Below are 70,597 nucleotides of genomic sequence, written 5' to 3' on the forward strand. Positions count from 1 at the left end.
GTGTCTTGGAGGGACGAGCGTCGCTTTTTCAGGGATTCACGACGAGTTCCAACAGAGCCAGTGTCTTAGAGAGGCATGTCTTAATTTGTCGTAGAGCTTGATAGGATGCCAAACTTCCGACGAGCGCCTCGGTGTTTACAAAAAGCGGGGCAAGTTGGCAGAGGAACTTTTTTCGCTCGTCATTGTCTTAATGTGAACCGCCGGCGAAGCGACGAGAGGCGAGACGAATATCTTCGCTGCCACAAACTCTCATTTGAGTCAAGTTAGTCGTCGCAGTGACGTCCGCCAACGCGGGGCCGACCGTGGCGTTGCAGCGCAGTCATTGACGGGGACGGATCCTTTGGGTTTTCTTACCACAGACCACGACAAGCTGCGAGTCGAGCAGCCAACCAACAACGTTTATACCCAGACTCGTAGAATCGTCGAGCCACCGATCTGCTGCAGCTGATACTATTTCTCGCATCACAAAGGATCTCAAGAAGATGATGATTGTTGAGAAATAGAAAGAGAAAGTTCTTGAGAAGAGAAAGAGCTCGCGCCCGCGGAAGGAGTCCACGCCGATGTCCCACCTCCTTTTCGTTAATGGCCGGGGTTCAGGGATTCTGCCGGACTTGGTGCCCCAGTTTTCACTGGGGCGCACCACTCTGCTAAATATTACATCACAAAGGAGCCCTTCTCGTTCCGTCTGACGGTCAAGGGTTATGCATTCACCACGGACGGGTTTTTCGATTCTGTTCTCTGATTAGTGGCGACGTGCCTTCAATTATGAGCTATCGGCGGATAAGTGAATATCATGGCAAGATGATTGACCTCTCAGGATCTAGAGAATAGAGGTGTGCTTATCGGATCAACATTTCCTCTCGGATGGCTCAACTCCGTAGAACGGGAGTTCCGGTAAGGAAGTCTGACAAAGCTATCGTCGAGAGAAATTACCCGCTCATCCAGAAAAATCAGAAACTCTTGGCGCAGAGTCTGCGGAAGTCAGAGAAGTATCCGGTGGTCGTTCTCGTATGGTTCTCAGACACCTGAGCCGTGGACGTTTCACGCTTTTTTCCCAGAATACCGATCTCGATTCTTGCCGGTGATCCGGAGCTGCTACACACATCTCCAGGCGTTAGAAATGTTCTTCGTCAATATGAATTCAGGGTCAATCTAGATGATTATACATGGATACACGCTCAGCTCCCCGTCGCTGGTACTGTATCCGTAAAAGCAATCATTGTCAACTGCTAACGCTGTCGCTTTGGGATTCAAGATGTTCCGTCGCCCACACCGCTCGTCCGAATATCGTGAGGGCGAAGCGTTATTTATGACGTTCGTACGTAATGCACGAACGTCGAATTCCACTTCTGTAAACGCACTGAGCATCGAGCGCTGCTGCAAAATCATAAAATGGTTGATTTATGGCCTCACGACGCTCACCAGAAGTAATTCTGATTTCGTCGATTCGTCAAGAGAGTAATAATTATTTGCAATGAAATCGATGAGCGGCACCCCAGGATGTTTGCAGTAATTTCGAGTCGAGTTCAGAGTGACTTACGTTTCCCTCGAAGGGAGAAAAGTAGACAGCTTGGTTCCCAAGACCTCATAATATGTTAATCGAATCATGACTCTGCACCTTGGATGCAGCCGTACGTGCTGATGTCGGTCTCTTCAGAACTGCGGAATCGAGCCGATGGAGATTCGCGCACACTCCAACAAGAGGACGGCGACGATTTGCATGAGCGGTTTTTGAGCGGATTTTACTTTTCTTTCTTCTACCTGGTCCAGACTCGCGGCCTTGGGAAATTATATCGTTCCTCCTTTGTGTGGCGTCAAAAAGGGCAGTAAAGAATGGATCTCCGCTCAGCCTACTCGTTACATCGAGCAGGAGCCCGACCTTTGCACAACATTGTTTCTAAAACGAGGCAACAATTATCGATTTTTCTTTTACCAACCATTCCGCCGACGTGGATGACAGTCTTTGACAGACCGGATCTTGGGACCGGAGCGACGACACTTACCGTTGCATCCGTGGAACGGTGACGAAGGCTGGAACTTGGTTAGAGACAAGCGGTCTTCAACTTTCGCGCCCGACCAGCAGAACTGCCGGCCTTTTCCAAACTGATTGGCGCATTCGATGGTTCTCTGGGGTGATTGCGGTGGAATATTCCGCAGTCATGACCACAGGAGAAAATAGCTCCATCTCTCGTCTCCCTCAAGTGGTCTTTATTGTCACTTAGATGTACAAATCGGGTCTATCGCTTTTCCATCAGTCATACTTGGTTATTGAAGCTCTCCGCTTTCCCACAGTGTTTTCTTGCGAATGAGTTGATGGGTTAGGGGAATTGGTGCTCTTCAGTCAGGTAGAACAAAATGAACCGGAGCCCCCCGACAGAGAGAAGATTCGGAGAAAGTTCACAATTGGTTCACACGAGCTCATCCAGCTCGAAATCCCCCACAAACTCGTTCGAGAAATAACGAAGGCTAGAGTTCGCGATTCCGGTTCCAACAAAGTAAGATTCATAGAGGTCAACTTAGCCTATAATCTAACCCTGCCTGACTTCCGCGAAGTCCGCGAAATAAACGAAACTCTCATCATTTCCTCAATATCGAACCGTCTCCTAGAAAGAAATGGTACAAACCTAGAAACACTCAGCCTGGTCGGCTCCTCAATCATAACGGAAGCGAGCGATCAATGTTTCGGATCGAGATCTCCCTCGAGCCGCGGCCCAGCGTCGTTTTCTGCGATGAAGGAAGCCCTCCGGAGACTTCAATGAAATGAAACGATGACGGAGCCCTGTCTAACTAAGTGCGTAATTCGAATTGACGATATGTCTTTCTAGATCGAATGCCCCTCATAAAAAAATCTCAATCAGTCATGAGCTGTGACGCTGTAGGGGTATTATTTACACGACAAAAGTTTCTCATCCTTCTTTGTAACGAGAAGATTAAATTGCTTCCTAAAGGGCGTCCCTCGACGGTTCCCGTGGCTGTTTGCTCTCTCTCTCTCGCTCTGGTCGTTTTCCGAAACGGAGTCGCCTCCCTGAGCTCTGTATTGTCGACCGGTCATATGGATCCGAGCGATTCAGGGGATGGGGAGCGAGAACAGTGGCGAAGAGACAAACCTCTACATGGGCAGACATGAGTCGCAGGCCCATAGCTTGGCCAGATAGCCAGCAGGTCAATCTAAACAATGATTCCAGTAGATGCAAAACCGGACGCTCTGGGAAACCGAACTCAGAATGGCTGGCCACTCAGCTTGATCTAGAACTGTATTGTTCGCTAAACGGGTAGGCGATACCCTCATAAAATTCTCGATGGCTGCGCATGATGGCTTCCGAATACCGGTTCCGGTCTCTGTGTCGAGGCTCCGTGGCTTCTCTGAAAGAGCCGTTCTATCATTGGAAGCCGATATTTACATCGTCGATGGATTGGGCGGCTTGACCACTTTGACTGATCTCATGATCCTGGATTGCTTCTCTATGAGAACGACTTCACTCCTCGGAGATCAGCATCTCGTATTGCTCTTTGGCGTACTGGTTCCACGCAGCTTTGCCGTCCTGGAACGAGAAGCGAATGGAAGATAGCAGAAGGGAAGCTCTATCGGCATCGCTCGGCCCGAGCTGGATATCTTCAAAGAACTGTGAAGCTCTCATTTCTGGCATGGAGAATGATTTCAGGGTCCGAGGTCTTTGAGCCCGCCTCTAAACGTGGCCTCCCCGGAAGAGAGCCCGTCTCAGAAAATTGCACGCTCCACCTGGAAATGCACACAATCAGCTGAAACAATCGGAACTCACCATCGGTCCGGAACTGAACGGGTCGGTTTGTTCGTGCTCAAGATATTTCTCGAGGTTGAAGAATGTGTCGAAGAAGACCCCGACCTACACGTATGGATAGACAGAAAGGAATATTAGATCGCGGCATATCAGGGAAGGAAGGTCTCGAGCCTTGAATGAGATAAATTGTGCCAGACGACGTCCGCCGAGGTGTTGAATATTCTCACCGCCTTGGCTCTCTTGAGGTCTCCCAGAGTCAAGAATTTATCGTGTTTGGGCTTGATCATGTCTATCATCTGACAGAGAGCGTCGATGAATGGCATAGCTTGAAGTCCTAGGCACTCCATCCGCTGAGTTTGCTCCTCATAGAAAAATTCCAGCTCATAGAGCGAGAGACGGCCGTCTCCGTCGAGGTCCATGCATCTGTTTTTCCCAAGGGGGCACGCGGGATAGAAAGAGCATTCATAAGAAATAAACGGATGACTAGACGATGTTTTGGGCGGTCGGACTCGCCGCCGTTTTTAGCTCCCCGGCCCATGGGACGGCGCCGATACTGGCCGCCGTCGCCGGTATCGATACGGTACAATGCAGAGGAATATTTCTCGGCGGACAGAAACATCGATTACAAAAGAGATTGTGCTGTATAGAGAGAACTTGCGACGACAGCAATTAATTGATAAGGAACGTGGGATGTTCTCGCTCGCGGAGCCAAGACTTCAACAGCGACTCCGGTACAGGAAGTTAACGGAGATTCGAGACCCTCTTGGGTCCACGTATTGAGCGAAATTCGCAAAATTAGGATTTCGGGGAAAAACTTTAATCTTTCGAGCGTCGATGGAAGGCTTGTCGTAGATTGTGGATGGCTCGGCAACTCACCTAAACCAGTATTCGATAGCTCTGGGGTGTTTCTTGTTCTCCTCAGCCAGAAGGAAATGCACGAAATCTTCATAAGCCATCCTACCCTTACTCTCAGGAGTGGATATCACGACGCCTGGAGTGAATATCCTCTCGATGATTCGCGTGGACAACGCGGCGTTATTGTGCTTGGCCATGTCATTCCTGTCGATCCACAAGTCGTGATCCTCGTCCAGTTCCCAAAACTTGCAGTAGACGACGTAGAAGTGCTCGTACGAGAAGTAGTCGGTGATCTGCGGAAATTATGCTCAACTCATTATGCGCGGAACAAAAGGCATGAACCCTTTAGGAGGCGCACGATTTGGTTGCTCCTCATTGTCTCCCCTCGAGCGCTCTACAATGAATGAGAATAATACCAGGCTTTTTTTGCGTTCCGTTTTTTTAATCAGTTCGCCAATATGTCGAGCTTTGTCTCGTGTACGTACAACGCGTACATGAACCGTATTTGAGTTCAGTCGCCTTCGCGATGTAGAAAACCAGACCATCCCAGCTATGCGCGCTGTTCCCTCGCTGGCGTTTTCGCGTGTCATACCTTGTTTATGTCGTCCTCAACTTCCAGCATACGTATCGTCTGAAGTAGGTTGCTGCGGCGGAGCTCGTCCCCGTACAGCTTGTTGGACCAAGTGGCACTTATGTCATAATAGATTCGGGCTATCACAGTCGTAACGTACCTTGAATACAAAAGAGACTTCTATGCTTAAAAAAATCGGATCCGGTATCCATGATCCTTGCGGGGAAGCGTAATCGCGAAGCCTGTTCGACCGAACTTGGCATTTTTCCCTCCGCCCCTCCCTCTCCCCCCCTCGGTCAGAGTTCAGACGAGAGCGCCCTGTCAACATCAACAGCGAGGACGAGAACCGCGGGGAAGTAAATTTTCGATGTCTCCGACTCCGGCAGGAAGCGGTTACGAAACGATAGAATGAACATATGTATATCGCAAGACGATCCGCTTTGATTCGCAAGGCGCGTTCAATATTCAGGGGTGTTCCAGACTGTTTCTCTAGCCCGGGCAGGAGCGAGGCGCTCCGGCCGAATTACCTCGAGTGGAACTCAGGTGCTTCGCGCAAGAAATGCAGACCAGGATGATTGGCGATCACATCCAATACCTGCAAGGAACGGAAACGGACGTGAGTCGAATCGCAGTATCGAACGAAAATATCCAAACGAAGAAGAATATGCCAATACGTCGCTTCGTCTGTTTAGCGAGACGTCTGACGGGCGGGCGGGACATCATTGATCGCTCCCCGAGCTCGGGCGACGAACGCCTCCTCGAGCCGATACTGATACGGGTGATTCTGCTCGAGCGAAACTCCACTCACAATCGGCTTGAAATCGTCGGGTACGAGATAATTCCGCTGTCCGTTGGAGAGTATTTTGACGAGCCATGAAACTTCGTCCCGACCGGTCAACATAATCCTGGAAAGAGAAATCAATCAGGCGCGAGCGATCTTCCGTGGGATATACGGGATTCGAGCGAACAGTTTCGCACATCGGTATCGGATTCAAAGCGGCGGAATTCGGATCTTAGCGGAAGACCAGCCGGCGGGCCCAAGGAGGACGATCAAGGTCACAACTGGTCGCGTCGCTCACATGAATGACTGTTCCCAGGTGCTTACGATTTCCAGTAATTGAGGAACGTCTGCTGATGGAGACCCCGGTCGACCGCCGTACCGCCAGCCGCTATAAAGAGCGCGGTTTTCCAGTAAAGAGGTAGATCGCAGGCTTTGACCACCAGGGAGAACTTGCTCGCCGAACAATAGGCGTCGCCGACGATTTGGTAAGCATGTACAATTTTCTTCATCACAAGATCAACTTCTCGCGTGTCACAGGGCTTTCCTTCAGGGTGATAGAATACTGGAATTTGACGTGTAATGCATTTCGACTGGATCGCGCGTCGAAGCGTCTCACAATGATCCTTTCCCGGTACGGGGGGTGAAACGTGAGAAGCGTCTTGAGGTACCTGCGTGCGGGCAAATTTCAATTATTTCCCTTCCGGAACGCTCCCGATAGCGTCACGTCCTGCGAGACTCTTGCAATATCATGTTTTCGCACGTTCATCGAGCTCAAGAGCCGTCTGGCGCGGGAAAACGATTTCGTGTGAGCGAAACCCACCAGTATCTCTTTCGGAGGTGATTTTGGCGATCTAGGCTCGTCGATCTGTTCCGGCATTTTCTCGAACAGAAGAATCCGATCCGCGACCGATCCCTTGAGCATCTCCTTCGATCGGCGCTGTTCCCGGAGCGTGCCTGGGCGAAAAAGCTCGTACTTCCTTGCTCGCAAATAAATGTCGATCGGGCTCTCCAAGTTCGGCCCTTTTTCCAACCACCTCGGGACACCATGTATCCCCCGTATCGATCTCACCTTCCTTCTTGCGGCGATGGCTCTCCTCGACTTCGCGACATTTTTGCTCGAATATGTGTTTCCGATCCTTGACCGAAACCCGAGCTGGACTTTGTGATTCTTGAGCAGCGGCCTGGGCCATCTGCAGGATCGGAAGAGGTTTCCTCGGAGGTGGTGAGCTAGGAAGCAAGCGGAACGTTCAATTATTCGCTTCCCGAAGAGGGACCGCTCGTCGGACCCCCGCGGTACATTCCCTACGCATCAGCCGGAGTAGAATCTGATGATTCGAATATATCCATGTTGTAGATGAGCTCGGGGTCCGCGCCCAGGTAGGAACATGCGGCGGATAAAAAAACATTCGCTGATCCCTGCGTCCCCCATTTCCGATCGGTAGGTCGCTCAAGAATGACCATATTTTATGTTTTCCGTCGAGTAGATGCTTTTTCGTGAAGAATAGAAGCCACTGGAGGCGGCCAAGTGCTCGTCCACAGAATTCTGTGAGGAAAATTGGATTTCCAGCGAGAAAGCCGGTAGACGGGTGGCGCATTGCAGCTCCGACAACGGATCTGTCGCGTGACTTGACCTTGCATTGTCCACGGGTGGGTTTACGTCATCCGTCCGCCTTTGGCCAATTTCTCGACAATTACAAACAATTCAACTCCACTAACACCAGGAGTAAACGTCCGCTAAACTGATGCCTGGGTCTAGCCGACGACTTCTTGTTGCTGAAAGCCGTCCGTGGATATCAGGCGCCACCGGATGCCAGAATAAAAACCTACGACTTTGTCCTAACAGCAAGCGCATCTACGTCGCTCGCGCGTCATGATCTGGATCAGCTTGTTGCAGTGTGTTTTATCGACTGTCAGAAAAAGGATTCCGGAACACCCGGGACGCCCGGTGGCGTAATGGATTGGGCACATCCTCTTCGTGAGGATATGATCTGGTGCTTTACTCTAGAAGGCGGAGTGAAGACTTCTTGAGCGGATCCTCAACGCAGGCGCCCGAGACGTTCTTTCTCTCTTGAAAGTAGAATCAATAGGCCGTTTGATATTCTGCATCCGGGGCCTCTCGATGGGGCTCTTGGATGCATCCGGCGACCAGACTATCACTATCATCATTATAATCATAATTATAATTTCTATCAACCGAGCATCTGTAAATTCTCAATGAGAAGTCTGCATTCAAACTCCTTCCATAGGGGTCGAAAGGATTCGGTGCTGAAAAGTTCCGACTCCCCAAGCTCTCGGAGGCTGTCGTCGTCGTGTTCCGCATCCCTCTCCTTACATAACCCTTTTAAAAGCGTTTATATAATGCTCTCAGAGAAGCGTCCAGCTCAAGTTCGGCAGATGAAAGAATTGTGTTGCGCAACGCTTTTCTACTTTGACACCTTTTGTCTAGCCGATGTTCAAAGTTCTTATGGTGTTGTGAACCGCACCCGGAATATCTCGCTCGAGTCCTGTGGGCGCGTCCACACGTACCTTATTCGATATATCCGTCTTTGCATAAGCCTTACCACCAAGTTTATATCATGCCCTGAGAGCGACGGTGGTCTTCCTCAAGAGACGCGTGGAATGAACTTTCTTACGCAACCAGGATCAACTTTGACACTTTTTGTAGAGTGACTTTCAAATTTCCCGTAGTATTGCCGAACCGCACCCGAGACATTCTCTCGCCAGTTCCCAGCGCCTGTTATTCACGCGAAGATGAAGCCAGTCTTCCGTCGTGGTTCCTCCCCCGTGGAAACCAGCATCCTCGGTGCCATTCGAGAAAATACCATGACAACATGAGCGAACTCTCGAGGAGTTCATTCATTCACCCAAGTTTTCAGCTCGTCGTCAGAGTTCGATCGATTTTGACAGATTATACGTCGATGCAACGAATTCATAGAATCTACTGAAGGGCTCCGAGTTTTGTATTACTGACGACCTATTCGCAGCTCGGAACGACCGGAAATTCCGTGGTACTCACTAAGAGGTCTGGCCATAGCTGGACTGGAAGTGCAGATTAATCTGTTTGGGTGCTCGGAGTTGGTAGACTTTCTTCTGTTCGGGGTTGGTTTTGATGAGGGGTTCTCTCGTGCTGGAACCTTGGTGGGGCGGACAGCCCAACGGTCGCTTTCCGTCATCCCCACGTGAGATCTGGATGAGTAACAGAGAATCCATTAGGGTCAGGATGATGAAAACGTGAGCGGTGGCACCCAGAGATCCCCGGAAGAGCAGGATGTCAACGATGCCAACAGCGGCCACCACCACGACGGTGTTTGGGTGCAGAACCAACAGTTTCGGCCACGGTTTCCAAACCGTGTCACATAGCTGGAGGCGTGGAACCGATTCACGAGTTCAGAGGTTGGCTAATCGGACAACGTGAGCCGTCCGATCAGAAATCGAGCGCGTCGGCACGCTTCCGAAGGTGTTCGCACTCAAACTCATCGAGAGTTCACAAAGCGACATGCAGGCGGCAGTGGCGGCGACAAAGAGCGGCTTAGCCGGCCCGTCGTCTGTCCTTCGGTTGTTCTCTTCGAACGCCCACAGGGTTTGTTGCTTGGGTAGATAGACCTTTCGGTCGATAAAGCTTGTTCAGCCTCTTCCTTCAAACCGAATTCGCATAGCGAAGCGCTCGGTCGGCTTTCCTTGCTTTCTTTCGCGCGTGCTTGTTTCATACCTTGTCTTGAGCAACGAAGGTGTGGACCAGACGTTCCAGAGAGACGTCGTCGTCTTCGAGTAGGGCTACCGGGTCGAGCATCCGTTGAAGGGACTTCTCGAGAGACTTATCCAGGTTTCTGTTGGCGGTAGCCGCGCCGCCGGCTCCAGCTTCTCCTCGGATACCTCCTTCGGCCATTGCACACGCCGCGCCCTTGTGGACCACCCCGCAGTGCATCAAGGGACAGCATCCGTTTCCTGGAAAGAATCGAATAGCATGAATCATTATTATCCATCTTCGGGAATCGCGGAGGCACAGACCGCTTCACAGGGCATTACCAACAATGTTCAATGATCACATATGATGTTTATATCAGGGCTCGAGAGGTGGTGGTATGTGTATATCTCTACCCGCTGCGCTCGGAAGTTGGAACTAAGCAAGCCGATACCACAAAACTTCGAAGGGAGCAAGTGAATGGAATCTCTCGATTATATTATTCCCAGCTTGGGACTCAATAGGTCGCATTCCCGAGAGGTCGATGTTCTCGCAGATAACCACTCGGTCAAAAAGAGGAATTCTGAGTGAGGAGAGTCGGCTGCATACAACAGAGAGAGGGAGAGCCTGTCAGAGACAGTGGCGAACACCACTCACTCCGATGCAATGGGAAAATGAGCAGGAAGTTTCTGGACCGGAGCCCGTCGAACGAAGCGCTTCACAATTTTTTCTTGGGCTCGAAGTAACATCTCCCCATTCGAGGAACGACTTCGGTTATCGCTTTTGAGGGTTCGCGCACGAGTTCCGGAGCGGCCGTAATAATATCGTACCCGGAGCGAAACTAACAATGGATACCCTCGGGTAATGAAGAACGCTCATTAGATTAGGATGCCCGCTCGCAGGCTCACCGCATATTGATGCTCGGGGGAGGGGGAGTCCTTACGACATATACGGATTCCTCACGTGTTCCTGGAAGTCGTTCAGGGAATCCTTTGGACACGATGAGGGGAACGCGGCTCCATTCTTGCGGAGACCGGGCGCGCTCGCGAGCGGGCTTTGTTGTTGCTCCTCACAGCGAGCGGTACTCTGGCAACCCGAGCCTGTAAACCCCAGGTTCAAAAGACCTGCTCCTGGGCGCTCTTGAGGGAAGCATTGCCGCAGTCATCGATTCTAGAAGAATCCACGGAAGAACGGAGCCGGGATTATCGCTTGCCCCTCTCGTACACTCAGAGCCGGCCGCGATCAGAACCAGCGGTCTTGTTTCCTAGAGTTCGATGGGACCCAAATCGGAGTCCAGTCTCCATTCATGAATGAGGAGAATACGTTCTCATTGCTGATCCTCAAAATTCATCAAATTCCCAGAAATCGAACCTTCGTTTCCTCATCCGGGAGCGATTTATTTCATCCATTGAAAATTTCCCCGGGTCTTCCCTCCCGAAAAAGCTCCTCCACAGGCTTCAATACGTCCACATGGGGGATCAGCACGGACCTCTGTGATGGAACGAGGAACAGCGCGTCGAGCCGAACTTTCCTCGCTGGAGCATCGACTCTCGTCGGGGAGGAGGAAACGTTCCCGTGACAGACCGTCCTCCCCGCTAGCTTGATCTAACATCTTGTGTCTTTTTTCGCGGCGGGCCGGTAGGGACATCCCTCGGGAGCACAGTTTGCAGAACGTGAAAGACATCGAGGCGGCGACGTCGAGCTAGTTCAGCAATCCCCAACCGGGGACGACTTGGTCTGTTTGTACTGCGGGAACCGCTGATGGTACAAACGGCTTTGTGGAGGGGAAGACTGCGTCGAATGAAGCCGTATGCTGGAAGCAGAATGAGACGCACAATTTGTAGTACAGCGTCTGTCTCGACCAAATTCTGTCCAGCAGGTATCTCTGTTCTCGAGAAGAATTTTCGCGCTATTCCGTGGCCGAATGTTCAAATCGTTTTCACGGTATGACGCTATTCGTTCCTAGAACTCGATAGATCTCTAGCCGCCATTCCATCAATAGCTCTCCAGCCGGTGATTGATCAGATGATTGGAATTAGATCGCATCGGCATGAGCCGGGGTCTCACGCGAGTTCATCCGATCCACGATAAGGCATTTCGTTTCCCCGTCGCGGAATGGCATAATTCGCGATAGATTATTCAGAAGATGGTGCATCGCGAAGGTAGCTATTTTTGAAAGTCTAGAGGATAGATTTCGCGCCGATTCTCACTCAAAAATACTCAGACGAGGTCCGTCAACTCAACCTGGTTCGGAGCAAGGACGTTCGAGAGCTTCGGATATAGACTCATGATAGTTCCAGGAATCGGAAAAAAAGGTCAGTATAACTCGTCGTTATAAACAGTCGGAGAATCGTTTACAGCTTCCCTGAGTAGCAGATGCGCACGCTGAGCAGTCATACCAGCAGGGCTAGGTTTTCTTCTCGAGCTCGCAGGAATTCCGAAGGCAGAGTTCACCCTGCTCAGATGCTACAATTTGACACACTTTTTCTCTAATATGAGACGTATGTGTCGGCCCGATAGGCAAAGAGACTCACCCACAGCCCAGCCAGAGAGTCCAAGAAAATTCAATCTCGATTAATTCCCCATACGACCCACGCTATCTGCGGCGAGCGGATAGCGTAATACGAGCCGTTGCTCGGCTGGCGCGCCGAATAATCAAAGTTCGTAAACGTCGTGGTGGTCGTCGATCGTTTCTACCGGATTCGACCGAACTTCCTCGCTCGATATCGCCGCGGGAAAGACCGAACTCCGTTCAGGTCGATTGGTCGGTCTCTGCGTTCCGCTCACAGTCGCTGAGGAGAATCACAGCTGCTCAATTGATTCCGAGTATTGTGTGAGTTAAATACCATGGTATGTGCCTCCGAGGGTGTGACTCGTGGTCTGACCGCGCTCGCGAGACAACTACCCAAGCGGTGAGCGAATGGACCACCAGGTAACCGGCTACGTACCAACGTGATGAATCGTCGACGTTCCCGGTAGACGCACAGTGTCGTTGTGATAAACCGTTATCCTGGTAGAAATTACACAGCGAGGAACTCCTGCACCCGTCATCGAAGTCGCAACATCACCGTCGGCTCTAGCACCACCAGCGACCGCGGCGGCTCTGGGCCGCGAGTTGAGCCCAAAAACATTTGATGGACACACACTGTTCCATTTATGCCCAGACACGCTTTACACTGAAGCCAGTTATTCGGTAAGGTCCGCCAGTCAGTCAGTCAGCCAACCGGCCGGCAGACAGGTAGGCTGCCAACTGAACAGTCATCGGACTTCCAGCGGATGTTTTCCGTTCGGATCAGACGTGGATAGATTTCTCAAGAGCTCGAGATGAAACTCAGACTGGAGTTCAGGCCTGGGACAGCTGTCCTATCGCTGGTGCCTAGACCCTGCTGGAAGAGCAGCCACGAGTAAGGGCTTACGCTGGCCAACCGAGCAAGCAAGCAACCAGCCAGCCTGCCAGGCTTGAACACCGGTCTGAGCGCGTTCGTGTGCGTGAGTGAGTGTGCGCGCGTGTGAGTGAGTTAGTTCACGCAGTGGTTCGTTCGCGAGATTCGCTTCTATTCGCCCGGAGACGATCAGATGAGAGCGTTCTTTCCTTCTGGAGTAGGCGTCCACGTAACGACAACAGCATCGTCGTCGACGACGAAAACCGCAAAGAGGGCGGCCACGAAGCGCTGGATGTTCTCACGAATGGCGCCAGATGTTCCAAAGATAGTAAAGCCCCAAGGACAGTGACTCGGAGCGATAGTTCTACTCCGAACAGTGCTGCTACTGCCAAGTATCATCGATCGAGAGACCATCTTCTAATACTAAACAAACAGTTCCCATTTGTGATCGGAAGGAGTTGTTTGTGAAGCGCTCGTTTCGTCTCATTCTTCAAGAACCCTTGAACCGGTGGTGCTGCCACTCGCTCGGTGCGCTTCCTTACCTAAGCACGTGCAGAGCACTCTGGTCAGATCTGGCGAAAGAGTGAGCCAGATCGACAGTGAGCGAATCTTGTGTCGCTCGAAACTCCGCTCACCATGACCATCTTTTATGGTGGTCAACGTGCGTTCGTTGTCCCCGAACCCTTTCAATTGTTGTAATCTTCAGGCTCATTCTCCTCGCTTCTAAAGGAACTAGAGCTCAATAGCCTGGCGCAGAGCACACCGAGTAATATTCCGATGTATGTATCCGCCGGGAAACGTCCTTCGAGCGAGAGACATTCTTTGGACTGGCAGAAATCCCGAGGCAGATTTTTTCTCTTCCCGATCGCATGGATAACAAGTGGTAGTGATTCTATTCCGACCACCACGAGCCACGGAGTACACCGCTAGCGGATTCGCGCTCAAGAGAGGGCTCGTTATGCCGGAAAGCTCGAGGGACGCAGAAACAATTAAAATTCCATCGAACCGAGAATTTCCGCCGTTGGACATGAACGAGAGAAAAAACTAGTGCTGCAACGAGTTTCATCCGTTCGGTTTTCCGGACGAATGGTTCCTGGCGGTCGCGAACAATGGCTTGAAATTATCCCGAGACTCCGTCGAATGATCAGGCTCTTGATCGATTTTGCTTGTCGCAGCGAGCAAGGCGATTCCGTGGCAAATATTCCTCGATCTCGACCCCCTGAGATATCTCCCTGTTCGGGAGCCTACGTCGAATGACGTTCCTCAAACAGGGACCTGGTATGGACGATCGGAAACTCATAGGATTATTCCCGACCGGCTCTGAGCAGAGAATCGGAGCAGGAAACTTGTTGGGGCGATGCCCTCGGCGGAGAAGTTGGCCCTGCCGAACGAGATGTAATCCTTGGAGATAGTTCGAGGACCCAGTCGGCTTTTTGAAACGGCTCGGTGACACTCGGTGGTTTCCGGCGATTCTGCCGGATTAAGAGTCGATTCATGATCTATTCCCTCATTGGTATTCGGTGGCTGCAGTTCGTCGAATGCGTTGCTGGTGCTGCGCTTCTTTCTTTCTTCCAGGGTCCGGGTATCCTCGAGCATCGGTCGCACAATGCGCGACTCTGACCGACGCTTTTGCGGCTTTTATGGGTTTTGTAGCGCCTCATGTTCCTCCATCTGCTGTACCATCTGCGTCGACTTGTTGCAGGGCACCGCATACCTTTCTGTCGACCTTCCTCCCGGAGTGAACTCCTCGAAAACTCCTGTTCCCGCCTCTGGATATACTATTCCCCTCATACATCTCGTCAAACACAGCGGATTTCTATTCGAATGAATTCACGCTTGCTGGTAGCTCGCTGAAACTTCCTCATTGTCGTTCAGCCGGCGGTTACTCTCTGTGGGAAGTCTACGAGGTCCTCTGTTCTCGGTATCGACGTATCGACAGAACTCTGTCGGTTTATCAACAAGCGGTGTACTCGCAGATCGATAGAAACAAATAATAAAGATGGTAGGGACGAGGAACGAGGTCTCATGAGGTCCCAAGAGGAGAATTCCTCCACTCTGCCTGGAGAGGCACAGAAGTTTCTCTTCGAGGATAAAAGTGAGGTTTACGAATGAAGACTCGAACGTGGGTACGTGGGCACGACGTACCCACGTCCGGCCTGGGCATAGAGGAGGTATAGCCCGAGATCGTAACCAACGGGATTGTATTCCAATAATTAAAAACTTCGATCACCCAATGACGTGTTCCAGTTTCCCCTGATCAGTTTGCGTCGATTGCTTCTGACCCTCCGAGTTCCAAAGACAGACTCAAGTAAGGAAGTCTGCTATCCTACGAGCCTTTTCCGATTGTTGTTCGAGCGAAATCCCCACGTTCCTTCGCTCGGTTACTGTCGGTGGGAGGGCCCGTCCGTCCATCCGTCGGATAGACGGACAGTCTGGTCGAAGCGAAGGCTGGCGCTGTGGAATTTCAATTGGCTCACTGCTGAGAGGCAAGAAGCTTCTGCGTTTCGACGTGTGTCGTAAACTAGCTCTCCGTTCCCGCTGGTTGGCTCTGCGTTGCGCTCTGGACCGAGTGATTATCTACCTTAACGACTGACTTGCTGCTTTTCCTCCTTGCTGGCGTATCGATGGCCGTACGAGACGGAGGTTCCCCGCACCCCCCCCCCCACAGGGGCTTGCCAATCACGCTCAACTAGGTACATATTATTATTAGGTATCATCGATGAGTCTCGTAATTCCGCTAAATAAATCTCTTTGTTCTGACAAGAAAACGGCGGAGAGAAAACGCAGTCTCGTTAGGCGCTCAGGATCGTTTCTGCTATTTCTCCCGATCCATATTTGAGATAGGGCTTGCTCAGCACGACTCATACACGTACTCGAATATCATTGGAGTCTGTCGACCGACGTGGAGCGTGCATCGACAGGGAGAGAGTGAGGGGGATACCGTCTCATGGCCGAGAATATCGACGAGAACACCGAGCAGCACATTTAGCTACGGTCCCCTAGTGGCCAGAAAACTAACCTGATTACGTCGGGCTTACTAGACAGACGAGACTGACAAACGCCTTACATCTCCCCTCGATGCTCCTCACTCTCCTCATTCGAATCGATTTTTCTGGCCGCCGAGGCGTTCGACTGAAGAGCCGAGATTGCTGGCTCCACATCTGGAGCGGCTGTCCGTCACTTGGAGAGTCGATTCCTCGAGTGAAGCAGACGGAGATTATTCAAGAGGCCAGACACGAGAGAATCGGAGGTATAAATTTTGAAGGCGGCGGCGCCGCCGACTTATATTCTCCTTCTGACTTCTACTCGAGCGACGACGCCGGAGATTTCATCATCGGATCCGGGGCAAGAACGGCCGGCGACGTAGCGGTCATTCGTGGGACTGTTCTCCTTAACGTCGGAGCTTGTGGAAGACGAGGATAATTTGAGCCGATGGAGCCCGCGATTCGATCAGATGTATGCCGTCGAGGCTGTGATCTCGCGGTGGAGGCGTTATATCCATTAGCGTGAAGAATAAAGCTTCCTCGCATCGATATCGAGTTACAAGAACGTCCGTCGTTCGAGCATCCGAGAATTTCCTCGCAGCTCTCTCGGGACGGCGAAGTGTGCTGTTCTGGCGATAAATTGGTGTTGTGAGCTATAATCGAAGAGCCCCATTGAAATGTCTCTCGCCGCCTCCCGCGAAGTCGGATCTCCTCAAGGATGCTCACTCGCTTAGAATGTTGCCGCGGGTATCCTTTGCGATGGATATTTCTCCTCCGGATGGTCCCTGCACGCGCCCTTCCGCAGTTGTGCTCGAGCGTCTGCACGATTCTGGGGCCAATCGGGAATCATTTCTCTCATCAAGGGATGGAATGCATGGAAGCTGAGCTTCATGCGATTGCATCTTATCTTGTTTCCTGAGCCTTTTCCTCGCTGAGAATTCTCCGGACAGCAGATTGAGCCGAGTAGGTGAAAAGAGAGCTCTCTTGGGATGTACACATGCGCCAAGCCGATTTACTCCTAATGCATAAGCGTAGGAGTATCGGGTTGCTGATTGGGAGTAATCGTCGAAAAACTACTCGACACCAGTCTGGTTGCCGGAGCCTCGTCTCTCGGTCGAGGCGGTCGCATGTGAGATCAAATAATCGCTTTCTGTGTCCCACATTCATTCGCAACGACTTCATTTGCGTCCCATTCCTCGGCAGTACATACATGACACTCGATCTGAACAATGATGATACCCAGAAGGGAACTTGAGGGACCAACACTTGTACCGTGTGGATCCAGCGGGAAGGTGAAGCTCCAAGGTCATCTCATCGGTTCCGACCGGTATCCACAGATTCGCCATTCAGGGAGTTTGCGAGCTCTGGCCGATCGAATTGAGAGGGTATCCGAAATGGCAGTCCAGTTGTTGATAGAAGCTCGAGCTTCGAGGAGACCGGTCGTCCGTGTTGAGAGAACCAGAAAATCCTTCTAGCCTTCCACCATATTCTCCCTCACCCTCGAGCAAGGTAAAGTGGACGCATGGGCTTTTCATAACAGCCGTCGGGTCGATTCTCGCCCTTTGCTCCGGAAAAATGTCGCTTGACGGCATCGAAACGGCTAGCAAGCCTGCGCCTAGAAATTGAGTCGCTCAGGCCGCTCGGCCAGTCAGACGGTCGAGCCTCTCGCCGATCCCGCATCCGACATGGGAAGATATTCCCAACATTCGGCGAAAAACAGATTTTCCCCGAATAATTTCGCGAGATCTCAATATGAATATGAATTATGAGCGTCTAAAAATCGATATGGAGTTCCTCAATATTTCGAAAGGACTGTGCTCGAGAATTGACTTCGCTATTAACTACCACGTCCACTATTCACAAGGAAGTCAGGAATTGCTGCGCCGTTTGTCAACAATGGTAATAATCATCGGAGTCTCTCCAGCACGCGCTTGCATCCCGAAAACAGTCGGAAGACATCAGCGTCCTTCCTATTACCCGGGCAGGGCACCCGAGCCCTTCAGCTGTGCCCTCTAGCTTCCTTCAGTTCCCCTATACTTGACCTCTGCTCTATTTGACGCGTCATTCTTAGGCCACGGAAGTTGTCCTCTTGTACTTCCCTGCGTGCCCAGAGTCGCGATTCCTATACCTACGTTTGTATATGTATACTGAGAGGCCCCTTTTCGAGAGCGAGCGAGAGTCAGCTTTCGTACTTGTGATGAGCAAAGCATGTCGGGACTACATACATACGACTCCCGGAAGAATTGGAAGGCGCTTTGCATTTTTCGAATCCCTGAATCCCTGGAATTCTTCGAATCCCGGGTTGCTCGGCATCTTCGGCCCCGATCGGGGCAATCTCTGTCGGAGCAGGCTTGCAGGAAAGCATTCTGATGCCACTTTGATCTCCGCTGCGATTCGCTCGCTTGTCTTGCCTATAGCAGTCGTTCGTGGTAGCTACCACGAGCGTGTGCGGGAGTGCGACTACGGCAGCTAACCTCCGGAGAGCTTCCGGGGCACCGATAATCATCCGCTGACAATCAGAGATGCCGCATCCTCTGCAGAACTCATCCGCTAGATCCGATGGAAACGAGCCCATGTCCACAGCAGCGAGCATAGTGCCCCACCCGCTCGCGCTCTCGTATCGGTGCAGCGAGAAGCGAGTCCGGACAACATATGGCGACTGGCGAGCGTAACTTCTGGATGTTGACTCCGGATTCGATAATCTATCGTAATGAGTTCGAGCAGCTGACACGGCAGAGGCGAGCTGCTGCTCGTCACCATGCGAATCAGCCCAATGATCATCCGCTGGAATCAGATGCCACACAACGCAAAAGTTGCATCCCGGTGGAGAGCGTTCGAAGAGATTGTGGCCCGTAGCCGCCCGGTCCACCGTGGCGGCAACGTTTCATTTTTCAGTCACGACCTCCGATCTAGGAGCAAATCGTTGCTCCCGAAATCAGTCGGCTTTAGGAAGAGAATATTGAGTGCGCTACATGTTGCTGTCGACGTCCACGTTGACTCCGTTGAACTCTTCCTGCGGAAGGACATGTGTGAACGTTACTGCCGGTGAATCTATCCGTTGAGTCAAGATGAGCAGATGTGGGCGCTCTGTCAGCTGTAGCGCCAGAAACTTTCCAAAACGGATATTTGTGCGCGATCTCTCTCCAACTTTGTGATTATTAGGAGGGGTGATTTTCTTGTTGTCGCCAACGAGGAAGTTTTTTTGTGTTCGTTTTCCAAGGAGGCATCAAAATGGAATCAGTTATGGTGCCTGATTTCCTCGAGGCGAGCTCCGGTACAGACTGACGGGAAACGCTCCAGAAATTCGATCTAGGAGCGTCGACAGCTATCGACAATGACGCGACTATAGCGCGGCGGACGAAGGTGCATGCTCGCGAATTTCCGAACATCAAGAAATTCGGTTCGGTGTGATGAAGCCCCGAATTATAAAAGCTATCCTCATTTGTGCTCTCGTCGGCTACATGTCACTCGCGGTCTACTTTATCATCCAGGGAGATGATTTTCGGATTCTGGCGGGTGGTGCAGGAGATCCGAACTCGATCGAGAACTCGCCGAGAAGTCGAGTTGGAAACGTCATTCCGGTGCTCATCCTTGCATGTAATCGCTCTCGTGCTTTGGAGACGGTTCTTCGACAAGTGGTGGCCATCGTGGATCAGCGTCAATTCCCCATAACGGTCTCTTTGGATTGCGAGCACGAGCCCACCGAAGCGATTGCCAAGAAATTCAACGTCAGCTACATCGAACAGCCGGATCAGAGCAAGCTCACCCACGGGCATGCGTCCTTCAATATCGAGGGCTACCACCGCTTGAGCCGTCATTACCGCTGGGCGCTCGATCAGATGGTGAATGTCCGACACAAGGAATCAAGGAGTCTCATAATTTTAGAGGACGACCTGAACGTTTCAAAGGATCTCTTTTCCTATTTTTCGGCCTTGAGTGAGCTGATGGAGAAAGATAAAACCCTCCTCTGCGTGTCCGGATACAACGATAATGGAAAAACGGAGAGCATTGACGCGTCGGACCCATGTCGACTGTGGCGCTCCGAATTTTTTCCTGGATTGGGTTGGATGACGACATCGGCGATCGTCAGAGAACTTCTAGCCAAGTGGCCCGCGGTCTTTTGGGATGACTGGTTGCGTCAGTCCACGCAGCGGAAGGGCCGGAACTGCATACGGCCCGAGGTGTCGAAGACAACAACCTTTGGTAAGGAAGGCGTGAGTTCAGGACAGTTCTTCGATTTGCACCTCGCCACCGTACAACTCAACAAGGTGGACTGTCAATATGGCCCGAAAGAAATCGAAGCCATAACCGCGAAAGCCTTCGATCATAGATTCCGGGACGAAGTGCTTGCTGCCAAAAAACTTTCCTCGGAGTCTCTCAGCGAAATCGACCCCGGTCTGGCTGTCAAAGTGATTTGCGACTCATTGGAAGAATGGAAAAATATCACCACCCTACTGAATATCATGCCCGACATTCGGTCCGGAGTGGCTCGAAATGCTTTTAAAAACGTAGTTCCGACATTCTTCAGGGGCTCGAGAGTCTACATCGACGTCAAGAAAATCATTGAGGACTCGGGGATGCGAGACGCGGCAGTCTCTTCTTAAAATCGATCTCATAAGTGGATTCATAGCGTAGTTTCTTTCCCTCCTCTTTCGCAACTTCTTACTCTCGTAGGGTTCGTCCCCTCCTCGCGTGATATTGTTCCCGACGGAGGCCCAGGGAGTTCCCGCTCATTTTAGGTAAATCATGCGTCTAATAAAATAACGCATGGGAAAAGCCTTCAGGCGCTCTATTTCGTCAATGGTCAGATCCCGGTCCGATCATCCCCTTCCTAACGCATTCCGGAATCCTTGAATGGATATCCTTGAATGGATAAGTTCCTTCAACGATTTCCGTAGCGTCGACCTGGAAGGCAACTTCCTCTATGGCAATCCTGGGCGCGGGAAGCTTCTACGAGATGAGCCGTCCAAGACCCCTTTAAGTTGGAGCTTTCGAAACAGGGGTGTTCTTGAAATTCCAGAAGTCCTGCCGAACACAGCCGATCTACGGGATCGAATTTATGATTATGGATGGATAGATGCTGTGCTCGGATTTTTTTCTCCAGGTTGTCGTCAGGGTCGGGGTCATATCGACGATGAATCGGTGGAATCCCACCCCCGTTCCGCATTCTCCTCCAGCAGCTTATCTATGGGGGCCATGGAATTCGGATTCAAGCTATGAGGGACAGCCGCCGTTGCAGTTCTATCCCGGAACACTCCCCCAGATATGTACTTCCCACAAGAGATCTTCGCCGTGTCGAAACTCGGAACCTATCACTTCCAGTCGGCAACTCGATTAAATGGAAGGTGTTGGTCCGTCACGGCACGAGAATTCCCACAGTGTCGATGTTCAGGAGAGCACCACAAGCGACGTCCGTCGATATTGACCAGGAATCAATACCTCGAGGGAACATATCCTCTTCTTGATTTTGTCACGTTGGATGAATCCTCCGAGGTAAATGTGCTGAAGAGCGAGACCGAGCTCGGCGGGAATGAGCTGACATGCTGACTCCGCAAGGAGCTCCGTATCTGCGAGTACGATTCGGCTGCAGTGAACATACTCCGCTTTCACATATCGTGTGAAACGCTTGGTTACATTAGAATGGAAAGCATTGCCCTACAACGAAGGGATGTTCGCATCAAGACGAGAACTTTGTCACACAAGTATGCTCCAAAACTCTGAACTTCTTCGTCGGCACCACTTTCAGCATGCAAATCGCTGTGCTCCCAAAGAAGGCGTCCGCAGTCCGCAAGAAATGCAGGGGAGGCACCATCGGATTCATTGTGGTAGTATGCGGCACCACATCTTGTTTCAGGAGCTGTCCGATCGAATCTTATTGCGGAACTTCTTGTCGAGCAGGAATCTCCAGTTCTATTCATCATCCGGAAAAACGAACAGATGACCGACAGCTACTACAAGTCTCCCGAATGTCACTGAGGCTGCACATGTAGAAGATAGAGTTTAAATTAGTGCTAAGACGGATAAAGAATCCTCAAGTGTTCCCCGGCGTGATCCAAATCCTAGAGATGTCGATCGACGCGTCGTTAGAGATGCCCAGTGGCTAGACACACTTGTCCCATGGCGCGATACTCACGCGGGTAGCGCGTAACCGTAGCCCGACGTGTGGTACGCGCGGAAATCGTGAGAAGTCTTCTCGGAGCCATCAAGCATCTGCAATGTGAGAGGAACAAGTCAGCATCCCTCGCGACGACGGCGCAAGAAAACTCCCGACGACGGGTTCATTTCCAGTCAGGGGAACCAAGTCTCCAGAGACTGGAGTAAGCGTGGCATTGACGAAAACATGAGAAAATCGTTCTAGTGTTTAGACCCTCCGGAGGCTGCGAGAACACTCTCAACGCTACATAGTTGTTGTAGGCTCGTATTTGAGGAAGAGAGAACCGTCAGACGATCGCGCAATTGAAGTCCGCACAGTAGAAGCAGTTTCCGATAGGAAGTTGCTTCGAAAGGCGGCGACTCCGTTAAATGAAGCCTTTGTCCGTGCCGATGTCGATAATCGATCTCGGAGAATGGTTGGTCGTTCTTCGAGGGGGGCCGCGGCGGGGACGTCGGACAAAGACGTGAGGAGCGGGAAGACTGGCGCGAACTAACATTTCATCGAGGCGAAAAACTGACAGAAACAAAATGAACGCAATCATCCGTGTGGGAGTTTTGACGCTCACTTGACGTCTCGCTTCGCCTAAAAGGTCTTGAGGGGCAATTTTGGCGCCTGACTCCTCCGAACTAAAAGTAAGGCACCTGATATCCTTAGAGCAGGCCGGAAGCAGCGCGATCTCTAATGGCGAAAAATGTGGATGGTTAATGTGAAGTCATGAACTCATTTCCGAAGCGAATGCTTCTATGCTATGGGAAGTCAATGCTCACAGGAGAACGTCGAGCTGAAGACACGAAATGTCAGAGATATGGAGAGCTTATCACACTCGAATACTATGGAGAATACAGTAGATATATTGGGCCACGATTTTGGTTCTCAATACAATTCGTTCTCTCAGCAACCCTTGAGGATTGTAGCCCCAATGAGTCCGAAGCTATTTGAGGAAACAGAAACGAATGAATGGGAGTTCAGGATTGGATACGGATGCTTCATGGCGACGGATGCGGCTATTTGTTTGTATCTTCTCGGGAGAATCCAGGGGAGAAAGACGGCGCGGCGCCTTCCAGGGCAGAACCCATTGCCGACAAAACCCTCCTCGGTCTCCGCCCCGAGGCAGAAACCCAGCACACTGATTCTCAATGGCGTCAATCAACCCCATATGATACCTCTTATGACAGTATTTAATTCACCTCATAGGCGATTTTGGATTTCTCGTATGATACTGCTGTGGGGAATCCGATGCGAAGGAGCCGATTCCTGACATAACTTACAAAGACAGAACTCGGAATTCGGATCCTCTGTGAGGTCATCTCCGGGTTTCTTCGTGGAGTTCTGTCTGGGGGAGGGGTTCGGTCTTGGTTGTCCCTGCGGAAGGCCGCCATGGGACATAAAACTTTTCCCGGAAAAACTAATGGCTCTCAATTCGGGAGGAAGTCGCTAAGAGACCTCGTTGTGCACACTCTTCTGTCTGATAGACGATACTCCGGAAGCAGCGCGTGCACGACACGATAAAACTCCAGGCCCCATGATACTCATCCTCATTGGATATCTGCTTCATGCGATTCTTTGAGAATCTTCGTCAATCCACGGAATAAAATATTCCGCTCCGAAGCATCTCCGATTGCCTGGATAGCACATAGAGTACCTATCCGAGCAAGGGAAAGACATGAAACAGCGAGAGCGTGATGTGAAGACCGGCCCGAGGTCATCTAAATGTAGCGATGGAATGCGACCGGCGTCTGGATTTCGGCGTCGAGCTTGTTCAGAGAGCTCGGTGCGTCTCCTTACATAAGCTGAGCGGTCCCCAATTAAGTTGATCGCGGTCCGGCCGCGGTGATGCAGTCCTCGTGACATTTGAGAGATGATGCTGTTGCCTCTGATGCTAATTTGGCCAAGTTTCGTTGATGAACGGGTCCTAAAAGGAGGCAAACCCTCCACGGAGCTCTCCTACCCGACCGAAACGAATACTCCGGGCAGCTCCGCTCATCGGTCTGATCCGGAAAGTGACTCCAATTTCATCTCCCCGACGGAAGAGTTCGAGGAGCGCAAGCGGTTGGAAAATCGTGAGACGAGCTGTATCATATCATGTGCAGATGGTTGATTGTTTTGAACTAATTCAGTTCGTCAGCCTCACTGTGTTCTCTTCCGCCTTTCCAATATGGTCGGCTCCCGCGCGCTCTTCATCCGTGCAGCGTCCATAGCTCTGCTGAGCCGGCAACGCGGAGAGGAAGCTCTCAATTTCGGGAATCGAGTTTCGAGACTCCGAGGACTAAGAGGTTTGTCTTTAAACCCCCAGGGAGTTTCCTCTTGCAGCGCCTCATCTTTTCTCTGAAGTGTCCGTTCAGCATCGCCACTTGCGCTAATTAACAAGTTCGATAATAGGCGGGGGGCCGACCGACTCCGACGACGGGGACGTAACGGCTGGGCACAGAATGGGTTGGAGGATGGGGCGGAAAAATAACGCCGGGGAGGAGGCACAACAAAAAGAGGCCGAGTAATCCATCAGTGACTCTAAAAAGATCCTTTGCTCCGTTGTTCCCCTGTTATTCTCTGACATCCCCTGCTCCTCGCCCAAAGGGCCCTCTCTCGAGGCGATCCCTTTCCCTTACGCCGGAGAATCCTCAGAGATCGCTTGGAAGGCGTTGAGCATGTAGCTCTCCTGTGTGTCGGCGCACTATCGAGCCTAGTAGCGGCTTTTGCGAGAATGCAGTTTCGACTCCGAGAACAGAAGTTCACATCAACGAGCACGGAGTGAAAGTACGAGAGGAACCGTGGTCGAAATCCTCGGTCGTGAGGGAGTGTCTCACTTCGGGATGTTCACCGGCAAATGGTGCACCATGCTGATCCTTATAGACGTAGTGATACTCGGCGCAAAATTCGATCCTTGAACCAATTGAGGATTTTTTGTGGATCAACGGAGAGTCGACTGAGGAGCCCTTTGTAGCGAGCAGAGAGATTGTAAGTTTCCGAATTGTGTGTGGGAGCTACCCGGAGTGTGCACCGACGAGGACCTCCTCCGACGAAGAACCTTCCGGCTTCATGTGAATTACAGCGTGTCCCGATAACATCGAGGCTGCCGTGAGTATCGGTTTCGCTGATTCGACAAAGGAGTAAAGGAGTCATGGAATGATGGTACCTCCCGTCTGTGGATCACCAATCTCAAAATGTCGTTGAAGCCCTGTTAAGTGTTACATGATCTTGCTGCGCGTCGAGAGTCGAGACGGAGGAAGATATGAATATACATATGTAGTTTTCATCTGCCTCATTCCATTACGTTGCATGCCTCTGCGTTCGTGCCCCTTCGCGCCTTCTGCCTTCTTATGCATTCGTAGAGACGTCTATCTGCGACAAAACATCGCATGCCCGGAGGCCGGACTAGAGTTTCGCTCCGATCGCAAACAGCGATTATGGCTGCTTGATGAAGCGCGCAAAAACGGAGAAAACAGAGCGGATTTTGTACTCGCACAATTTATTCAATTCATTCGGCTTGTGAAACGGGGGGAAATTCCCTTCAGCTGGAATTCCCGATTGTCGGATCGCTGCAAGCGGATTCCGAAGCGGGATCCTCAAGTGGAGGGTCCCGAATTAGCAATCGAGCGAAATCATTTCTCCCGGCGTTTGGTTCCTGAAACAGCGCAGAGGGATCCCGCTTGACTCCCTCCGGGACGTAGAACGGATCTCCGTGGAATCTCGCGATCCTGTCGGAGAGAACGGGTTGAAAATGAGGAAAATGCCAAAATCGGACCTCGGGAAATATTCGGGGAAGTGACCGGGGCCGAAGGATGCGAACCCAATGAATTCGTTGTTCGGAACAAGTCTTGAGGCTATAGTCAGTCCACTCATGTTGAGCTCGCGCGGTTTGAAAACTCTTTCCCTCGCAATGAATGTGGATCGAGCGCGCCTTGCAATTCACCACGATTTCAATAGGTTTTGGGTCGGCTAACCCTCCCGGAACGGCTTACCTGCCATGGGATCCACGGAACTAGCCAATCGGTCGGAGCTTGATCTCTCTCTAGATCTTTTGTTCTACAGGGATACAGAACACTTACTAACCTGGCAAAGTTCCGAAGTTCTCTTCGTCCTACTAGTACAACACTAGGGAAACATTCTGCGACTCGCAACTATAATTAGCGAGCAAGTCCGAGAATGGGCTAACTGCTGAACACCTGACGTGGATTGCGTCTTCGATTCGCTCTTCGGAACAGATCCGCGTTCTGGCCTTTGTGGTCTCCTTGAAGGTGACTATCGAGGAAGCGAACGAAAGCCGCCGAAGCCCGGAAACAGAAGCAACCCGTGGAAAATTTCCGTGATGACCGCCCCGAGTTCGCTCCACTCGGTGTAGGAGACCTCGGAGCCGGAGCTTTTGCCGCAACAGCCGCTCCGGTCCCTGTATGGAGTGACTGAAAAGGAATCCACAAGGGGATCGACTTTCGCCTACTCTTCCATTAATCGAATTGAATTGTCACGGTCGGTGCGTAAGCTTGAGCGACCCAGTGCGAAAGGCTGAGTAAGGACTGAGGGTGCATGGGAGAAGCGCTTGGTGGGCGAACGTGTCGCCCGTCCAATCGAGGGAAGCCTCCAGAGTAGGAAGTGTCGGTGTCGCCAACCGAACAAGTGACGGCCTGTAAACTTAATGGACGCGACTATGACATCTGCCCCTGTCAAATCCCGCGAACAAATCGGAGATGGCCCTCCAATACGATCACGGCGCGGCAGGGCATTTCTCAGTGGAGCCTTTCACTCTTGGGCACACACTTCAGCGCTCCTCGCCAGTGAGCCATAAAGTCCACGAGTCCGGACTCCGGGTCGGAACCCCCTCTGATGTGATGGCTCACAAGATGGTTGACCGCTTGGAAGGGAACCGAGTTCAGCGAGAGCCGAGGGCGACGTCCCTCGTCGCTTGACCGTTTCTACTCACTTGTTCCGAGGCCCTCGGCTCCAGAGTTCACTCCGAGAGCGCCTGCGATCCGAAAGATTTTCCATTCTATTTGAAAAATGGACAGGGCGCAACAGGACGAATCCAGAGCGAAACTTTGTAGCGTTCCAGAGAGCCGCACACGCTGCACCGATCGTCAGCGAGCGATTGCGGACCGAACGTTTCTCTCCAATGGACATCTAGACAAGCATCGGAACATAGTATAGCTGGAAGCCTCCAGCGAGATATTCATGCAAAACCGGCGGACCCCACTGGACGCGACCACTATGAATGAATTGATATATTTTGTCGCTTCCTTACATGCAAATGACTCTCGAACAAGGGAGTTCTTTCGTGGAGACACCGCGTACTCAGGCGCCCGTGGTCTTCCGGCACCTGTTCCCTCTCATTGCGAGGAGGGTCCTCGAGAGTGAGGAATAATAACAGTTGTCTGCCGGGATCTTTGTCTAAAAATCTCGCTATTTCGTTGGAACGCGACGGAGAGATACGCGCGTACACCGATAGAGGGCAAACGATAGTCTCATAGCATCCCAGTATCGAGATGATTTTTCCCTGCCAAATACAGAGTCCAATGATCGTCATCCTTGAGGTCAGCCCTCGTCATGGTCACCGAACTCGGGTCGATCACGAAAACGGACCTTGCCGCCTCGGAGGGCTCCTTCAGTATATCCAAGGCGGATAGAAAATACTCGGACTTGTTGTGCGACTGCGTTGGACGGGCGTAATTCCCCAGATGCATGGAGATTAGGCGACAACGGAGCTCTATTTACGCCTTTGCTATGCTTCAAAGCCCTTCGTAATGTGGTCGGCTCACGCGTAGCGTGTCCCTTCGTTTGATGATGGAACCGTGTACGAAGGAATGACTGGAGGGAGCGCTCGGACATGAGGCAGGAGCGGGATCTGCCTCAGATGCTTCCACAAGCGGCCCCACAAAGAGTGTTCCGCTCGGGAAATGTATCTCTCCACGAATTGTGACCGAATAGCGAATTCCGAAATCAAGGGATCGTCCCTTCGACCTTTCCACTATGGTACTCCTGGCTCGGAGGCTCGGCCGACGGCGCCGGCGGGAGCCGCCGACGGATAGTTTCGACTCTTATATCGCGACCGCCAATGAGATGAATACTCGACGAGTTCGAGGAGCCGGTCTTCGTCTCCCAGTTATTACCCCTTCCCGCCCTCGTCCGTTCACAATGTTGCGGGAGAGTGAGCCAGCTTTCCGCCGGATGTGACAGCGGAAGCGACAATGGCATGTTTCCACCATCTTCCCATCTTGTCCAATCGTTCCGATTGTGATTCTTCCCGCTAGTGGCAGCAGTAGCAGCGGGCGGCCGCCAACACCTCGAGCGTAAACGATGCGAACCGGCGGCGGACGACTCTCGAAGCAAAACGTGCAATAGTTGGCCGTTTGCCATGGTGCGCTCCAAAACACGCGTGCATATCCTCCATATGTATGTATGTGAGCGTGTGACGCCCGCTTTGCTGGTTGGTCCGCGTGTTTTTCGCTCGCCCGTCTGTCCTTCCGTCCGCGAGTATGTATGTATTTCGGCGGCTAGACGAATACGTACCGACAATTCTTGGCGACAGCTAAGACGAAGGACCTTGCCGCTGTGTATCTCGGTCTCCCGACAGTCCCGCTTGCGAATCCGCAGCTCACAAGAATCGAACTGAGTGCATCTCTTTCAGTCGAAGAAAGGGCACATATTTCTTTCGAGCGACAGCTGCGTTCACGATGTGAATGAAGCCCGCCGCTGCGGCTCGGTCTGTGTCACGACTCATCAAACGTTTCCGTCATCCCGATGCCCTTTTCCCCTCCATCCATGCGTAAATCCCGGTTTCACTCCGTAGAGGTGCACATCCTACGACGGGTTTCGAATGTTTTCCCTGAGCATGATAATGCTTCTCCCTCTTTTTCTAGCTTTCTCGCTTCCTAACTATTGCCACAGTGCCTCGGTTGTGTCAACAGTGCCAGCCACCCACCCATCCACCCAAGTCACAAACACAGGCAACTGGGCGCATGTGACCTGCGAGGCAACTAAAGCTCGTTGCTAAATAGATTAGCTGTCCCTGCGGACCGCTGCCCGGGGCTTGCTCGTTCACTTCTTTAGTCAGTCAGTGAGATCCGCGTGTAACGGAGCGTCGGCTCCCCGACGGCATCGGGTTCGCAGCCAAGAGGGAGAGCGCACACAAGTCAAGACCAGGTGCGCGGCTATCCGGTGCGGCTCCAAGTTTGCACCGAACTCCTGCGCGTTCCCGGCCCCACCTCCTCCCCCCCTCTGAGACTTGTGTTGGGTGGCGGCTGTTGCTCTTCCATACGTAGATTGTTATGGAACTCCCCGAGCATAGGACCGCAAGCAATCGTTTATTTCCTGTCGTTGGGGAAGGGTTTATCTTCCGAGGGCAAAGTGCCGAGCTCATCTGACCGGTTTCCGTGAACAGAGACACGAAGAGAACGAGCATGCCTGACGTGACCCCATTTCCGTCGGTAGCCGTCTCCAAGTTCGTGAACGACTGATGGGTTCGCGTATCGTGCTGAATATACTCCCGATCGACAATCCGGTGGACACGCTGAGTATGTACGCGGTGTGAGCGGTCCCACGATAGTGGTTTTGTCCGCCGCGCCTGTGCGCTCGTGCGTCTGTTCGTTCCTTCGCCGCCCCGCTCGTTCCTCCGTTCGTCCGCCTGGAGGTTCGCGATAGAGACGAGCGAGCGCCCGCTCCCGAGGCGAAGCAGCGACGCGAACTCGGTGATGACTCCGCGGAAAATACTGCAGACGGAAACAAGTGGCCGGCGGCAATTTTTTCCAGCCGCGATGAATGTCATACGCTGGCTCTCGTGCAATCTGGGCAAACTCTGCACGAGCCACAATTGCGGGGATTAATGACGACCGATACCACCTAGAGAAGTCCATGGTTACGACCCTTTAGAACAATGCTGTCACTTGTTTTTTTTTCGACGCGCTGTATATCATTGCGTAAACACCACGTCTCACTTCACTCGCCGCGGCAGATGACGCATCATATGGGGAGATTAGGGAGTACGGCTTCCCGGAGTGGCGGGGCGGGGGGATAAGGAGCGGGATCACCCTGCTCAGGTCCACCCTTCGGCAGCCGACGAAGAGGTTCGCGACTGAGCTGTTGCCGTCGTCTGCCGTCCACGCGTCGTTCCGTCGGTCCCGCCGTCGCACTCGTTGCTCATTTCGTTATCAGATACGCTTTTGCTCCCTCGCTCCGTGATGCGGGGGGTTCGCTGAGCGGTTCGGCTCTGTACGGTGGCTGGCTGTCTTGTTGCGCAACACTTATTCTCCCGGTCAGTCTTCCCCGAGTCGACGATATCACCATTACTATGTCAACCGAGCAGACCGACAATCTAGCGAAAGCGCGTGCGTCATCCGCTCCATCATCGGTCGTTGAGGGTCTCTCACCAAACGGTCGCCAGTGAGTGCATGGATCATCATGGATGGCCCACGGGTCTTCCTGCGGCGTACAAGCTTCCGAGGAGACGACGTGCAGAAGGACGCATCAAAGGAGAAGGATGGGGCCTAATTCAAGTTGCAAACCATTGAGAAAAGTCTCATGTCAATGAGAATGCGGGTGCGCGCGTGTCCCCTGCAGCTCTCCTATGGCGGAGGCAGTGGCGGTCGCGGGATAACTCTTCCTCGGACTTTCCTCTGGATGCTGGTACACTAGCTTGCGTTGAATGTTCGCACACACTAAGCGAGGCGAGAGTGAACGGCGAGGACAAGTCCTCCAATGACGAGACGTAAGAGGATACCAAAGCTGAACGCGAGCTCGGTTCGTGGAACGAATGCACACCGCTTGTGGGCACAGGGGAGTGGATTCGACAACGCTTGCGAATTGATTTCTCGATCCTGACTGGATAACAATAATCCTCACGGTAGCTGTAGCGATTCGCGGACGCTTTATAATCCTCACCGGTGGTCCGCCGTCGAAAGACCGATTTTCTATTCATGGATCCGGTGGACTGGAACTCAGCCGTCGATAACGTACTGCCTTCCCTTTCGAGACAGGGCCCCACTGGACGACAGAGGGATCGACTGGCTGTGGCAGCGTCCTTCTATTCCCGCGGATCGTTGCAAACCTCGCAGATAAGAACGCGCTGCTGTCTCCCTTTTTTTCCCTTCCACGTTCCATTCTTCAGTCGCTCGCTGCTGCTACTGCAGTCGTTCCGACGGGGTGGGTGGGTCTCTGCTGTCTCGGGAAGGCTGTCTCGCGAAGCTTGTCGACCGCTTCAACAGCCCGGTCCTGACCGACAATCCGACCGAGGGACGGACGGACTGAAACAAGCACCGTCGTTCGCTCGTTCCTACATACCACCCACCAATGTCCACCGTGATCAGGAGGATTTTCTAAATGGCCTTAGATACAAGACATCCGACGACGACGACTGTTCAGCAGAAAGGGGCTGAGCGAAGCCTTGCAACCCGTACCGAAGTCGCGCCGCTACTTCTATTACCATCCTCCGGAATCCTCGCGGGCTTGACGATTCTCTATTTCCAGTCGCGTTTCCGCCTTACATCCTTTCATTTATTTCTCCCATCCGCTCGCGTATTAGCTCGTGAGATCCAGCCGTTCCTTCATATTCTCGACTTGTTCCCTCGTAAAACGACACACCCTTCTTCTGTTGGAGGCGGAGACAAGAGGGAAGACGACACAAACTTGGTCTGGGCTCAAGGGAAGGAGACCGGGGCTGGAACGGTCTGAGTATCGTTTCGATCCATTCCGAAGTTTCCCGAGCCCCTAGATGATACAGAATGATGACGATGAATAGTCGTCGCGTGTACCCTTACCAGTCCTAGGGCTCGGAGACTATTGGGCCAATCCGAACGGACCCACAGTGAGTCTCCGAGCGGCAGCCTTCCTTGTAGAGGTTGCTCGAACAGCATGGAAATTGACCGCGGATCATCCACTCGACGCCACGAGGGCCAGGGGACGACATCCGTATTCGCTGAAGCACACTTCCGTGCGGGTGGATGTCAAACAAGCGGCCCGAAGAAGAGATCTATCCTGCAGGTGCCCAGCTGGCTCACTGGAGCGTGTTCGCCGAGCCAATGTTTTGCTAAACCTTTCTCGTGGCGAACTCGCAGAACTTACTCACTCTGGCTCGGCAGAGGTGCTCCAACGGCCAGAGATGCCTCAGCGACTCGCAATCAGATGCCAAGCTCTCGCTTCGAGGGCGGAGGGGCGATTCGTACAGAGCACAATCGCGCTGACGAGCGACGATATTTCGGGCTGGATGGACACAAAGCGGCGGCTAGAGGATGTAGCGGTACAGCGCTGCATTGACGGCGGGACATTCCAATGTGCCTACGAGGAGAGCGGAGCACAAATCGAGCGTTAGGATGACGCTCATTAGGCACACCGAAGAAACCGAGTTCAGGGGATAGCTTCCATTCCTACCATCTCGATTCGACTCCTGCGCTTTAGTTGATGACTCCATCGAGCATGATCCACGGAGGAGTCCAAATCGGGGACATCAAACAAACAAAGAGGGTTCTCCGTTTTGGTTTGCTTGTTCGGAGCAAATCGGAGAGAAGCCGGGTCGCCGCCAGGGGCCGGATGCGATATATCTACGGCTTGTCGCTTGTTAAGCGTTATCGCTGATAGCAGGACAGCAAATCCAGGAAGTCTATCCCGTCTCTACTGAGCGGTCGTAAGACTCACCTGCAGATCGGACTCTGTAGATGTCGCCTCCGGTGGCAGCCTTCAATGAATGGCCACCGGATATAAGTCTGTCATCGTTGTGATTATTGACGAGACATTATTATGACTGTTTGTGATCAATAACAGATGCGTTAGCCGAGCTCTGACGTATCGTCGGAGGGCCTTCCCACAGGAAACCCGCATTTGCGGTGCCGTCGAATGTCTTTATGGTCGACGCCTATGAACCACCAAACGCTTTTATGATACGCCTGGTGTTATGGCAGATCATTATTGTTGTCGCTATTATGGATCCATTAAAAGATGCGTTCGGCTTGATCTCACTCGAAGCGCTGTCGAAGGATCTGAAATTCAGCTGTCTGGGATAGCGCTCAAGTCAATTACTCCTCCTTCGGCCGGAGAGGGGGATCGACTACGGAGAGCACCATTAATCGAAGTGAGAGCGAAGTAATTGAATGTTTGTGGAGGATTATTATCTGTCCAGAGTCCGCTCGAACGCCGAGGAAGGTTGAGGCCCGAGGCAGAGCAGTAGACTCGAGGTCGATGGCTCTCGGAAGTGGAAAAGTGAACAAGAACTCCTCCGGGTGGTTTTCATGTGGTCGATTGGAAGCAGCCGCCGGAGCGTCTCATCGCCTGAGGGCACGGCATGATTCGATGAAGCTCCCTTCCACGAATAATCCAATGAGTGGCTGAGTGAGCCAACGAACACTGCGTGTTCCATCAGGGAGAAGCAAGATGAACCGCCCGCTCGCCCGCCCTCAATCACCCACCCGATCATTGGCCCTCGGCTGAGTGAGCGGCGGAACGTTCCGCAGTCCCAACAAAGCTTCTCTCTACCCGGCGGTTTTCCCCCCAGTCCATCACGGCAGTAAATTCGCGGAATAACGCGAGAAGTAGCTATAGGGGAAATTACGTACGAGTTTTCTCAGAAAATCACGTCCGAGTTCCTGGCAGCGCAGCGGTTCGCTCATCGAGGTTAGGAACTCTACGGGAGCCGTAGAATCCGGCCCGCTCGGCCCGAGTTCGATAAGATGCTCATCCGTACTGATCTCTCCGGACGCTGAAACGGTCGGTCTCATGTTCGTGGGCCGTCAGATCTCCAGTCTTTCCGTGCTGGAATGCGGTCAGGGCTGCGACTGCCCGAGCCTTCGAGCGAATGCGGCTCGCTCAGTCGGTCGGTTGGTCGACCGTTCGTTCGAATGTGAGCTTGCATGCGCGTCCCGCGACCCGTGCGGATAACCGGAAGGCCTGCCTGCGAGTAGGTCTGCTCCGAGAAACAGGAGCTGCTGACGGTACGGCGAGCTTGTCGATGCTGCAGCTCCGGCGGCTGCCTAACGAGGCATATAAGCCGCCGGGCGCACCAACTTCTGTTTCGGTCCAGCATCGGCAGCTAACAGAGTCGACAGGGTCCTGGCAGACGCTTCGAATCGAGTATCGAATCGCTTCGAACATCTTGAATCCCGATGTTATACGAAGCGCTCTGGAAAATAGGATCGTAGACGAGAATTCAATTTGCTCGAAATCCGACATCCAAGCAAGGCTTTCCAGCCTTGACAAATGAAACTCTGTGGCTGCCGTGTTATTTCCGAAGTCTCATTTGAAGTTTCAGAGACATCCCACTCGTATTTCGTCTCAATGAGGAACTTCGGGAGATAGGGAAGGAAATAGGGAAAACCCGAAAACCTTTTGGCCGCGAAAGTCAAGGCCGAGACCGCAGGATGGAAGTTCTTCCCACGGAAGAAATTGCGAGCTGAGACGGGAAACTCCTATCGGGATCGAGGCGGAGAACTTGAGCTCTGACGCGTTCGACCCGAACAATGGAGCGCCTTTCGAGACGAGTCCTTTCACATGAAACTTCACGAGGCACGACTGCAGCGGGTCGACGTAACCTCCGGCGGCGAATCGTTCCCAGCGAGCACCACGTCATCGGGAGACGCGGAGACGGCGAACGAAGCAACAAGGAAGGGCCGTCCCGCATAAAAATGTGAAATATGATTATCAGTGACAACAGGAGGAGCCACCTGGGACCGGCATACAATGAATAAGCGCACTGCGATCTGGGGCGAACTCATCCAACTCCATTGGTGCAGGACTCGAAGGCGAGATGCAGATGGAACATTCTCCTCCCGGAACTCTGGACTTCCGAGACTTTGACCATCGCGTCGGGCAGCCGCGTGAGCAAAACAACGCAAACACGGATTTGCATCGACCCGATCGACACAGCCTCGTGCGCAAGGTCGCCGCTCCGAATCCGACCGCGGGCTGTCCCCTGCAGAAATCCCGTTGAAACCCTCCACAAAGCCCGGGGAAGCCCCACAGAACCGAGAAGTGGTATTTCCTCCGGGGATCCCACCTTGTCTATTCGAGGTCATGTCGGAATAGGTTCCCTTGGTCAGAGCCGACCGCCGCGTCCTGCTCACGCTCGCCGACTCAGGCGCTCAGGACTTCGTACGATTGAACCGCGGGGAAATGAGTGAGAGAATCTCGAGGAAGAAAATACCGTCGAGATGAAAACATTATACTTCTGGAGAGGGTCGTCCTACGGCAGCATCTGTAGCTCGGACACCCCGATATCAAATGATCCGCGTAAGGAGCTACAGAGTCGTCGCGACAAAATATTGTTTTGTCATCCCGAGCGAATTTCCATTCGGATGAGTCCAAACTTTCTTTTCCATCCGTTTCCTTAGCCCCTGAGGCAGCTTCGCTCTCGTGAGACTTCGTCGGCAACATGCTGGAGTTGCTCGAAGTCAGAGCAATCGCTCGTTGCGACCAGTGGAAATTCCGGTCGAAGGGACCACTTTGGCGGAAATAGCGACAGCGAAGGCTTCCAGTTCATCGGTCGAGTCGAGCCGGGCCGTCGGTCGTCCCTTCCTCGCTCGCCTTCGTCGGCGACAACATCGACTTCGAACATTTTCCGTTCAGGTGGAGTGAACGATGCGGGGAAATTAGAGCTGAGTTTGCAACTCTCTTTTCTGGCTTCATTGCTGCCCTCGTTGCTGCTGCGGCTGCTGCCATCACCACTTCTTCTTCTACGAGAGTGGCAACTCTCGCTCCAATCGAGCAAAAGCAATTTTCCCCGAGGTTCGTCCCTTGACGGACCGATGAACGAACGAATTGCCGTCGCTTGTCCGACCGTCTTCGGACGAACAGACGGGCAGATGGCTGCTCATGGAGCTGCAGCGATGGATAACTGCTATTGATTTTCTTTCTGACGACGAAATTCCTCCGCGAGAACGCGACGCGAGATGACACTCATATCGGAGCTGGCGGCGGTGAGATGGGTGAGCTAAGAACGCGGCCGACGAAATGTGGAGAAGTGCCATAGCGTTTAATGCGCCGATCTATACAGCGGGATGGGAAACTTGAAGCCCGACGGTGCCGCCACCGGGCTCACTCAGCCTCGATCCCACTTGAGAAAACTGCCGGACGAGTGCCAGGCGGGGCAGGCATTCAGCCTGGACGAGCCGGGGGCGCCCCCTGGACGGGATCCTGAATGGGGCTCGGGACGAGAACCCGACGAGATCTTGAGTCGGGAGCGATACGGGCAAGATGAGCAGCAGCAGTGAGAGACGGGGAAGGATCGGGATTTCGTTTTGGTCGTCTTCTTGCCGAAGTCCAATCGAGTCCGCTCACTATTCAATTAGCGCAGAGATTTGTTTGAATTTTTTCTATTGGACTTCAGTTATTTCGTGCCCCACTACGAGGCACTGCTGGCGATCGTCGTTCCCGTCGCGCTCGGATTACCGATTTTAGACGAGTCTACGTCTCTGTATCGTTACATCTGTCGAACAGAGAGGAATCCAGGAATGCATTGAGCAGACGCCCCGTTTCTGCAAGAACTATCTGCTGGTGGCGCGTAAGCGCTCATTCGCGACCGCGCTCCCCGCCGTGAAGGGGGGGGGCGAAACTAAGTGGCCAACTTTGTCTGAGGGCGTTTTAGCGTCTAACCGAATTAGAGTCGGGTGGCTTTCCCTCGCTGACGACGCGGCCGAGACAGACGCACTTCGCTAACCGCTGGCGCCGCAGAAAAAAGACGAAAGCTCTACATATATGGCATGAGCGGAGCGACACATTTCTCCCCTGCTCGTCAGGTCCAGGTCTTGAATCCTCGCAGAGACTTCGATGGATGAACCTCTGAGGCAAACTCAGGCGCGGACCCTCAAGAAATCGTTGCTGTTCCGAGGAGCATTTCTGAGAATCTACAACTCGGGGATTGCTGCTCTCCCGTATCGTTCAATATGTCCGCCTCTGAAACGAAAATTTCGATATACTTCGTATGCAGATGGAACCGGGCGAGAGTTCTCACTCTCGAGCGCCCACCTCATCCACCGGAGCGCCGACGGCTCGACAAGGGTTCGTCAGAGTGGGAAGTTCTCGTCAATACAACGACTCTTCTCCGCGACACTTCCGGTTCCGGGCGTCGCAGGATCGTAGTTTTTCACCGAGAAGAAAGACCGATTCTCCCTCAAATGATCTCCCGCTTGTTCCGGAGGAACAGAGGAAACACCGAACAATGATGTGACATGGTTTGTTCCTCCGGCGTCATCGCTGGCTTACTTGTCTGGTTGACTTGCCGCTCCTTCTTTAGTTGTTTTCTGTCTGCCAACACCGCGTTCTCTGATCTTCCCTTTTTCCAAGCGCGTGAATGGGCGCTCTTGCTCGGAGCTCCGCTCGTAAAACCTGCCATGCCGTCATGCGTTCGGTCTACGGGAGTGTTTATTAAACGCCTTCGCCGCTGCTCCGAACAACGACATCGTCGGCGCAAGCGATAGGCAAAGGGAAAGACAACGGTGGGTGGCTTGTAGTAATTTTCGCTAGAAAGGAGCAATGAAATCGCCCGGACGACTGAGAACATCGTGCCGCGTCCAAATTGACTGAAAGCCTGACAGCTCTGAGATCGCACAAGAAAATCTCGCGAATTATCTCATAACAGGCAGTTCCGTCCAATGTGCGGACATCATGACAGCCAGTCTGGGAAACGTGACTGCCGCCGGACCCCGTAGGCTCGGAGCATATCGAAGGCCATTATCGGTCGTGGTATTTCAGATTTAGTGGACGGTAGAAAAAATTACGATTCTCGTACTCACCCAGAAGCGTCGATTTCAGACCTATCTAAGTAGTGTCTATTAGTACTTCTCACCGCGTGTCTAATGATTGATCCGAGATTGATACTTGTGAATAACCGTCGAACGGTCGCCTTTCTCATAGAGAGCTCACATCGTTTTGTTCCAATTGCAGACATTGTGAGGCACCGCGCAGCGACGATGGGAGGCTGGCGGCCGAACGCGCATGGCGTTCGGCTCCCCCAACTTCGATTGCTGCTTCGAACACCTCGGCCCCCTCAACCCCCTGTGAGCTTCCTCCACGCTCTCCTGATCTGTCTAGCAACATTGTCGGCGTTCGCGTACGGCAACAATGTCCGTGAGTATATATCTCCGCTCTCGTTTTTTTTTTGGCGCTCTGAGATTTCGTACGGGCCTTGTCAGGAAGGCCGTATGTTGCGACCACCATCACTGCGATCACGGAGTCTTTCAGCCGCTCAGGCCAGGGGGCGAAACTCCCGATTCCTAGAGCGGCATCTATTCCATTCGGCACAAAGGAATCTCCCCTCGTTGCCTCTTTTCTTCACTCTGGCCTGATCCGCTCAAAGTATCCTAACCACGAACCTTCACCATTACCGGAATCATCAGCATCGGGCTATCGTTGAATGCGACTCGCTGTCTCCATTTCAGTCGGTCGAAGCCAATCAGGTTGCGAAGAAAGAAGGGGGATGGGGGCAATGGGATGTGTCGGTGATCCGTGAGCACAACAGGTTTGATTCGGTACTAATTGAAGGGAACTCATCCGAACGGACTCCCAGGCCGCGGTTCCATCAACAGCCTGTTGGACGCTTCCGACCTCCCAATATTCTTCCCGAATTCATAATTCCGAGAACACGGCGTTCCATCCCTAAACAGATGTTTAGAGGCTTCCGACGAGCCTAAATCGAACGCGCGCAGATTCCTCCTTCCGTTTAGTATTCAGATGCCACAGGTGATTATTTCCACGGAAGCGTCACCGCCCGGCATTGTCGGCACCCGTTTACTGCCAGCAGCGGCAAGTAGACGCGCGTCGATTCGCGCTGCGGTTTTTTCCGCCTACTGGTAGGGCCTTTTTCCGCGCTAACTGGTGCTTGTTAGTTCGAGCCCGGGTCTCCGCCGGCGAGGCCTTTAGCCTGTTTAACTAATGGCACATAGTTGGGAGCGACTTTCGAGACGTGCCTACCTAAACGTTGGGCTTTGCGCGTTCGAGCTAGTTGGTCGAAAGTTGACAAAGTGGCACAAACTCGCAGGGAAAGTTGGACAAACGCTTGTTTTTAGCCAAGAGTGAGACTGGGCTCATTAAGGCATTGTGTCTCTGCTTCGACTTGCTCCTAGCCGGATCGACTCCGGAGCTCGCTTCCGGGAAATGGGAACCGACACGGAGCAACTCCCGAAAATGGAAAACACGCTTCCCGTGACTCGGTCGATGAGGCCTGCCCCGTCACTCCGACGACTAGTCCCCATAGTTGGAATCGAGAGTCGATTCTCGGGGTTCTCTTTCGTGACTCGGCTCTCGCCATACCCGATGTGCGGACTCTTTGTGTGGCTTCGCTCTATTCTGGTGTACCCTCGCCACTTTGCTTGTCTCGTATGAGGACTTCTTTGCTGTCGAGCTGTCCACTGTGTTATTCCTTAATTAATTTCCTCCTGTCGAGCGAGGGAGCTGGCGAACATTGGACCAACTCGCGGACCCTCCGGACTGACCCCGGGTCGTTATCGCTACAGGGCTGGTCGGTCGGGGGCCGTGTGAATGTACAGAGACTTCATAACGTGAATTTGAAGGAGGAGAAGCGCCGCCGCGGACTCTCTTCGATGCAGGGTCAAGCCGGGGGAATTTTTCATCCCGCGCTGAGGTAAGAACTCGAACGACCATGGTTCTATGTACAACCGACGGACTTCCTGATGACAGCCCCATTCCTGTGCAAGCCATCAGGATCAGTGGGGGCACTTCGCAGTGATTTGAAATCCTAGCACGTGGCTAGAGCATTCGAATCCTTCCATTGATCCTGAATTCTTTTCGTTTCCGGCAACACTGAATTTAAACCCCAATTTGAGACACCAGTCGTATGAGCTCGTGTGGATCCCATAATGTCGGGACGAGCTCTCAACCGTCGCCCCGCTTGGCCGAGGCAGGAATGATGTAGCCAGCGACGATTTAGGTTGACTATTCCCATGTGATGATGGCGAGTTCCGGGTGAGAAATTCGATCACTTGTCGTCCTCTATCGGTGGGCTTCCTGTCTTGCCGAACTCCCCACCTGGCTCATACATATCTGTGGGAGCAGAGGGTGGTGCAAAGCGAAAAAAAATCTTTCGGGGAATAACTTGCCCGCTCGTATCCGTTGGCAAACTGTTCTGTGCATCGATACGGAGAGAACGAGAACCTGCGAGGAGGGCGCGTCATGAAGAAATATTGGGCCTCAAAAAGTTTTATTGGCCATCTCCGAAGTTCACGGCGGGCCGAGTTGGTTGTGAAAACTGAGAGGGAATTCGCCTTGCCCTCTAGAACTCCCTTTCGTGTCTAGCACTTGTCGAATCTGTTCACAAATTCTGATTCAGGAGCCACCCGGCGAACACCGGAGAGGATAATTGCTACAGCGACGTTTGCACGGAGTCTTGACAGATTCTCAAGCGGAAAAAGATCGACACTATTCCGATACTTCCGTGTAGGATTTGGGAAAGTACCGTGTCTTCCGGTATCAAGTATTCAAACGACAGGATTCCCGAGATTATCATTTCAACCCGTTCGCTGAAGCGAGCTGCCCCGCGTCGAAGACCCCGCTCCCGCGAATTCCTCTCCGCTCGGGAGAATGAGCGGCCCATTCGCTTTGAGAGCGAGCGGAAGGCGCAGAAATGAAATGAGGAAAGCCTCATTACGCCGACCCCTTCCATGGCAAGCTTCGCTGTTTCGGAGGGAGGTGGAATCGGCGGAGATGCTGTCTGAAGTCAAGGGAGATGCCTCCTGCAAGCTTCAACTCGGAGAGCCGTTCGCGGAAACCTCATCCAGACACTCGCCAACGCGGCGAACAATCTTCCTCTGATGCTTCAAGCACTCGGCTATCCGAGGAGACGGTTCAACTGCAGCGAATCAAGCCAAAAGAGCTTCCGGTCTGGACCTTTCATCGAATTCAATAAGTACCGTGGTCTCAGCGAGTGGACTGCGGTGAGAATGGAAAACACTGCCGCTCCATCCGCCACGTTGAATGGGGCCGACTCACGACGACGCGCGCCCTCAGTTATGAATATGCAAATCCGACCTTGGGTTGAGGGGGTGTCTTCGCTAATCACGGCGTTTCCCCTTCTGCCTCGCCACACTGTTGAAGCGCCTCCGACCGGGTGACTTTGACGACGAGGGTCAGTGCTCTTGCAGAAACGAAGATTCCCATCGTTCGATCTCCGGAAGGCGAAGCTCGGATATTTATTTTTCCGAATCGTTCACGCCTGATCGAATACTCCGGGAGTCCCTACGATTCCGCTCCGTTTCTTTGACCTAAGCGACGGCTCGATGTATCTGTACGAACTCGCTCGGACGCCAGGCTTCCAAAGACACCCAAGGAGTCGCAAGCGCTGCTCGGGAGCGCTGTCATACATGGGGAATCGAGACCTCCGGTGGAATAATATCCATCCAAGACCCTTTTCCTCCGCCAGCATCTACATATATCTTCAGGCTTTCCCGATTTGCCCTCTCCGCGTGCGGTACTGACTGGTGGAAGATGACCGCTATGGAGCCGCTCCTGAAGCCGACGCGTATGCGAGAGATGTCGGTCGTGGAAGTGCTGCGACGGTCGCAATTTCCCCGTTGAGGTCTTCGTCCTTCATAGAGTAACTCCGTGCCCGGCTGTTTAGCATAGCAGATTGCCATTCTTTTTTGTCAAAGAATCGATGTATCGGCTGAGCCGATCACCATAGAGCTCTCAGCTGCCGGTTTGCCTCTAGGCTCGGACTAGTAGGAATAATCCTCTCGATCTAGAGTTTTCCCCGGCCGCTCTTCCCATCCCAGTGATTTTCCGTTCGGTCCTGGTTTGTCATCAGAAATTCCTCCCAGTGCCCCTTAAGGCAGGATAGTCCCGCTCCTGTCCATTCCATAAAAGGGTCTCGGGCCCCAAGGCTTCTGGGGGAGGGGGGGAAAGACCGCTTCACACCGGAAGTACCTCATGCTTTTGTTCAGGCCCGGGTCGACGGACTCTCACGGAGTCTGAACTGCGCGGTACGTGGGCAATCTTCGGAAGCAACCTGGAAGGCTTTTCATGGTCACGACGACGTGACGATCCTCGAAGCACATTCTCTCTCGTTGCAAGAGCGCATTCATCACGCAATAGCTATTTCCTCCGTATCCCATCTATTTGTTGCTCAGCCTCCTTCATTGTTCATGACAGCGCCAGCGCGCAGGAAGGGGGCAGGCCGGCCGGCTGTCTTCATGATCCGTGGGAGCCGCTGCACATGTGATCTCTCCACGGAAACACGGGATCAATCGGAGTACCGATAAAATCTCCCGCGAAAAGCTCGGAGGACTGATCGCAAGAATCCGTGTTGCTTGTTGCTCATGAGCGACGCGGTGCTCGGATTTCGCGGAATCACACATTCTCACACGAACTCTCTGCTCTCCGCGTGAGCGACTCGCGGTCGTAATCGACGGAATTTTCCCCCGGCTCAGGCTACTTGCTGCGGCTCATCTGAAGCGAATGGTGCTCTCATCGGGAGCAGCCGTTTGACTCTTGAATTCATTATAATGGCCAATGATGATCCACGAAATTGACCCCTAAGGGCATTGTACTCCAACAATGGTCCATCCGTTTGCTTTCCGGTAGCGGTGAGTCCCCGACTCGACCGTTCCTCAAGAATTTATTTCTCTTCGTTCTCCATCTTCTCTTTGAGTCGTCGTCGTCGTTGTGGTGGTGGTCGTCGACGATGTCACCGACATCCGGCTCTGGGAGAGCATCCGAAATCCATCCGAAGTCAAGTTCATTTCTCAGCGGCATGACCTTGAAGGCACGAATGTCATCGGTTCGATATCCGAGACTGTCTTTGATTTATTGCAGCAAAATTTTTCACGCATCTGAAGACGATGCAGAAGTCCGTCTGTGACGGCGATCTGCTTCACATCAAGTGCCCACGCAACACCTCGATCACGTTCAACACAGTGTTCTACGGACGCAACGCTTCCTACGGCAGGATGTGCCCCTCGAGTGGTCGATCGACGACGGTGAACTCAGACGAAACCACATGCATCTGGAAAGGGGCACTCCCGCTGCTCGTGGAGGCGTGCAAGAACCAACAGGAATGCAAGGTCAATCCACAGAAAGAATTCAGGTTAGCTCAAAGTAGACTCGTCGAAATTCGTTGTTCCCCCACACAGAGATCGGGCAGAAAACTGTCAAAGCCTCCGCACAGCACTGAGAGAGGCCGGAACATTGCAACCGACTTTCTCCCCCATCGTCCTTCCCGCCTACTCCCGTCTCCCATCCCACTCTCCCGAGTTTTTGGAAACGTCTTGCGTCTCTCGGAAGCCTCGGGAAGATGACCACCCCTTGTCCGGATTCCGCCCCGAGAGGAGACCGTCGACATCGGCGCGGCGAACCGTCCTTCAGGATTGTAGGGGCTCCGTCCGGGATTGCGTATTGCCTGAGTGAACGACATGTCGATCGGTCGCCGCTCTCGATAGCAGCCGAACCCTAGTCGGTAGTCTGATCGGAGTCGACCCGAAATCTCACGCTGTTTGCACTCTTTACAGACAGCGCGACCCGTGTCCTCACATCAAGAAAGCAACCGATGTGTCGTACCAATGCAGACCAAATTTATTTCTTCACAAAACTGTTTGCCATGGCGAGAAGATGCTTCTGAAATGCCAGGGCAAACAGAGGAGATTGTTGATTTTCTCAGCATTTTTTGGAGCCACCAAGCTTGGAGTGACGGAATGCCATCAGCAAGACGACATTGCCAAGGTAGGTGGAGTACAACCTCACGACTTTTCTTCAACTCTTGGAGAGCTCGCTCGCGCCGAGCCGCCGTTTCTGTTCTGTTTTGCGCGACGCCGGCTCGAACAGAGGCCCGAAGATTCCAGCCGGCATTCTATTCTCCTCTCTTGTCTGCGTTGCCGGTAGGAGTTGGATCGGATCCAAGCGAGTGCCCGACCGACCGACGACGGAGCGAAAGCCTCTGGGTCGAAACTGACTGAGCTGCGTCAAAGTTCGAGTGTTTGCATGTGATAGCCGGCCGGCTTTTAATCAACGCCGCCGTCTGTGGATAAAGTCGATAGCGAGTCGTAGCACTTTGTTACGCTGCTCTGGGGCAAATCCCCACTGATATGGAGGTCACCGGCCAGAGCGGCAGCCTCCTTATCCAGATTCGCTCCCCACCGTCCCGGGAACGCCGAGGCCGTTGTACACGTCACGCCATCGAGCGGAAGGGACTGACCGTTCGAGAGACCGCGGGACTGGCTGTTTGATACCTACCTTCCAGGCGAGATTTCTCTATTCGTGGGAGAGAAGAGAACTGGGAGGTGACTAGAGGTCCGCTTCGAAAGACCTCGCCGATAGCATCGAATCCGATCGTTCCGTCTAAAGACGCGATCAGTGGCCTGGTCGTCAAAGAGCCCATTCATTCGGAATTGTCTCTATAAATAATTTACGTAGGATTCAACGGTCCCTTCTAGCTCGTCTGTCTGTCCGTCTGGCTGGTCGATCCATTCGAGGAGCGAAATGAGCTACCAATCAGGAGGGTCGTTTTCCCTACGATGAGCGTTTGCAATTAAGGGGATATCGAGTAAATCGATAATAATTTCAATCGTTCCTCGGCTCGTCCGCTTCCTCATGTTTTGAAGCTCTCTGTGCGGAAGCGTTTAGAATGACTTGTTCCTGTCATCGCTCAACCGATCGTGAAGCCAGGGAGTCCGGACAGGAATCTCCGCTGCGAGATTTCCGAATTGATTCTGCGCCAACGATCTCGCCAATCGACGGCGATTCTCCTTTGACTCAATCCCCAGATCCAAATCAGCCAGATTCGCCGATGGTTGCCGGTGGAATAGGAATACCGTCGCGATAGCATGGAGGGGGCTGACGAGGAATTTCACAGCTTTGATCTCTGTGTATGGAATGCATCGGTCGGGTTCCCGCCCATAGCGGCCTCCAGGCCACTCATAGGCGGTACCTTGGAGATGTGGTCTTCCGCTGTGTGCTTGGAAATCGCGCGGTCTTTCCGAACCGAGGCTCCTCGTAACATTGAGTGCGTGCCTAGAGATCGGCGATCCCGGAGTCGAGAGAGTGTATCGGTCAGTTGTTTTCCGTTCGATCAGCTGGTTTTCCATCAGCTGATTGGTCGGTCGGTGGTCGGTCACTTATTCAATATGTTTAAGGAAATGAAGCGGGCCAACCTAATACCCAGCGAGACTCTCCAGCGACTAGATGTTCCCGCGGCGGACGGCGATATAATGGAAAAGATGCTGTGAGGGTGTGCTGGAATATATTAGTACTTGCTACGCATGGAGTCCATCCATTTTGATTACAGTCAGTGGCCCTTGTTTCGCTCGACCCTTGTTCATCCTTTTCATAACGCCTTCCCCCTCCCTCCTCGGCAGAAGCGGCGTCTGTCCGCCCCGATCCATCGATGGGAGAATGTTATCGCTGGGCTCCCGCTCCCCGCCATAATTCCATCTCGCTCACTCGCGTCGAAACGCCTTGCCAGCGTGGGCCAGCCGTCCAGTAACGCCCTCTTGTCATGAATATGTATCGCAGATTATACAATGTGCGCCTGCGATATTCGATATCTACCACTGCTCCGGCGCCACCGTGGCCAGCCCGGAGCCGTCAGCGCGAGCCGTAACGTGAATCCTTCTTTCGCTCGGTCATGGACTCTCGAGGAGCTTGTGCCGCTGTCCGTCCCTCCGACTTCGAGTCGGTCATTTCTCGCTCATTTGCCCTCCGCGACTCCACTCGGAGCGCCGAGTTCCCGCCTCTTGCCCCCGAAGGGCTGTCCGTGGCTGGCGCGAAGCGTCGAAGCTTCCACATCGTTCCCGTAACGGCTTTAGTGTCGATATTATATCATGTTCGAGCGCAAATATTTGCAAAACGCTTTACCAACAACATTTCCGGAGAGGAACAAGGGAAAATGCGAAAAGGAAGATGCCACGGCCTGCTCCGAAGCCGAGTCGATGTACCCACGCGAGCCGCGGTGTTCGTCGCCGCACACCGAGCTGGTGTGTTCGACTGACGAGCGAAACGGACACTCAGTGGGCCAGGATGCTCGTTGAAGTTGGAGACAAAGTTCACCCTTGCCAAGCTCCGTTGATGTCGAGTCCCCTGTCAGGACACGTTGACGGCGATGCTCAGTACGGAAGATGTACGTCGCACTCGTCGTCGAGCTCAGGCCACCGAATATCTATTCAGGCATGCATGATGGCATTCATCCACTCATTCATGCTTCCAGCCATCTCCTCCGACAACAACCGAATTCTCCGGCAGCTAGACAAACAAATCCACTCACAATGCCCGGGCAAAGCCCGTTGTCGGTGTGCTAAGCTCCCTGCGACGTCCTTTATGATTAGAATTTCGGCGTTGATTTGTGATACCAGAAACCCAACCTTTTTCCTTGATCGTATGGAGGCAGCCGCGCTCATGCGTAGAATTTCGATGGAGCCGGTCATCCCGCTCGAGTCGTTCTGTATCGAACGGTTGCACCGAACCGTATTATAAAGCCATTCGAAACCACTCGTCTGATCGATCGGTCGCGAGCTTGACCGATTGTCCTTCCGCAAGACAAGTCTTGGAGCAGGGTCGGGAGACGTGACGAATCACTTCTCGTGTATTTTTCCTCTGTAATCGTTGTGTGACTTTATCGTGCATGCGTTCGTTCGAAAGCGCCCGCCTCTCATCGCGTCTTCTTCGACAGGAATGCAGCGCACCAGGAGCCACAGACACGGTACTCACGGAGTGCCAGGGACGAAGGAGGTGCCAACTAATCGCCAGCCAGGAGCGCTTTGGAAGGATCTTCTGCGTCAAACAGGCAGCCATTTTCTTACGAGTAGTCTACACTTGCGGTGAGTAGCAGCGAAGCTTCCATCACGATCTGGGAGCTGTCGGACATCTCGAGCTTCGAATGGGAATCGCTCCGGGTGTGTGTCTGCAATGAGACCAGAAGCTGCGCGGTTGAGACCAAGTTCGGTGGTAACTTCTCCACTGAGAGAGCGCAACGCTGTTCCGAAGGCTCTCGGAGCGAGCCTTTCCGCTCCGTGCATCTTTTTAAGTGCCTCTGGAAAAGCCTTCCTGGCTCTCTCGAGCAGGATCCGGACCGTGCTCATTCAGCGAGTTCGGTACATCGGCTCCGGGGAGAGCGTTCCTCAAGCGCTATATTGATTAGCTAGAGCTTGCTTCTGTCGAGCGAGCATCTCGTGGAGATTTATCCTGGAGATCGTCTCTCGTCGATCGCATGCCCCGGCGAGATACGGTCGAGATTCTTTCCGCTTGCCATGAGTGTTCATCTCACAGTCGTCTGTACGCTCGATCGCATTCAAGCGTGGTACCGGTGAAGCATTTCTCCGGCGAGAAACTGACTCCGAAGCATCGAGAGCGCATTCAGGCAGAGTTGCTCAACCTAGCTGTCGGACGGCCTCGCGAAAACGTTGCGGATCCGGCTGGAACTCTCGGTCCCTGGAACATCGGCGAGCGGGGCAACTGGCTCGATTGCGACCGACCACGCCCTCATCATGGGCGAATACGGCCGGGAAAGCGTTGCGTCGGTCGGGAAGTCGCAACGCGCGAGGCGGGAAAAAGGCGACTCCGCCGCGCCTGGTAAATAACAAGCGACGACTTATCTCATACGGAGAATACTTTTGCAAGGATCCGGAGACCGGGTCAAACGGCTCGATAAGCGCTCATTCCTCGTGAGTTCTGGATCATGAAAGCCTGGCCGGCTACACATATGAGGAGCGACTTGTGGCCCAGACGTGGCATCACAAGGACCGCGCGGAGGAACAATAAAATTTATGTGACACAAACGCAAGCCCTGGCTAGCGGAAATGCGCGAATTCCCTCCATGCGCTGGCTCTCTCAGGTTGGGAAAGCCACGACGTCGTACCGTCAACCTACTTCTGCGAAAGCGCGTTCACGCTAACGCTCCACACGCATCTCGAAGGCGCTTGCGATGAAAAGGAAGTGCTCTGAAAAGGAAGTTGGGGCGGGAAGAGAGTTCGCGCGAAAAAAGACCGTTACCTCGTAAGAACGCAATCTGCATAGCGCATACGAAGGACGGGCTCGTGGACGGAGGAACGAGCGACAATGATTCAATGAACAACGGCATCGTCGCCCTCGCTGGCATCGGTAGCAGCGCACCGGCGGGCAGCATCAGTTTTCCCTGGAGGGTTTTTTCCTGCCTCGTCAAGGCGGATTTGTCGAGTTTCCGCCGTTTTTCCCGAAGACCGCTAACCCCGCTCGACAACAGCCGCCTACCGGTCCTTGCGAAATCCGCGTAGCTCACGATCCTGTCGGCCGCGACTCTCGCTCAGTTTCTCCCTTGGTTGCGTGCCGCCTCTCGGAACAGTGAGCGTGTGTGTAGATCGAAAGCGTGGTATGCCTCGAGCTCGGGACGAACATCAAATTTACCGTCCTGAAAATTTATTCTGTCGATAATCGTTTCAGTATCACGTGAAATTCTCAAGGAGTACGATAACGAAGATGAAGAATTCACAACCGACGACTACGTCTCATCACCGCCCTCGTCCTCGACGGCATCGGTCCCAACCTCACCGCTTGTTCCGATGACGTCATTGCCCAAATCTGCGAGCGACTTCTCTGCAGGTGAGTTTCGGCATCGTGTTTCGGTCGTTCAGCTCGGCTCCCGATAATCCTCGACGGTCGACCCAAACGTATCTCTAAAAGTTCGTCCGAAACCAGCTTCTACCGCATTGCGCCTGAGCCGATCTAAATTATCACAACTCCTGAGCAATTCGTTCCTTCTGCTTCTACCAATATATAGTTTCCCTCTTCCCCTGTCGGCCCCGTTCCTGGTGACGCTGCTGTCAAGGAGCGAGATCGCTGCTCCTTGACAACAGCTCTTTGTTCGACAGGATTCGCAATGTTATACTGGATATATTTTTTTCTCGTTCCTGTTCTTCGCCCCTTGGTTCGTGAATATTTTAAGAGAGTGTCCCGAAACAAAGCGAATGTGTTTTTTGTCTCTTCTCGGCTCAATATCTAGCCAACGGAGCTTCACCTCCTCCTGTCGTTCCGCAAGCGCCTCCTGCTCCCACGCCGGGAGTTGAGGAGAGCCCCGACAAAACTCTTCCGAACGGGACGTCGATCATCTACAGTGTTCCGATTCCTGGATCGGCGGGGGACTCGGTGAAACTACGCGAAGTTATCGATGGTTCGGGTGAGTTGCGCAGAACCAACGGAGTAGACATCCCTCGTCCAGACCCTCCTTCGACTTTATGTGTGTCTTGTTTTTGACGAACTTCCGCATGAATCCTCAATGCTCGCCTCCATCGACTCGGAGGATCTCGACTGTACCTTGCCACGATTCCAGGGAGTTCCTTCGAAATTCCGGGGAAAACCCTCGACAGCAAAGGAGATCTCTACGGTTGCCTGTCGCGACGATAACACGGTCGTTGGGGCCAAATTCCTCATGCGCTACCGGTCTCCGTTAAGATTCATTGTTGGGTCTCCCAAACTCGATCACCTCAGTATGAAGGCGACCACTCGCTCTACTGATGTCTTCGCGTGTCTCCGCGCGGCCCTGCTTGCGTATTCGTAGCTCCCCCTGGCTTCCTTTTCCGAGGCATACCCACCTTCTCCCGTGCCCCCCCCCCCCCGTTCGATCTGACTGACAATGAGAGAATGCCAAATGATAGAGATGGGCCGGGACTTTCAAAGTATCTCGGTCAAGAAGTCGCAGCAGGACAACCGGGTTTCGAGATAGTTCCCGGGAAACCTGGATGCAATCGGCAACGTCCTCGAGTCTCCGGAGGAAACCCTCTCATCGTCCATACCCTGGTTGCCGAATTTCTCCAGCTCCGATTTAATAGCCTGAGTGAGCCGTGTAACTTGAAGGCCTCCGATCGGCGTGACCATCTCCTCGGTTTCAAATTTTCGAGCACTACGGAGCGATTTAGTTAGCTCCACGAAAGTTCTGAAGACAAGACGGTGCAAGTTGAAGGAGCTTGCGCAATCCAATCTCAAGGCTTTCAGGCTTTATTTGTCTCCATTCAACGATTTTGAGCGCCTCTCCAGACTCGTTGGGACGAAATATAAGGGATTACCTCCAAGAGGAGGAATGTCACCGCCGCTCTCGCTCCCGATGCCCTTTCGACGCCACTCGTGTTCAGGAGATTTTTATTCTGAGAAGAATAATCGCCTCACCGCTCAAGATCGGAGATCTCATCGGATCTCAGCCTTCACTCTATGATGAAATCGATAGATCAAAATCGGGAGCCGCCTCCTGTGACTGCTGGGGACGTGACGGTTATCGCGCCTGAGCATACATTCGAGGAAGGACTTCCATCTATCTTTGGTTCTGATGATATCACAAATAAAAAGTCGTATTCACTTACACGGTCGTTCCATTAGTCAATCAGCCGATCGGTCTCTGGGTGCTCGCTGTCTCTCGGTCTGCTGTGTCTTCGAGAATCGCCTCAATTCCTCACGCTGTTCAGACGATCGCCTGTCGAATGGAGGAGGCCCTTAATGAGCCAGATAGCTAAGCAGCCGACCTTTCGGGTCACCGGCCAGCTAGGCAGCTCACCAGCCAGCCAGTCAGTCAGTCAACCAACCTACCAACCAGTCGTTCAGTCAATCGGGTCGAATCGCTGGCTATTGTCGTAACCATTGTTGACTGTCCAGAACTGTCCAATGGGTGTATGGGTAATTTATATACGATGCCTTGTCACCACGACTGAGCGTTCCGGCCTGGAGAGATGTTGTGACGAGCCGACTGTTTACCGAGGGCCTGGTGACTTTGACTCAAAGAAAACACGCGAGCTTACTCTACGAAGCAATCACCGAAGCGCGACGACGAACAATTTTGGTCGTAGTTCAGACCTGCTCCACCGTCAGCGCAGAATCGAGAGCATGACATTCTGGGAACTGCGACCGACCATGGAGTGTCTCGCGAAGATCTATTTCGAAATTTTTGTAGAGCAGCCCTGAACGGGTGCCGTAGGGGAGAAGTGGATGCCTCCGAGCTGATTTCAGGGATTCGATGGCTCTCGAGTAGATTGGATTCTTATTTTCGCAGTGTTCGATTTGACTGATTTTGATTTGGTATTGAGTTTCTCTTCTTCTGCTTCGGCTGTGATAAATAGCTGCTGGGGCGAGGCTTGAGGCTGGCGAGAGATGAGTGATTGCGTCAGATTCAGATCTGATCGATTCGATTCCTAAACGATATTGCCTCACTTCACTTGCAGCCAACAACGGCCAGCTACGGTCTTCGATGTCCACTTCGACTCGAGGAGCAGGAAGCAATCCGCCAGCTTCCGCACCACAGAGTCCCGGACTATCGGGTATCATTGAGCTTTTGGCCAATATAAAAAGCGTGCCTAAGCATCAGCTAGTGGTTTTCGCGGCTGGAACCGGAGTTTGTGTGTGCCTCGTCTTCAGCATGGTCTGTCTGATAGGATCACTGCAGAAAGGCAAACGGAAAAAACAGCAACGGAAGAAGTTGGTCGTGCTCACACCAAGTAAGTGACCCTATACGCTGTAGCAGCTGTACGTAGGAGGCGAATTGTCTGCTGGAAAGAGCTAAACACGGATAACGTTCGCGGAGTGCTTCTGGAGCGAGTGCGGATCAGTTGTTGTCGACTTTGCCAGCTGTTGGCTAGCTGGCGGACAGCTGCTCCGGCCGTCAGACAGTCACTTGTGGGGTCACTTTATAACCGGCCCCTGCGACAGACCGAGCGGCATCAGCTCAAAGAGGATCCTGCTGTGAAGGGAAATCAAGCGAAACGCTACCCGGAGAAAATTGTCCCGCAGGAAACGATCATCGGTCGCCTGAGTAGTAATTTGTTCGCGTGGATTCATCTCACGAGCTGGGAAATGTCTACGTGTACGGTATCGATCGCTATCCAAACTTGCGGTGCGAATGCAGCGCAATCCTGACGATCGGTGCTAGCGTGTCGGAAGTGGGCTACGACCTTAGGCTCGAGAAGGATTTACCGGTGGGCGAACGGACAGTCGGCGACTCCGTAAGCCGACTCGTGCCCACCGATAAAATGGTCGCTCGAGCTTATTTCTTCGTCCGAATAAGGCACGAGAGCGAATTGGTCTTACAGCTGACTGATTGGGTAGGCAGGCGGATCTTCTCGAAAGCTCCACGAAGTCGCCAAGAAAGATCAAGAATCCCTATTGGATCTGACGGGTCACCCGTCGAGGACTAATCAGTCGAATTTCAGCTCTTCAGCCTAAATATCTCATTTCTTCATGCGGATTTCTCAAATGCCTACAGTCGTCCCGGAGGGACTCGATCTCGGTGGTCGGCGCCGAATTTCCCCACCGTATTTTTTATGTCCTTCCGCAGTCCCTCTCGGTCGCTTTCTCGACTATTATCGCCGGAAGGGCAAGCGCCATTTCCTGTGTAACATAGACGATATGACCTTCCGAGGCCGTCTAAACTATGCAAAAAATTGAACGGAGAAGAGGCTCCGATGCTGCCCCGTCACAGGAAGTAACACATCTTCTGCGTGCAATGTTTCGGCATGAGGCTCTCAATCGCTCGTCGATGTACTCTCAGGGCTTCTATGCAGAAGATTCGGAGAGTGTTTTCCATCCCGAATGTCTATCCATCCATTTCATCGCTTGTAAACTCAATATGTATGTCCTCGTTTTCAGGCGAGTTCGACGATATGGGCGAAGCAAGCGACACCCTATCAATGGGACACATAGCACCTCCCACGCTAACGTCGACGCTGCACCGAGCGTCCCAGGGGAGTCTCCTCGGAGGAACGCTGCCCAGACACAGTCAGAGCGCAGCACTTCACATGACCAGCCCGGGCTCGAACCCGGGCACGATGCGTCGGATCCCGACCGACACCCATCCACGAGCCCCTCAAGGCAGCTTCTACTATAGTTAGTCAAAGGCGGGTGATCTCTCTAATTGAATGAAAGACACCGATTGCCGTTCACCAATCCACTAACCCAATACGTTCACTAGCAACGAGCACAAAATATCGAGCTGCACGCGTGGAATGTCACAAATTTCAGCCGAAGGTGGTCTGTCATCGTTCGTTGTCTCCTTCTAAGTGAGACCCGCGTATTGTCTCTCATCGTGGTTCCGAATGAGGGACCTAATCAATTATTATTATTATTAGCGAATCGTGCCAGGAACATGTCGTGATCCACCTTCGGCTTCAGTCGAGCGCACTCAAGGCGCACCGCCGTGCGAGCCTGGATAGCAACAATCGGTGCTCCTGTATATTATTGTAACATACTAGCATCAAATTTCTGTTCGCGTGAATGAAGGACTCGATCACCGGTGAAGACGATGACGCCGGATGAGTGATGAACCGATGATTCAAAATATCATTGGGGAGCCTTGCGAATGGAACAAGTCGAGGAGTTACATGAATATATCACAGTGCAGATTTCGGGCACTCCGTACTTTTTCTATACTACTCACGTTGAGACCACACACCTGCAATTTCTTGTAAATACGACACGGCTGTGTGACAATGAAATTATTATACTTATTAAAAAATTAAATAAACAAGTGTTGCAACTTCGAAATAGGCTCGTCAATGCGGGATTGAGGTACAGAAGAATAGAATTCTGCTTAAACTTCCTCGCTGGCATTGCGGCTCGTGCAACCGACCACAGGGATGAAAGGACGGTTTCCCTAGCGCGAAGGAGACGGAGGATTGGGCGCCACGGCATTCGATCATAGTTTTGCCTGAGATCACGTATGCGAACCACTCAGGAGGAGATCCATTCCCCTCCAGGCGACCGAGGTCTATATCGTGGCATCCTGGGAAATGGTGTTCTTCAAAGTCCCCGTGCATACGAATCCCGGTATCCCCTCCCGCTCCCGTCACCTTATTCCTATTCAAAGGTTTTCCTGAAGAAGCGTACATGGAGTTCGACCAATAGCTATGCAGGATTTTATTCTCGTTCGCAATTAGTTCTATTCACCAGACTTCCACAACGCCGTTCCTCGTCCCCCCTCCCCCACCTTCCACCGCGCTCCTGGAGATACCGGATCATACGGAGTGTCTGGCCCGAAGTCAGTTCGTCAGCTTGTAAAAAGCCATAAAGTAATAAAAGTTCACTCGAACAGTCTCCCTACGCATGAGCGCTAGCAGCGGCGCTCGTTCAGGAGCTTATCCCATGCGCTGATGGCGAAGTGAAAGTCTGTGAAGCTCGCCCGCTCCGACGCTCAAGCTGCAGTCTCATTGAATGACCCATATCGCCCGTTGGTGTCCGTTGCTAGCGTTCGTTTGGTTTCCGTGAGAGCCGAGAGGAAGCTTTGCGAAACTCATTATGACGTCGAGTAGCAATACCAGCAGCAGCATCAACACAAGGAGCGGCGTCAGGGTGAGGAAGACGAAGAAGACAACCCCGTCGTCATAGTCAGAGGCGGGCGGTTAAGGCTCGTTACACGGGGAGAAGATTGCAGGATAAGCTTTCTTGACGGCGGCGTCTTACGTGAGTAAGCAGGATAATGATACGAGGACTGCTGCTGCTGCGCATCGGCGGCTTTCTGTGGCTAGCCTGTAATCCATCGATTACTTGTCAGACAAACCGATAGCCGGCGTAGAAATTCGCCGCCTAAATTCTTGCTGCTCTTGAAGGCGTCGAGATTCCGCCGAGAACGTCGCAAGGGATCTCCGTGAGCCATATGAGGCTCCGCGAAAATATTCGCAGTGGAGACGTCCATGCAGATTCATAGGAACTGATTTATTCCGACGCTCCGCAGCATTCCGGGAATTTTTACATCCGTCGTATCCGGGACTCGGACTCTTGCTCCTCGGAAGAGACTCGCTCTTGGAAAAGGGAACCGAGCGGAATCCGACTCGAAGCTAACTGAGTATTTAAATGCGTTTAACCCTCCCGGCTTGTTCGGAACCCTGCCGGTGTTATAACAACACCAGTCCCACTGAGCCCCGAGGTTCGTTAGGCGAGCCCGGTCCCCTCTAAACTAATAAACTAATTCTCTTTCATGTTTGACGTTTTCCGCGCCCGAGGGCAGGTCGGCGCCCGAGCAGAGATTCGTGGCGTGAAGTTATTCACTAGCTCACTCCGGCAAGCCGATACAGCGAGCGTCAGTGTTGAAAATGATCACGTTCGACGCCGGCGGTAACAGCTGCTATCGGAGGACCCCTGCATGGGAATTCAACGAGCTATTGCCAACAATAAATATAGCGTGTCGATGACAGAGGATCATGACGGAAAGTATCTTGGAGGTTTCCCGCCAGGAGCTACCGGGGCTCCCACCCTTCACCCCTGCTCGGAAATGCCGAGCCGTTCAATCCGTCTGCTCGGTCATCCAGCGCACATGCATCGTTCGAATTTCAGAGAGATCTCGGAAAGCTTCGCTGAACGCTGGGGAGGGTAGTCCGCCGTCACTGTGTCAAGGTATCGAATAAACCTCGAGCTCGGACTCTCGATGACTCTTTGTTAATTCTCCATTTGTTTCAGGGATGAATCTTAAGAGTTTGCGTCGCAAGCGTGGAATGAAAAAAGAAGTACGAAAACGTAGATTATAATGGAGCTCGTGCAGATCTTTCATCAAAGCCCGTTCTTTCATCTATTCAAAAATAATCTGGCTCCGGTTCGACTTGAGCGGATACTCCGAGATCGAGCTGCAACCGCCGATTCAATGTACGGAGTGCTCGGCTCCCACATTTTCCCGCGGAGTTAAGCGGAGCTTATGATCCTGGCAAAGGGCCGGTGCCATATCTTTCATCATCATATATAATAAATATATGATATATATGTATGTATGTATGTTTTTATGTATTAAAGCACAACCAAGACGGCAGATGGTCATCTGGCCTAGATACCCTTGCTGCTGCAGCAGAGCCAATCCGGTGATTCTTCTCTCTGGAAATTCACGCTGCGGAGAGTCATCTAAAACGCATCAACATCATTTTGAAGATTACACAATGATGACGTCTCAAGGCCATTTCTCGACGGTCGACAGGTGCCGCCGACTGGCCGACCGACTGTCCGCCCGCTCCAATGCCGGATGACCTCCTGAAAGCGGAAATATTGCGTTTGGGTGGATAGAAAGTCAGAGGACGGCAAGATATGATACCGGGGTTCGGAAATAATTCCCCAGATAGCTCATGGCTTCGTCCAACGGATCCCAGTTCGTTCTTCTTTGAATCGAGAGCAAACCGACTGAATCGTAGAGCCGGCTCCTTGATGTTCTAATCAAGGGCGCGCACAGAGGTAGGGTGGTTGCGATAGCAACGGATGTGATCGAGCGCCGGAAGTAATTCATATTATTCTGTCGGTACATTTGTCCTTTATTATATTTAGGTACCTAAAAATATGCAGCAATCCACATTATGTTCGTTGGTGAGACGACGCGGAGAATGATTCGCGCGTGAATTCTTCGGGACTCGAAATCGTTTTGCATCCAAGGCGAGATTGATTCCTCAAAATACAGGTTGGGGTCCGACTCTAGTGCTCGATCGCGCAGGCTTGTATATGGCATTGCTAGATTGAGTTCTGGCGATGTCGAAGAACACGAACACACAATTCACCACGGCATCATGATCTAGGCTCTCCACAGGCTCGGAATGCGTTCGGCAGGTTGCCTCTGGTCAGCTCTCTCGGCGTCATCGAGGCTAAATATTTGTGATAGGATCCGAAGTTTCGGAGTTTCAAGCATCGATAAGTGCTGGAGTTGCCTCACGGTCAATGAGGCGCGGATGGCGCAAGAAACAAGAATGGGAATCTTTTGAACGGCGTCTCGCACGCCCGAGTAGGTTCCTGGTAAGCCCAGTAAAATTACGCTTTTCTCCTTGGGTTTCTCACGACGTACAAAAATAAGTTTTCTCTCAACGCCTGACTGGCTTCAAACATAATTAGGAGGATTTGAGATAAGAGCCGATGTTTTCTCGCGATGCTGTTTTGGCGGAGTGTTTGCATAAAGCTGGCCGTAGCTTCGAGCGCTCGAAGGGGTTAGCTCTCCCCGACCCACATAGGATCTCGGAAAGTATGCATAAAACAACGGACATCGGACCGCCGAGGCTCCAATGTAGGGCCTATGAGCCTCTGGAGCATCGAGCATGAGTTTTCAAAACCGATGCGACCGAACAAAAATCGGCAATCCTCGAAGAAGTCTCCCGAGACCGCCCGGCGAAGTTTCAGTTGGAGCTTCTCCAGCTCACGAGCTTCTGTGCCGGAGAAGGACCCTTTCAAGAATTTATTTGCCGTCCCGACTCGCTCTTCTGTTAGAATGCTTCCATCCCTCTCCGACTGTCAGAACCTTAACTCAGTGAGACTCCAATGATGGGTCACGTTGACATCGATTGCTTCCGTCCGCTGTCTACCGAGAGAGAACGTTCATCGCGAAGGACGTATAAGTATAGTAAGACGCTCTGCCTGATAATGAGGAGTCTTTCTCCATTTATCATACGACTCGACATGCTGCGCAGCGCGGACAGCTCCCCTTTCTTTCTCGCTTGCATCTGAGAGATGGTCATACGAGAATGGGATTTTTTAGGAGAAGCTGCGATGAGGACCCCTGCTCCATGAAACGCTTGACCGCGGTGCGGTACGAATGAGCAGGCCTCCGATTCTAAAATGACCAGTAATTTTGCTTAAGGCACGTGTCCCGAGTCGGTCCATCGAGCGCTTGCTTTCGCTCGACTCCGTTGGGATCAGACCAGAAATCTGAGGGCAGTGTTCGAATCCCTTCCGGAATGTCATGCGACTGAAGATCCGTCGCTCGTGAGGGAACTCTTCGAAAAGAAAGTTGGGATGGGAGAAGGCTCAACTCCCGAACGGGGTAGACTAGCTGACGAGAGCAGGAATGAGAGCCGGGGCGTAGGACAGGGGAGATAAAAGAAGTCCCGAGAGGGCTTTTCAACGGGCCACGAGATGCGTTTGTCGGTTTTGAAAGAGGCCGTCTGTCGTCCGCTCGTCCTCGGTCGCGATAGCAGCAGTTGAAACGAAGGAAAACCTTCCACAGCGACTACTTGCGGAAACCGCTTCGGCTACAACAACACCGACAAGATCCCGGGACGAAGCTCATCCGAATTTCTCGTCCAGCACGGCACGCACTCCTCGTCGGCCAAAAATAGTCGGCGTCGGGGTCCGAGCCCGAGCGAATAGCTGCAGGAGGAGCAAGAAAGTGCGAGAGAAAGAGAGAGCGGGTAGGAGCAGATGATTCCAGTGGTCATGGTGAGACCTTGTGGTCTTGGCAGCCACTGCTAGTGTGGTCGGGACTCGCGAATGTTGGCCAAACAGTTGCTTCGTCGGAGCACGCAAGGCTCCCGGCGCATAGGAGGTGGGAGCGGCGCGGCCGCGAGAAAGTAGTTCCTCATTAGTTGCCAGTCGTTGCTAGTTCATCCATCAGACAGGTGTCGCGTTAGCCTAACTGTACACAGACTGTAATTGTCTGGCCCCGTCGTCGTCGTTTCCAGGCTCTCCTGTTCCACTGTGTTTTCTTTCCATTCAGCCATCTGCTCCATCTCTTTGTCTCGCTCGACCGATGTCTGCGACGGAGCCCATGACGATCGGAAGAATCTTGAATCGAGAGGATCGATCGGTCGATTAAGATTTCCGCCCGCCGCGCTCTATGCCCCGGTGTCTTCACGGTCGAGGAAAATCGCCTCGAGGTCAAAAGCAGGGGAAACACGACGCGACAATGTACCGATGCTTCTTTCCTCCCAGCACCGATTTCGGGAGAGGGACTGGATCATCTGAGGCAGGATTCAGCACAACGTCACTCTCACAGGGGCTCTTCTCTGACCCACCGAACGTAATCCATTGCGTTCCACATTGGACTATGTATCAGACGACTTGTCCACTTCCATGACTTCTTGTTCCACTCTCCAGAAAGCCCGTGCTGTAACACCGCCCGAGGCTCTCTCTTGGCCTCACAGCTCAAATTACTTCTACAAACTGGGATAAATGGCGGATGAATCGCCGTGTGGGCGGAGTCCCCTGCTCGAGTTTGTTCAGGGAAACTTTATCTTTCTCGAATACTGCTGCGCAAGTTCCGGGAGCCGAAGTCAGGTAGAACAAGGGAGTCGCTCTCCTCCGCTCACAGCCTGGAAAGCGGAACGGACCTTATGAGCGAGCAAATGAATGCGTGAGCGATTTCGCCCAACGAGTCGCAGGGTGAAGTAGTGAAACGACATCCATCTCAGCGGCCTGTTCGTTATCCAGAACTTGCGCTTCGGCCAAAACTAGAAGTCATTTTTCCGAAAGTCACTGAGTCAAGAATGATTTAGAGACTGCTCGGCTGCGGCGGTCGTCGTCGTGTTGCCTTGCTATTAGAGACTTACCGGCTCGATGGCAACACTGCGCGCCAGTGTGCAGCTCTCCCGCAATCTCCGTACACGTCTTGCTCAACCTCATTCATCTGTGTCACATTGACTGCAATTTTCTACCTGATATGACGCTGTCGGTAATTGGCTAGCCATTTGTTCGTGAGTCCCGCGCGGGAGTAGCTACCTATCGAGCTCGAATACACGATGCCAAGTATCTGTGAGACTCAGAGTCTCGGTCGACCCACAAGGGAGGAGGGGGAGACTCCTTTGTTTCTACCATTTTCGGTTCAGCAGCTGTCCCTGAGCAAGTTACTCGAGGCATCTGCAGCTTGCTCGAGCTTCACAATGTGAGTTTTAGTCCCTTTCCGATGTCACCGAGAGCGGAGCTACTTGGGAAGCTAGAAGCTCGGCTTCTTTATTAGAGCATCATCTTTCTCGTTGGCTGTCCTCATGGCTGACGGACGAGCGGCACAGAGCGAGCGGGCGGGCGGATGGATGGGTGGGCTGCAAGCTGACGACTGCAAGACGCTCTTATTCCTTCGCCTGCTCCTTCGGACCGCTGCGTAGAGTAACACTTCGATGGATTTTGAAACTCCCCAAGCTCCATCCTGAGAGTACTCGATTTTGAACGGGCCAATGCGTGCGCCCTCCAGCCAATCCGGCATTCGAGTATTCCTTGCTTCACCCACTAGGCACTAGACTCTCTTTTCAGACCCATTTTTCCCTCTCCTCCCGATAGCTGTCCCCGCGCTCACCCACCGATCGTCCGTCAGACCCAATAGCGGGCCCACTTTCCATTTTCCCTCCTGGATCCTGATGGCGACGCAGGCGGCGCCCACCTCCGGCGTCCTCTCGAACTTGTCATCGTGCATCTGAAATCGCTATTTTCCCTTATATCGCACCTATTGTTTTATGACCGCGGCATTTGAGGAGGTTGGGTGGACTCCCAACCGGTGCGCTATATGAGTTCGACTTGGAAACGCGGACGAGCACAAGGTCTTATCTGGCAGAGCCCGATCAGACGATCCCTCGACGTTTATTCCATTATCACGAAAATTGGTCGAAACATACCGAGTATGGCAATCGATCCGGCGAACGGCTGCCATCGGGAGAGTCATCGAGGGGAAAGACCATCGACCGAAAAATTGACTCGATCTTCGTATCCACCCTGCGTATCTCGCTCGGTCCCATGCATCCTCAGGCTCTGGCAGGCGAGCGCGATTTGATCTGCGCGATCCTGATTTCGGGAAGGTTCTCGCCCCCCTCCAGGCCAGAACCCAACGCGCACCGAGCTGCTTATCGTGTTCAGCGATTGGGTCAGCGATCGATATCCGCTATCTTGCCGCCATACGCATCAATGGACCGTCGCTCGAGAAAGGCTCACGCTCAAGGACAACAAGTCGAACAGCCTTCCGGCGTTCCTAGATCGTTGACATGCGGAATTTCCCGGGAAGAAGGAACTAAGGAGCACTCGCGCGGACTGGGGAGCTCCGCCCCGAAGAAGACACGGGAAACTTCGGAGAGTTTCCTACACACACATTTCCGTCCGAATTCCCAACAACGAAAATCAAGTTCGCTACTCCGCTTCCGACTCGATTGTCCCCGAACAGAAAATGGTAATATCGGAAAGCGAGCAGCGGAGCCTCCTCGGTCCACGCGCCCAGCCAGCCAAGCGACCGCCTGCGCGACCCCATACATAGCATGCTCGCTCAGCTAGGCAAAGTGCAGAAACTCGCGCTGCCTGCCGAGTATTCCGAGTGTTGCCGGGCAAAGTCTGTTGCAATCATGTCGGAAACTCAAACAATGTCATCGGTCGAGTTCCGTAGTTTTCAGGGGCAGCGGGACTTTTCGGTGGAAGGAAAAAGAAGTTCCGGAATTCAATAGAGGTCGAAGAGAGAGCGTTTGAGCGTCGAAGTTGCTGAACGATCCTCCAACTTTGGGCCTCAATAAATTCCCTGGAGCGGCTGGCGTGTTTCATTGGGGCCAATTAGGTAGAATGGTTCTCGAGATATTCATGGAGTTTCCTCAGCAGCCACTCAAGCAAGCATACACGCACTCGACCAGAGAGGAAGGCAGACGGTGGCGTCAGAAAGAAAGCGACTCACCGGCCGGCCGCTCGACCGGCTCGCTCGCTCGGTACATTAGCATGATTCTGTAAGCAGTGATTAAGGCTCGATTCTTCGTATGGCTCCGTTGGGAGTCGGCTCCGGGTCCGACTGTTTACCCGAGAGAAGCTATCTGAATTGACTCGACCTATTTAATCCCACCAAGCCACTGGGAGCTTTTGTTTGTTCCAAGAGCCGCCCGTTCGAAACTCGATCTCGAACGCGGGAAAGGGATCCAAGTGGATATAAATCAAGCGGGGGGATTGTTCGAGCATCCGACGCTATCCACAAAGCAACTCTGAGCAGGAACTATTTCAGCTCTCCTGTTGGACGTTCCAGAATGAGTATGAGCTGACTTCCGACAATTCCTGCGGTGGAACTCGAACGGCTGCCTCCCTGGGATCGAAAGATTCGCCGCTGCCTGTGAATGCCGAGACCGTTGGACGGGTGACGCGACGCAAACAAGATTGCACTAGATCAGCCATCTCCGCCGAGCAAAGCAGCTCCAATACCTGTTTTGGTCTTGCCGGTTCTCAGGAGACGGTTTGTCGCTGTGGCATTGATCAAGATCACTGATTAATTAATGACGAGCTAGTCCCGTTGAGCTGTCTGTCGAGTCGCGGTGCAATCCGGGGTCCTGGTATGAAGCAGCAACGGACGTTCGGACCGCTCAGCGATCGGACTACCGAGATTGAACGAGTGAATCCTATGCTACGATCCTTGCGAAATTTATCGCTGCGAGGAGCCTCGTTGACGAGTTGCGTATTTTAAGAGATAGGTATTTGGACCTGGTAGTCGTTGAGATCCTACTAACCGTGATTCGGTATGCCCACGGGGTTCGCGATGCGAGCTTGCACGTTCGGCTGGAAGCAGCGCATGTTCCCTGCTGTCGAGAACAGACCGCATATTCACTCGGTAGGATCGAGTTGTCTTATTAGCCATTCATCAATCTAGTGGTAATACGGGAGATATGTTGCCACGGAGCCGATGCGGTAGCGTTCCATATTCATGCAGCAAGAACGTATCCTCCCCGCAGCACTACTCATGATAGGACTTCCTCCTCGATCCTGGAGCCGAGATCTCGACTTGGATACATTTGCGCCCGCAAGCTGCAGCAGGTGGCGAGAACGATGCGTATGCATAGGCTCCACCACCGCTCTCGCCCCTACCTCCTCCCCCTCGTCGACCACTTTTACCTCACAGGGGGACTGAGGACAACAACACAGCAGGACATTACACGCTCTGATGAGACCCGGAACTCAGAGCACTCAAGGATCCAGGCAGTGAAATGCCTCGGTTGGATTTCGACACCAGGAATTTTCCAGGGCTCAAGGAACGGGTCCCACTGCCTACCGCTCGAGACAGCCCTCATCGGGCTTTTCGAAAAGCTGCACGTGATTCGCAGACCGCTCAAAGTATGAAGTCCGCGGAGAACCCGGATATGATGGTAGCTCCCGCAATCGACCTACAATGGAGAAGCTGAATACTGGTTACCAATCACCATACGCTTCGCCAGACCCGCGGCGACCGACTCGGCTCCAGAAGGGAGCTTCGGGATTGCTCGAGTCGAACGGACAGACCATTCCCGATTCTCGATGAAATACCTCGAGGCAACAGAGCTTAGATGTTGGGGATATCTGTTCCGGAGAAGCGGAACAAGGAGTCCCAGCTGAGCAGAAGATGTTAGACAATTAAAAGTTCTCTCTAACGATATCTTCGTCCGTCTCGCCTCGATCCGTCCCGGGAGTCGTCAACTTGTGCAGTTCTGTGGCTGAGGAAGCACGTTTCGCATTGTGGACAACCCCAAGAGGGAAGAAATTGGACCGGGGAGCTCCTTGTTCCTCGCAGCTCCTCGTCCCTGTTCCCTCGGTGATACCGACTGTCACTCGAAACTGCTGCCGAAATCAACGCGTTTTTTAGACTCGCTTCCACGAGCGACTCGAACGGAGTCTGCTCTCAGGCTCGACTCGGTCGCCGGGGCTCTCACGCTCCCTCAGACCGCCAATCCGACTTTTTTTCGGCTTACGTAATTGCTCCGTGTTGTTCTTCATAGCCCTCCGACAAGTTTCTCCCGAGGCCGGAACGCCCTTATTGACCTCCCGCAAAGTTTGCCGGAGCACGGTTGACATAATTCTGGCGCCCTCGACAAACGACCGCTCCAAAATGAGAGACGAGCGACCGTCTTTCGGGGGGATTGTCCTCTCTGGTGTCCGGCGCTCGGCTTTCCGACCTCCGTGGCGAAGAGAGAAAGAACGAAGGAGGTCTTCATTAATATAGAGGGACCAACTCCGAGGCCTCGTGTCTCGAGATGCAAAGAATTCTGGGGCTCCGACGAGCCCATGGTCTTCTGATGTCGACTGATTCGTCGACTTTCATTCGACCCGAGCGTGAGAAGACCAACACGTGCGAGGGTCACGATCGAACGAACAGTCGCCGTTGCGTCGGGAGAGCTCGCGTAGGGAAAAGCCACTGAATTGAAGCTCGCTCAGTGAACGGAAACCGGAAGGTAACCCCGTGGTGGTATTTCGCAGAGCCTCCCGACCGGGGATGTAAGGACTTCACGAGCTTCTTCCCGCTGTACTCTTCGCAAGTGATAGGAGTCCTAACGAGCCGAGCTTTGACGAAAAATATGAATCGGGAGCACGATCTGTGACATCAGTCTCGACACAACGTTGTGCCGTGGAGCCGGGAGGAAGGGCTGCGTATATCCAGCTCTTTCGCGAAGTCACAGAACATGAGGGGAAGCGAAACTTACAATTTGAATGGCTTCCTCCACCACTGGGCGCTATCTAGCGCCTTCCTCGATGACGTTGGAATATCGATCGATCTGAGGGAAAGGTTCTTCCTGGACTTGTCGCAGATCACCTACCCACATCTTTTTGTGGAAGGGTGTGAGCTCTGGAGTGCGTATCCGCATTACAGCGTGACCTCAAGAGGTATCGAGGAGATGCTTCTCTCTTGTTCGCCTCTGCCTTCTATCGACGCTTCAGGCTGCTTCCTCGTTTGCCGAGAACAAACTCAGCGGAACGACTCGGCAAACTGATTGAGGGCGTACAGAGGCTCTCATACCCCACTGGAACGTTCATTCGTTCGTCCGGAGGTACCGACGTACGTATATTCATTAAAGCACAGCAGGAGAAGCTGGTCTTCGGCCGAAGGAGCACTGCCGGATGAGTGGCTTATTAAAGGAGCCTATAGCGGTAAGTCCGAGTCGTCCGTTTTCGTCTAGTGCTCGAGTGCCCGATCTGCACCGATGCGGGGCTCTGCTCGCTCATCACGCCCAAGCCCGACTGCTCATTTCGACATAATTGTGTTCTTGAATATTGTCCGATGGTTCCTTTCAGCTCCTGCGTGTGACGTACTTCTCCGCTTGACTGCGGAGCCGCCATTTAGCGTCGTCGCCCTCCTCCGACTCCACTGATCCCCTACCGTCAAATTCGGCGAGCCCGACTCTCGAAGAGATCGACGCTAACGGAGAGCGGCATCGCGACATATAGTGATTCTCCGAGCGATGAATCTCCGGCGCAACCATTATATCGACGATCTTATCCCAATAATAATGATAATAATAGCTCACCATGAGGCCGCCGATGAAGAGATGATGGGTTACCGACCAAGTGTATAAACCGTCGAGCTCTCTGCGTAAGGCGTCGCAACGCTCCGCCGCTGGGAGAATGGGGAAGCCCACGTCGGTCTCGCGAGCCGCCCGCTGGAGACACGAACTTAATAGAGCTTAGTCCACTCCCAAATAGAGGATTCGATGGCATCAGGAGCATCCACCTACCTCATTCCAGTTCTAGAAGGCGACCGTTTTCACTCGAATTCTAACTTTTCGGACCTGTTCGTGAGTCATAAGTATGTCCATATATGAAGTCCATGTCGGCAATGTATGATGCTTCTCAATCTGCATCGCTTTAGGGGGCAACGAAACGAGGGCTGTTCTCTCCTTGAACCGCCGGAAGATCGCGCGAAACCGTGATACGACCTCCGCAATCATCCAGGCCGTAGCCCTGGATCCGATGCTTGTACCTTCTTCGGGTGATTTGACGAGACAATGATAGACCGCTCGACCTCTCCGCATTCTCGCCGGCTCGGAACTAAATTTCGGAGCTCAAAAGAGCTCTGATTCTTTCTTCTAAGGGAAGCGTGTATCCGGAAGAAAAACTCAAATTATTATCATTGATCAACGCCCAGCTTACTAACGTGATTTCGCTCTGTGAGTCGGCTCTCTAGTTTCAGTGAGGTTTTCACTGAAGTTTTTTCCGTGGAGTGAACATGCTCCAAGTCCCAAGTCAGTCAGGAATTTTTTTCAGTTCCGCTCGGAATTCCCGGGAGGAAGGATCACTCCGCGCTCCTGGCGGTCTGGTCTCGGTCCCGATCTCCCTGAGTGCATTGAGAGGATGAATGCACTGTATTCGTACGCTGGCCGCCGGAGAAGTCGTCAAGAGGCGGGAACGTTGTACGTTATCTGTGAAAAGCAGCTCGAAAATTCGCTTGGATCGAGAGATGAGTTCGGAGGGTTGGTGCGAGCGAGCGAGCGAGCGACTCACCGAGGGGCTGTCCTGCATCAGGGTAGAATCTCTGTCGAGATGTCGACTTCGATGTGAAATAAAACGGCCTCACGAATGCAAATTAGTTTACCTTGTTCCAAATCCACCCCTTGGTCCACGGAGTGGGCTGCCATGCGAGAAACTCACCGACCCACCCACTTACGAACCCCGTCACTCGACGATCCCACCGACCCGCAGCCCCGCAGTCGACGCACAACCTCTCAGCGTGTACGTACTACTTCTCCCCGTCCGTCCACTGCGAGGTAACTTTCGTTTGTTGCGATCCGGGCTGCAAGGAGTCCTCGGCACGAATCACAATAGACCGGGGGGAGGAGCAGTTTCCCTCCGTCTTCGACCCCCCTGTCATGATTGTATCACGTCGCAAGACCCCGAATGACGAGAAGTCGTTGTTGCTCCCAAAATTCTGGACTCCCCCCGACCATTTCGCGTTTCTGTTTCGACGATCTTCCCATCACTGGCCATTGCGCTGCCCGCTAATGGTGCTCCACAGCCGGTGGCTATTGAGCCAATCGAGCAGGCCTTGGAAAAATCTCCGAAATATTCTATTCCCTTCCAAACGTGGGCCGGGAATTTCTTCCTCCGCCTTGAAGTCAAATTGGTTCGAAAAATATCTTCCACGGAACAAACGTCCGAAGGTCCCGTCTAAGCGAGAAATCGATCCCTAGCAGAAAGAGTCCGTCCGTCCGAGCCTCCAGGTCCCTCAGGGTCGTATCGGAACGGTCGAATCGAATACAAAACGGAACTCCGACCGGTTGGAGCCGGAGTGAAAGCCGGTGCAGTTCGTCCCGCTTTCCAGGGAAAGTTTGACTGATTTGATAGACTCACATTTTAAGTGAGATGCGATGCCGTCTGACGCATTCTGTTATCGCTTCGCGCAGCTCAAACTGCTCCCCGTACACGAAGAATGGAGAGATACGACCCTATCTTTCACGCTGCACGCACATGCAGTCTTCGGTACCGTCGGAGATGATGCCGTCGGAGTATCCCATAGACGAGGGGAACAGCGCGTCTTCTCCCCTGAATGACCGAAAGTGAATGGGGAGCTTTTTTCCCTATCACTATCTGCGAGTAGGATGTTTGCATTCTGTCCCTGGAACAGCTCGAATGGTGTATGTATATATCAATTCCAACATTGAGCCCTCGTCGATGTCGATCGCAGTGCTGTTTCCTTAGGTCATTGTGAGACGCAATTGGGCGTCCCGAAAGTCTCTCGTTTTTCGAGCAGCGGAACCTGAACGCATACTACTGCCGACGACTCTCGCGTGTCTCCAACGACGAGTCGCCGTCAGAGCACTTCTAGTGGAGTATCCGGGAAGATTCCCGAATATCCCTCTGCCGATATGGATATCCGCCATCCTCGACCAGTAATCGATTCCCAATCGCACAAAACCCGCCGGACGATCCACGTCGTCTTGGTCGGAGAAATGAAAACCTCGGAAGTGCCTAGACTTCCACGTCGTCTTGTCAATGGGTGGACATACCGTCTGTGGGGGAAGGGGACAACTCTGAATAAAGCATCCCCCTTGTGTGCACGAAAAATAGGTCATGTTGCCTCTACGCAGGCCTCGGCAACCCTACGAATGAACGAGAGCATTCTCTGCGAAACAAAAGAGACTGCTGACGCTGTGATAAACTTCTCCGCGAAGCGGGTGCGATACGAACAGAGAGCGGATAGCGTCTTGCGAAGAAGGGTAGTAGCAGGTACTCAGGTTGTCAACCGATTTTAGAATTCCTTGCCCCTCCCTTCGACTCGAAGTCAACAGACATTCTCTCCAGGAGCCGCGCTCATGACACCTGTTCTCACGCCGCGCGTAGCGGCTCAAATGGCCCGAACAAGCTACAACAGCCCTTGCGAGTTAATGGCAACGTAGATGTATTTTCGTCTGGAGCTTGACTCGTTTCGGGAACCGTCAGCAAGAGGAGCTAAGAATGATCCCGACTTGAGGTCCTCGTGGAGAGGAGCGAGCTCGCCGCGCGTTAGAGTCTTGATAAAGACAGCGATCTGAAGTCGGATAAAAAATTTTTTTTTCGCTCTCGAAAGGATCGGAGTCAGCGCGTAGATCCTCTAAGGCTCCGAAGGTCAAAGCCCACTCCGAATGTCCGAATCCATAATGAAGCTGCAAAGTCGAAATACCGAGATCATTCTGATGGAGAGTCATTTTCCGCAAGTCTGCAGGGAAGGGGACCGGTTTGAACCACTGGAGCCATCGGTTCCCCATCCACGAAATTCTCGCTCACGAACAGCCGACACGATCAGCCTGGACGATGGGAAGATTCTCGGGAAGCAACACGGAGCAAACCGTCCAGCACATTGGGACCCGCTTCCTGTCAGGACACGGGGCAAGCCCTGAGGACTGGAGACGAAATGTCGGAAACACTTGGAAAAAATGCTCCAATGACGACGGAAGAGACAAGCGGTTTTGCGCAGATCAGAGTTTTTCTCCTGCCCCGCACATATCCGTGTGGTCAGTCCTAGTGAAACAAGAGATTTTCGTCCCGCTAACGACACGTCCGGTCAGCGTGCCGGGACGGAAGTGGTGTTGTTATTTGGATCTCGATGGTGGGAGCCATCTGTCGCCAGTCGGCTCTCTGGCCATTCAGTCAGCAGGACCGCTGCCGCCGCGCAAGAACTGTGGCGTTCCTGTCAGCGGCAACTTGATGGTCGCTCCGTCGCTTTCTTCTTGAGCAGTCATCAGGTGACGACGGCCACGGGTGATCACGATGAGGGTCGGAGGAGCTTCACCGGAAAGATGAACAAAGGAATACTTCGCAGCTTCAGAGACAATACCGTGGAACTTTATTCACGCGAACTTCCTGTTTCGTGAGCTCCCTCTTGCCATGGCATCGCATCTCCCCCGATCCTGATGCGTCCCGCTCTGCCCGATGTATCAAAGGAATGGAGGTCGCATCCCAGACAGGAGAACAAGATGGCCAGGAATTTTTGACTCTAGACCCTAGGTGAAGACAAACCAGTCCTCGGAGACTCCGCCGAGCTTCCGCATCGGTGTAGAACTCCTCTTTCGCAGACGATAGGCTTCGGATCGAGATTTCGCGATTGCTGTGACGGAGGACTCAACTCTTTCCCAACTGCTTGAATAAATATAAAAACGGGGTCATCACATCCCGGGAATCAGTCCAATCGATTGTTTTGATAGTTTTCTCCCTCCATCTAGCCTTTCCTGCTCGTTAGATCCGCCCTTGGATCACTGTCACTCACTCAGCCAGAAAGCGTAAGACGACGCTGGAAGCCACTCGTCGATTCCTAATGCCGTTGAGCACGTCAATAAAAACTCTGCGCCTCGAAAGCGACTGCTTCAGTCGACCGATCGGTTGAAAGGACAGAGGACGAACGAATGACGACTTTTTAGCGGTCTCGCAATTTCCTCGGGCAAGAAATGCTCTTCGAACAGCGAGTCCGCTCGATACATTTAGACGTTCGTCTCAACGTTCCTGGGTAGCTTGCTGTTGGGTGGTCGACCGGTTTCACCCAGCTCATTCGACGAAGAACAGCTTCGGCTTGAGGGAACTGAGTGAGCCGCATAAAAATTCTCTCGGGAGTCTCTTTCGTATTCTGCGACAGATAGATGGGCTCTGCGTGTGTGGATCGTCGACCTCCAGGAGTTCACAATCTTTCCAACCATTCCGATTTGGATGTGAACGACATGCTACAGAATCTCTACAGAATTCCTGCTCGATCTCCTAATGAGAGCAGAGGTCCCCCTAGTTAGTCCTCCATACGAACACAGCGCTTACGGGAGGATTGTCCCGTAGAGAACATTCGGGACGGGACAGGTCGACTCGCAGTCGGCTTCAGCCATGTGATGGTAATAAATCATGATAGCGGGACCCGCGCTTCTTCGCTGCGCAGACCAGGAAGTCAAGTCCTCTGCAGACCGAAACAGACCGAGGAATCCAGTCCTATGAGAGATAGAAGACGCTGCAGGGGATGGATCGCGAACGATCTACAAGTTACGGAGAGACGAATTATTGAACGGAATGTGAACGCTCACTTTCCCTCCTGAGCATGATACATGCGGGTCCGCGATCTCCGATTTCTCTGCGCGAGAGATCGAATTATTGATGATTCACCTCACACGTGGCGGGAGATAGGACAGCTTAGAAATAATGCACCTGCGCTACGACAGCAGAACAAGCTCACGGTTCGCTAGTCTACCTGCGAAGTCCGTGGATTATGTCTGAGGTTGCAGGAGCGACTGAAGCCGTTTCTGAGAGCGGACGGAAACTCCGGCGGTTGGGACCACTTCGACGTCTCGGTTTGCTCGGGCGATCATAAGCCTGACTCAACCGGTGGGTCTAGAAGAATGTCTGGCCAGAACGAGATTACCTACTCCAGGAACACTCGGATAAACCCAGCTGCTGCGATACCAGGAAACAAGCACTGCACAGGCGGCTATACGCTCTTCTGGCTCGCTAAATGGAATGAGGGTGTGTTGGAAAACGCAATCCTGAAGTGGGAGAACCAGCAGCGAGCGGGGAAGAGGAGCTCCCAAAAACACGAGCCTGTTCTTCGCCGATGGTCATTTGAGGAAAAACACCCTCCTCCGTACCTGCGCCACGGAGCTCCATCAAGCTGCTGATGAATCTTTCTGACGAGCTCCACCACTCCATCTCCTCATG

General features: G+C 52.9%; 3 protein-coding genes across 3 annotated transcripts; 2 read left to right on the plus strand and 1 right to left on the minus strand.

Annotated features, from left to right (window-relative positions):
• Positions 1-3,476: 3,476 nt before the first annotated feature.
• On the minus strand, positions 3,477-12,698 carry LOC100898442 (serine/threonine-protein phosphatase 2A regulatory subunit B'' subunit delta). The gene is made up of 13 exons (XM_029113195.1): positions 12,596-12,698; positions 9,675-9,910; positions 8,982-9,151; positions 7,035-7,192; positions 6,786-6,919; positions 6,290-6,633; positions 5,993-6,089; positions 5,712-5,779; positions 5,206-5,344; positions 4,635-4,906; positions 3,986-4,181; positions 3,780-3,863; positions 3,477-3,542 (listed from the first exon to the last, which is right to left on the minus strand). Exons 1-13 carry the CDS (start codon positions 12,696-12,698, stop codon positions 3,477-3,479), a joined length of 2,067 nt encoding a protein of 688 aa, XP_028969028.1.
• A 6,726-nt stretch (positions 12,699-19,424) lies between these two features.
• On the plus strand, positions 19,425-20,791 carry LOC100898582 (alpha-1,3-mannosyl-glycoprotein 2-beta-N-acetylglucosaminyltransferase-like). Its single transcript, XM_003737164.1, has one exon. The coding sequence runs from the start codon at positions 19,425-19,427 to the stop codon at positions 20,616-20,618; it is 1,194 nt and encodes a 397-aa protein (XP_003737212.1). The 3' UTR covers positions 20,619-20,791.
• Positions 20,792-37,017: 16,226 nt separating this feature from the next.
• LOC100898724 (uncharacterized) lies at positions 37,018-52,911 on the plus strand. Its single transcript, XM_029113199.1, has 10 exons — positions 37,018-37,132; positions 38,018-38,200; positions 42,899-43,169; positions 43,591-43,801; positions 46,743-46,890; positions 48,488-48,646; positions 49,047-49,220; positions 51,250-51,522; positions 51,695-51,700; positions 52,670-52,911. Exons 1-10 carry the CDS (start codon positions 37,018-37,020, stop codon positions 52,909-52,911), a joined length of 1,782 nt encoding a protein of 593 aa, XP_028969032.1.
• The last annotated feature ends 17,686 nt before the right edge of the window (positions 52,912-70,597 follow it).

Source organism: Galendromus occidentalis, unplaced genomic scaffold (assembly GCF_000255335.2).
Source record: "Galendromus occidentalis unplaced genomic scaffold, Mocc_1.1 scf7180000075399, whole genome shotgun sequence".
In the NCBI taxonomy this organism is placed as follows: Eukaryota; Metazoa; Arthropoda; class Arachnida; order Mesostigmata; family Phytoseiidae; genus Galendromus; species Galendromus occidentalis.

Excerpts from the sequence above, each read along its gene's own strand:
- LOC100898582 (XM_003737164.1), top strand. The coding sequence starts at position 19,425 with ATGAAGCCCCGAATTATAAAAGCTATCCTCATTTGTGCTCTCGTCGGC.
- LOC100898442 (XM_029113195.1), bottom strand. The coding sequence starts at position 12,698 with ATGACGGGTGCAGGAGTTCCTCGCTGTGTAATTTCTACCAGGATAACG. Across the intron at positions 6,634-6,785 it reads CACCTCCGAAAGAGATACTG|GTACCTCAAGACGCTTCTCA; the intron begins GTGGGTTTCGCT and ends GCCCGCACGCAG. Across the intron at positions 6,090-6,289 it reads TTCCTCAATTACTGGAAATC|GATTATGTTGACCGGTCGGG; the intron begins GTAAGCACCTGG and ends TTCTCTTTCCAG.
- LOC100898724 (XM_029113199.1), top strand. The coding sequence starts at position 37,018 with ATGTCCGCCTCTGAAACGAAAATTTCGATATACTTCGTATGCAGATGG. Across the intron at positions 37,133-38,017 it reads GCGCCGACGGCTCGACAAGG|ACATTGTGAGGCACCGCGCA; the intron begins GTTCGTCAGAGT and ends TTCCAATTGCAG. Across the intron at positions 38,201-42,898 it reads CGCGTACGGCAACAATGTCC|CAAAATTTTTCACGCATCTG; the intron begins GTGAGTATATAT and ends GATTTATTGCAG.